General features: G+C 34.3%; 4 protein-coding genes across 4 annotated transcripts; 1 reads left to right on the forward strand and 3 right to left on the reverse strand.

Annotated features, from left to right (window-relative positions):
• The first annotated feature begins 17,806 nt into the window (after positions 1-17,806).
• On the forward strand, positions 17,807-22,251 carry LOC120078430 (protein SKU5 SIMILAR 14-like). Its single transcript, XM_039032706.2, has 8 exons — positions 17,807-18,327; positions 18,427-18,536; positions 19,773-20,043; positions 20,136-20,238; positions 20,341-20,683; positions 20,816-21,181; positions 21,363-21,441; positions 21,561-22,251. Exons 1-8 carry the CDS (start codon positions 18,175-18,177, stop codon positions 21,771-21,773), a joined length of 1,638 nt encoding a protein of 545 aa, XP_038888634.1. The 5' UTR covers positions 17,807-18,174; the 3' UTR covers positions 21,774-22,251.
• A 233-nt stretch (positions 22,252-22,484) lies between these two features.
• On the reverse strand, positions 22,485-29,531 carry LOC120078431 (protein kinase STUNTED-like). The gene is made up of 8 exons (XM_039032707.2): positions 29,271-29,531; positions 26,322-26,335; positions 25,856-26,076; positions 25,651-25,760; positions 23,359-24,166; positions 23,065-23,286; positions 22,823-22,972; positions 22,485-22,751 (listed from the first exon to the last, which is right to left on the reverse strand). The coding sequence occupies exons 1-8, from the start codon at positions 29,381-29,383 to the stop codon at positions 22,569-22,571; spliced, it is 1,821 nt and encodes a 606-aa protein (XP_038888635.2). The 5' UTR covers positions 29,384-29,531; the 3' UTR covers positions 22,485-22,568.
• Positions 29,532-29,985: 454 nt separating this feature from the next.
• Positions 29,986-33,206, reverse strand: LOC120078753 (coiled-coil protein). The gene is made up of 3 exons (XM_039033061.2): positions 32,490-33,206; positions 30,347-30,466; positions 29,986-30,252 (listed from the first exon to the last, which is right to left on the reverse strand). Exons 1-3 carry the CDS (start codon positions 33,045-33,047, stop codon positions 30,238-30,240), a joined length of 693 nt encoding a protein of 230 aa, XP_038888989.1. The 5' UTR covers positions 33,048-33,206; the 3' UTR covers positions 29,986-30,237.
• Positions 33,207-40,194: 6,988 nt separating this feature from the next.
• On the reverse strand, positions 40,195-43,749 carry LOC120077396 (uncharacterized). Its single transcript, XM_090313628.1, has 4 exons — positions 43,726-43,749; positions 43,333-43,634; positions 42,915-43,248; positions 40,195-40,248 (listed from the first exon to the last, which is right to left on the reverse strand). Exons 1-4 carry the CDS (start codon positions 43,747-43,749, stop codon positions 40,195-40,197), a joined length of 714 nt encoding a protein of 237 aa, XP_090169754.1.
• Between the last annotated feature and the right edge of the window lie 28,340 nt (positions 43,750-72,089).

A 72,089-nucleotide genomic window follows, 5' to 3' on the forward strand; every position in this document is an offset into this window, starting at 1 on the left:
GACTAATTTTTTCGCTTTGATGACTTAGGTAACTCGATCTTAATCCTGAGCTAACTATGAACTCCTGTTTATTCGGGATTATGCTTAGATGCATAGGTGAGGGTTGGCTCAACAACGTTGGCTTAATAAACCTCCCATTTCAAGGCTAAGACCAGGTAGATAGTTGGGGATATAGGGTGCAATAAGGAATTCACGTTTACCCAGTTTAGGGATAGAAGAAAGGTTGTTCTCTTAAGTACTGAATCCAAGTCTTGAACAAGGGGCCCACCCTCTCATTGGCTCGAGAGGAATCTGGTTTAGTGATTGGATCACAAACCAATTGTTCATTAGAGGATCAATGGAACTTAAGGAGTAAGACGTAATATCAGAGGTAAAAAAACATATTGACCCAACCGTTATTACGAATAACTTGTGAATGGTCGACTTACTAATTATGGTTAAAATCAAGTGGACACAAATATATCTACAATGAGGAGAGTGCAACTATCGAGCTATAATGGTGTGACTTGATAATTAACGAATACTGATTAATTTGATCTAAAGAGTTTTAGCCAATTAATCTTAAATTGTTGGAGCTCATGATCTGTAGGTCCATAAGGTCTCTCTACTAGCTCGTAAAATATGAACACCTTGAATTAATAAATTGAGTAAATTTGAAATTATATCGATTTGAATTGTTCAAATTGAATTTCAATTTGAAAATGTTCAAATTGAAATTAGAGTTTGATTTTGAATAAGTTCAAATTCAAATTAGGGTTTGTATAATTATATTTGATATAATTAACGTTTAATTTATTGAAATTAAATAAAATTGGAGAATTTATAATATTTAAATATTGATTTAAATATTAATTATATGACTAGGATTCATGTTTTAAATTGGGTGTATGATTAATTTAATATTTGATATTAAATTATTTAATGAATTAAAAATCAAATTAATTTTCAATTTCAATTCAATTTGAGAAATTGAATTTTGGTGTTTTAAATTTAATTAATTATGAATTGATTAAATCAAATTTTAGTTAATTTTGGAATTGACTAAAATTTGAAATTGAAAAATAAAAACTTGGTTTGAGTGGATTTTTCCCACATTTTACACCAAGTAGGAGGTGTTCCTCCCAAATTTACACACAAATCCCACTTTTTCATCAAGTTGCTGCTGGCATTGAGCTGAGTTTGAGTACTTGCATGCACTTTGTGTATTAAAAGCTCTAAAATTGAAGATTGGAATGGTGAATTTCTGAGTTCTTTAGAAGATTGTTGCAAAAATTCGTCTTGACCAAAAACCCTCACAAATACCCTTCACAAATTCACTCTAATTAAAGTTCCACCACTCAAATTCAAGGCTAAGAATAGTATAGAAGACCTCTTGGTGGTTCACTGGAGAATTGAAGTTGAAATCACGTGAAAAGCAGCTTGGATTTGAGAAAATTGATCAAAGGTATGTTCATAAGAAACCCTCTTCTGATTTTCTGTCAAAGCATATTTTTAGAACTCAAATTAAATGTAATTAGAGTACTTATTGGTTTTGTTTTCTTCCGTTGCATGCTAGTATATCCTATCAGGTTTGATACTACGATCAAATCTTATGGCTTTGATCAAAACGTTAATGAGTCTTGTGTATACAAGAAGATCATCAACAATTCAGTAGTTTTTCTAATGTTATATGTAAATGATATCCTACTCATTGGGAATGATGTAGGTTTACTGACTATAATTAAGATCTGTCTAGTGACCCAAGTCCAAATGAAATATTTGGGAGATACTTAGTTTGTTCTAGGTATTCAGATCTTTAGAGATTGAAAGAACAAAATGCTAACTTTGTCTCAGGCGTCATATATTGACAAGATGCTTGTCAAATATTTGATGCAGAACTCTAAGAGTGGCTTATTGCCTTTCAGGCACGGAGTTACATTGTGTAAGGAACAATGTCCTAAGACACCTCAAGAGGTTGAGAAGATGAGATAGATCCCTTATGCATCTGCTATAGGCAGTTTGATGTATGCGATGTTATGTACTAGACCTGACATCTGCTATGCAGTGGGGATAGTCAGTAGATATAAATCTAATCCAGGATCAGATCACTGGACCTATGTTAAAAACATCCTTAAGTATCTATGGAGAATGAGGGATTACATGCTTGTGTATGGTTTTAAGGATTTGATCCTTACGGGATACATATACTCTGATTTTTAGACTGATAAGGATTTTAAGAAATCCACATCAGGATCGGTGTTCACTCTTAATGGAGAAGTAATAGTATGGCGAAGCACCATGCAAGGGTGCATCGCTGACTCCACCATGGAGGTTAAGTATGTAGCGGCTTGTGAAGCTGCTAAGGAAGTTATTTGACTCAAGAAATTCTTGACTGGAAGTCGTTTCAGACATGTCAAATCCCATCACACTTTATTGTGATAATAGCGGTACTGTGGCTAATTTCTGAGAGTCTAGAAGTCATAAGCACGGCAAGCATATAGAGCGAAAGTATCATTTCATCCGAGAGATTGTGCATCGAGGGGATGATTGTCACGCAGATAGCTTTAAAGCAAAACATTGCTAATCCGTTTAGAAAGGCCTTCACGGCTATGGTGTTTGAGGGTCACCTGCGGAGTATGGATATGGGACAGACCACGTATAGACTAGGGCAAGTGGGAGATTTGTACTGAGCGCGTTTTGTTTATTATTTGTGTACTTTGTATTTTTATTATATTGTACACCCCACTAGCTTTAGGTCAAGTGGAAGATTGTTGGAGTTGATGCTCTAAATCACGTAGGGTCCTATAGTTTTGTAAACATTACTGAACAAACTCATTTTGTATTTAATAAAATATATGATATTTTATTCATTATCTGTAAAATATCTGATATTTTAGTTGCATTACCACAAACCAATAAACTAACATCCAAGGTTATCTTTATAACTTAAACATGTATGTAGAGACATACGAGTGGATCATGTTTAACTGATAACCTAAATTATCTGTAGTAGATGGATAAGGCTGGGTACTTTATCCTTGTGACACTACGAGTATGGCTCACTTTGTAAGTGTTACAATTGTTGTAAAGTGCTACAAATGATCTGATCCTGATTATTCATGTATAGACATGCGAGCAGTTACAAAGGAGTTTGTATAAGACCGGACCATGAAATGTTTAGTCTCATTATATAACGTCGTTCATAATAGAGACTTACATTTCACTAGGATGACCATAGGTAACATGACCTAAATCCTGAGTGAGTTGTGAACTCCTATCTATGAGGGTGGTCCTTTGATTTGTATGGGTGAGAGTGGCTAGATCACCGACTTAACAAGATTACCATTTTGGGGATTCGTTTGATTGGGGAGATAGAAACATAGCTACACAAGATGGAATTCACTCTTTCCCCGAAATAGGGGTAAGTAGATAAATTGCTTCCTTAAGGACTGATTCTAGGTCTTGAACAGTGTGGCGCCACACCCTTTCCTGGCCCGAGAGGGGTTTAATCGTAGTTAGACTATGATCTATTGTTCACTAGAGGGACCAGTGGTACTTACGGAGTTAGAGGTAACTACATGGGCAAAATGGTAATTTGGCCTAGCTGTACTTACGAGCAATTTGTGAAGGGTCATCGTACTGTTGATTGGTTATACCCAATGGACACAAAAATATATCTGTAGTGCGAAGAATGTAGTTGTCGGTCTTTAGTGAGTGCCCGACAGTTAACGGATGGTGAATAATGTAATTAAAGAGTTTAATTAATTATTCATGTACTGTTAGAGCTTCAAGCTACAGGTCCATGAAGTCCCCTTGGTAGCTCAATAGGATTAGTTGATAATCAGTTTTTGGATTAATTTGAATTGTTCAAACTAATATAAGGATTTAATTATATATGATATAATTAAGTTGTTTCAATTATATGTGATATAATTGTCATAATGTATTTGATACATTATAGCTTAATGAGAGAAAATAAATATTTGAATGAGATTCAAATATAGTTTCTATGAATTGGATTCATAGTCGTTAAATTTGATATAAATATGATTTATATTAAATGTCATATAATAGAGAAAAAAAACTATAGCTTGTATTGTATGTGATACAATATTAAAACTATACGTTATATGTTATATTTGATATAATATATAATTATATATATATATATAATAAGTTAGTTATCATATTTATATATATTATTATTATTTTAATAATAAGGAAGGGAGTTACTTCTTTTCTCTCCACCTACGCAAGTGGGTGGTGATTATTTTTTGTAAATAGAAAAGAAAAAGTTCCTTTTTCTTGGATGAATTTGATATTAAGAGAAAACTTAACAGAAGAGTTCTCTGTTCTTGTGTTGTTTGAGAAAATTCTCAATCCTTCCTCCCCGCCAAATTCCCTCATATCCAAAATAGCCAGGGTCCACCACTTCTGGGTCCTCACCCTGAGAATACCAAGGAAACATTCGTAATAGTGTTCAATCTTGTTCGAGTTTAATCTTCAAGAAAGTTTTCAAGTTGTTCGTGAACTGTTTGAGGGAAAATGTGAAGATAGATCTTCAAATGTAAGGTTTCCTGAAACTTTTTTCATTAGCATGCTGTAATTTAGAATTAAATGCATATCTTATTTATTGTTTACTGTAAAATTTATATTCAATGAAAATGGAATTTGGTCGATCCGCTTCCGCTCAATGTTCTCTTCCCATTAGAATCCCTTCAATAATATCATTTAAAAAAAATTGCAAATATAGCAAAGTCTATCAACGATAGACTTCTATCGTTGATAGACTATTATCAACGATATGGTCTATCACTAATAGACTCTTACAACCAATATAGTCTATCACTGATAGACTATATAAATTTTGTCACATTTGTAATTTTTTTTTTTTACATTATGTTATATTTACTAATACTTTGCGCCTGATTGCTTTATTTGCAATTGTTCCTAAATTTTATGAGTCATTTTGATAAGTATAAAAGAGCTAATGACGAGAGTTATGATAAAATAATTTTATAATTAATAATGTGTTGTACACATGGATGAACTTGACTAAATTGGACAATATTTTGGATTTCTACTCAATATTCGAAGCTAGCAAAGCTCATTAATTTGAGATTCATTCAATGTCTCTCTCCCAAGAAAGCAATTCCTTAAAGAATAAGAGAGAAAAATAGAAGAAATTTGGTTACCACTCTTCAATAAAATCCAACTCAATAGTTCCATTAGTGAGTCGAAAATGTGGTGCAACCTAATCGATTCACTTGGTTTCAAATGAAAATTTAACATGTCAAGGTGATCTACCAAATAAATTAAATTCCACTCTTTTTTATCGAAAAGTTAGCTTCAATCTTTTTCAATGGACGTTAAATAAGCTAAGTTGATTTTTTTTAGTTTATCTCGGATTCAAATTTCTTACATCTTTATTAAAAATATATTATACATGGAACGATAAGGAATAACACATTGAAGTTTTCATTTTATAAAACTAGCACATTTTTTGAAAACTCGTTCAAATAATTTTTTTATTTGTTTTTTAAAATAAAGAATTAGTAGAAAACTATATATATACATATATATTTACAATATTCGTAAACACATGTGGTTCCAAATTAAAATTTTGAAATTTGAATTATAAAATGAAAATCTTTGTTTTGTTGTAAATTTGAAAATGAAAGAGAAGATTAACTTGTGTTTGATAAAATTCACTATTCTAGATAATTAAAAATAATAATTTAAATTAGTATTTTGTTATTATAATAAATTTTTATTGTTAATAAGGGAAAGAATAATAGAGGAGAGAGATTACATGATGGAGAAAAGTTTTTTTTAATTGTCGAATTACAAGTGATAAAATGTGTAGGAGAATAAAAAATTATTTATGAGAAAATAATACAAATAATTTTCATCAAGATAAAGTAAAAAAAAATCTTTTATCGAAAAGCAAGATCCTACAAATTTATATGATTAACATTGATGAGATGATGAACCATTCAAATTCGTGGTATATTCATATTGCTTCATATATTTAACAATAAAAAAACTTTTTACTAAAAATTGATAAGAGATACAATTTGTAAATATAAGCCGGCTTCTTGACTCTCAATAAAAAGTTTATAATATTCAATTTGTAATTTGTGTAGTCTGGCATAAATATTTTAAGTTTATTTTGTGTTCATAAATTTTTAAAACAAACAAAATGATAATTTATTGTTTTTGAAAATGGGTTATTTTAAGAGTTTTTTTAATCGTTTTTTAAAATAAGTGTACCAAAACATGTTTTTATTGTTTTCCTTGTTTTTTTTTTTTGTTTTTGTTTTTGAAACATAAAAACGAAAATGTATCACGAACCAAACAAGGCCCAACTTTTTCTAACTTATTATTGTTTTGGTCCTTTGCCACCATATCTTACTGGATTAAACACCGATATTCTATTAATTTTTTCAAATATGTAATCTACCAAAATCTTATACCAAATCTTATATATTTTCATATTTTTCCCAAATTCAATTATCTATACCAAATATTATATTCAATTCTTAAGTAATTTTTTAAAATTTTAGGTCAATTCTATTTCCACAATTATATGAATTTCTACATTTCCAAATGAATTTACCCATTAGATTTTTTCAGATGAATGATTGCATTTTGATTTTTAAATTTTGGAAAAGTTTAATTTTGCAAAAAAAAAAAAAAAAATGATAAGATAGGGAAAATATATAAAATCTCAGTATTAATCTTCCCGAGAATTCACTGATCTCTATGTTATCTGCGACATTAATATTGAGATTTTATATATTTTCCATATCTTACCTAATTCTTTTGAAAATTTTAATCTTTCCCAAAATTTAAAAATAAAAATTAATCACCTGAAATCTATTTAAAAAATTCATTTGGATAATTGATAAATTGATTTAGGAATTAGAAATTGGGCTAGAGATTTAAAAAAATTATGTAACATTTTGATATAATATCTGGTAAAGATAATCAAATTTGGTTAAATTTTGAAAATATATAAAATTTTGTATAAGATTTGGGTAGATTATGATAAAATTAGTAGAATCTTGGTGTTTATATGTAGATGTACTGAGACCAAAAGGGCCAAAACAATAGATAAGTTACAAAATTGTTTGAACCAATTTTCAACAAGGGTGCTAATTTGTGAGATGAAAACATCAACGTACTATTTCTGACAATTTTCCACTATAGGTCTTAACCAAATGAGTAATTTTATGAGATTATGATCATATTATTGTACGCTTATGGATTTTATGGTTATCGCTATGAATTAACACATAACTCGTGACACTTGATTGTATGTTGATTTCAGGAAGCAATAGATTAGGTTAGCTTGCAAATCGATTAGGATTAGTATTGATCTAATCAACCTAGAATTGAATCTAATGATAGTGTAATTATTATGCTATATTATCCAATTCTAATAATAATAATAATAATAACCCAACTCCTTGGCTTGGAGAGCTTGTTTAGGTTTTACGAGTTGCCAACCTGATAACTCGAGTTTTGGATTGGTCCAGAAAAAACTCATAACTCAACTCAATCAAATACAACTCATGTACCTTCCCATTTGTAAGACATAAAATTGGAAGTTTAACGACCTATTAGATACATCATCTTTAGAATAATCAGGTACATAACAGTCATTACATTATCATTGAGAAAAATAGCAAAAGGCGGAATGCTTTTGAATTATAGCAAAACGCATGAACATCATGTGAGTCCAACTTTTTGAAATCCTAAAATATCTTTATTGTCTCTTTTAATTGGAGTGTAATTAATTCGACATCTGTATTAATGAGACTGATTAATTACTCAACTATATATCCTAGCAAGCTTTCAACACCAACTTACATAATTACTTATTTTCCATAAATCTCGCGATTTAACTGTTTTGAATTTATGTATAAATTTAATAGTTAATTTGAATATTTGAATTTTCTACCACAACTAATTTTCAAATCTTGGTTTGAAGTTCAAAATATCATATTATCTTATTTTTAAATTGTTTATATGATTATCTTATTTTAGATTTTCAAATCTTATATTATATTAGTTTTCCTAATTGACTTTTTATTTATGGTAGATTTTCTCTTAATCATAATTAAATCATATGTTTTTTTAAAATTATTTTTATTATTATCTTTATTATAAATTTGTTTTAAACGTAGAGTATCAAAGAACATATCATTTTTATTAATGAGTCTTTTTTTAATCATATTATTTTTTATTTTAAAGATTCAGTCAGAAAGAATAGCAAAATAAAAATTTCATCAAATTTATAGCAAATACACTCTCACACGTATTCCCATTTTCTTTTAACCTTAAAATATTCTCATATGTAATTTTCAGTTACATTGTAACTATTTTTTCACTTTGTAGACTTTTTAGTTTGAATATTGATTTTCTACTCAATTATCTCCATATATGTAATCTTTTTTCAAAATCAAATGTATTTTTTTTTCAATTACTATATTTGATATCTTCAATTTCAAATTTTTTTTTATCTAATTTTTCAATTTTCATCTTTTTCTTACCGGTTTTATTTTTTTTTGTTCTCAATCGACGACAAATCTACTTTGGAGGCTTGAACTTAACTAATCAAATTCACTAGTAGAAAGACTCGACTTAATCCACCATGACCAATAGTTCAAGTCGAGTGTCTCTTCTTTCCAAAGTGATTTCTATTGGCCATTGTGAAAAAGTAGGCAAGCATGTTGTATTAACTTGTTTGTCTTGAGGTCTTATACTTATCTTGATTGATTCGATCAAGGAAGGATGTAACATCCATCAATATTGTTTGTTTCTTTTCTATTAATGAGATCTCCACGATTGATATTAACATCACATCATAATTGGTTAGTAGTTTTAATTGACGATTTTTAATTGGATTTTTATACTTCAATCTAAATCGGTTTCTTTCTTCATGAATGTAATTATTTAGATAAAGTTTTTATCAGCCCCCACTCTCTAAAATAATATTTTGGTCTATAACCATTAAAAGCAATGTAGATGATCTGGTTGAGAAATTTTTAATTGCAGTGTATTTGTTTTAGTTTGGAAACTAATTACACTATATTGGTAGGTGATACAAATATCTCATTGGAAGTATCGCAAAAAAATTTCAAAAGATCTTTGATGACTATAAAACTCTCCTTCCAATTGTGCAATTAATTTTTCTTTAACCTTAAAATGTTCTCATTTGGATTTTCAATTACGCTGGAACTAATTTTGTCATTTGCAGATTTTTTAACATGAATTCGAAGATACACTAGATATGCATACTTTCTAAAGTTGAGATCAAATAAACACAAGTGTAGAAATTTAGAAATTAAACATGTAATTTAACCTTTTTACTTCTTTAATTACAACCTATAGAAGTTACACATTCTTTAATTAAATAGATGAATATTAGAGGGATGAATATTGTTATGTTAATTGAAATAATAGGAACAACGAGTGGTTTCTTAAAAAAATTAGTGGAAACGAGGCATTTTTTTTTTTTTTTTTTATCTTTTATGGAATATGTACCTTAGGAAACACATTCACTAATATTTTTCCAATTATTATTATTAATTTATATTTCGGCCATTACGAAAGTTTACATGAGATATCAACCTGTCTTTTAAAGATTCATTATGTCACATCCAAACGACGGATATGAATGTTTCCTAATGAGACGCATTTCATAAAAGACAAAAAAAAAAAAAAAAAAAAGGCCTCATTTCGTTTAATATTATTTGAAACCACTTGTTTTTTTTAAAAAAATATAAAATTAAAATAACAATATTCATCAATTTAATCTCTTTTTTCTTGCCATCGCGAAGTAAAATTATCAAATCATTCTTGTTGCATATACATGTTGATATTCGACTTTTTTTATTTGCTACTCGCTCATTTTTTCAAGTATTATGTTTTTTTTTAATTCATTAATATAATTTTGTTCCTCTTTTTTCGCTAACTCAATACATTTAAGGGAACGAAAACTCGAAAAAATGTAAAGAAAATCGATGAGTAATGAAAACAAGTAACAAGAAAATTAAGAAGTGAATATATCACACTATATATATAACGAGGCAATTCTATAATTTTGCGTAAGTCAAATTTGTTCACTTCAATCTCATCAAATAGATCATCGATACAATTAAATCGAATCAATAATTCAATTCATTGATTAAAGGTTTTTTTTTTCCTTTTTAGATTTAGATCCCATCCTACCACTTTCATTATCCACTTGTCAAAGAAATAAAAAAAAAAAAAAAAAAAACCAACTCAGTTTTATATTGAGTTGACTTCCATGTTTCAACACTCCATCCAACTTTCTTTCCAAAATACATACATGTATATAGAATATATATTCCTTTACATCTCATCGTGGGACCAAAACGACGTAGTATTCAACGCAATAATCACAGGAACACGATAAACTCTTCTGTCTTCTCTACACTCGATCACAGCCTTCCGCGTAAATGAAATTACACACTCTCTACGTCTCTCCTTCCATCTTGACCGTTCATCAATCTCCGACCCCACATCCCAAAAACAGTCACGACCGTCCGATCGTTCAAACGACAATTGAGCCCAGCTGGAAAGAAGGCGTGTTTGGTTGTGAGTTTTCCAGCACATGGGAATTCCGTGTGTCGCGTCACAATTCACGGGGATTTCCACCGTTATCATCTACCATTTTGACGGCCCAACCAAACGCGCCTTTACAATTTATTTTCCCACTTTCTTTCCTCTTTTTTTTAATACCAAAAATACATCTTTTTGTCATATGTCATTTTTCTCTAATTTCCCTTTGTTTCTTAAATTTCTAATTATTAATTTCTTTTATTAATTTCTTACCTTTCTAAATATTAAATTTTTATTCTTAAATTTTAAGATTAATATTCATTTAATATTTTATAACGTTACTCTTCATTTTTACTTATGCTCACGTTCATCTTTGACATTGATTATTGGACGATGATTTTCTATAGGTTGCATCTAATTCCGTATTTCCCTTGTCTTTACAAAATAAAAATAAAATTTTAAAAAATTATTTTTAAAAAAATTGACATGTGGTAGCTTTTCATTAGGTAATATATGGACTACACCCTTCAGATTACATTCAAGTTTTTTCTTAACTTTTTAATTAATTAATTTAAAATAATTTATGAAGTGAAATGTTATACTTAGTTTTAATATTGGTGAAAAATTAGTGAAAACTATTTAATTGTAATGATTTCGATCATTTTAATTAATTAATATAAATTAATATTAAAATTCATAATTGTATTTAAAATAAAGTTGAGTTTATGAATCTATATCTTGAAACTGAAAGACTGAATTAAAAAAAAAAATCAAAGATTAAAATGTAACAATATGAAATCTAAGGATCAAAATAAAATTAAACTCAAAATTCATTAGTAAAAAATTTAACATTTTAAAACTTAGGGGTGGTTTGAGCCTTTAACTTTGGATACAATAATTATTATTTCAAGTCTCTTTTTTTACTGCTTGCATTTTTTTTTTTGTTTTTTATAGTGTTTTCTATTTTATATTTAAATTAAAATAGTCTGCACAAATTATTATAATCGAAATTAAAATAATTTGTATATCAAATACAGAGTATCGCAACCAATATATGACAATAATTACGAACTATAATAACTAATTCAATGTGTTAAACTTTCATTATAAATCAAATGAAAATGAATTTTTTTTCTCTTTTTTGAAAAAAGAAAAATAAAAAGGGAAAGGAAAAAAAAAAAGTAGCCTACCATTTGCACGGTCGTTTTATTTTGGGAATTAAATTCACATTCTCTTCTTCATCAATTAATGTTAATATGCTTACGTGGCGTATTCTTATTGGCTTTATATTTTCCTATTTGGCGCCTTAGACTGACCACCGTTTCGGCTTCCTCTTCCACTAATCACTCTTCATTTTGATTCTCATTTTAAATGATTTTTTTTTTTTGGCAAAAATACCATTTTGTTGCTGCTGTTTGTCAATAATATGCTTTTGTTAAATTTAAACATCCAAAATTAGTTAAACAATAATAATAATTATTATTATTTTTAGACAAGAAAATACAACATATAAATATATTTTAAAAAATAAAGTATAAATGTTAGACTATAAACTTCTTTTTCTTTCTTTCTTTTTTTTTTTTTTGAAAAAATCAATAATAAACAATTATATAGACACTAAATTTAAAATTTATTGAAGATATAGACTAAATTGAACATTTAATGCTATTGTAAGGAAAAATTCAAATTTGAATTCTAAGACCCCTTTAGTAACCATTTGATTTTTAATTTTTGTATTTGAAAATTAAATACATAGACACGACTTTCACCTTAACTTATTTTTTATCAATGGTTTAGAAAAAGCAAACCAATTTTTGAAAAAAAAAAACTTTTAAATATTTGTTTTTGTTTTTGAAATTTGGCTAAGAATTCAATCATTATGCCTAAAAAAGATGCAAATCATTGTAAAAAATGAGAAAAAAATATACTTGATTTTAAAAAATCATTAACAATCGGGGCTCAAGTTTATCACGTTGTATCAATTTTAATACTTAACTTTTTAGTTTCATCAAATTGTACCTTAAACTTATAGCAATCTTAACCAACTTTAAAATACATTACAAATTTTACCATGCGGTAAATTCTCATTCCAAATATTGTTGAGGAAAGTTCTTTCATATATTCAATAAATTATAAAACATACCTAAAATTTTAAATAACAAGTGATATTAAAGTTAACTTTGGTCAAATTATATGAATTTTAACAAAAGTTTTTCTAGTCTAACAAAGTTATTCATTGATCAATTCGTACATTGGTAAACTTATTTTCGTTGCACAATTTTATCTTATTAGAATGAATAAATTAATGAAGATTTATACAAAAATTAGTGGGTAAATTATTAAAAATTAAACCAAAAATAAAACTTGAACATTTATTTAAGTTTAGAATTCAATTTGATAAATAAAAGTTTTAAAGTTTAAATTGATATAACCTCGTAAATTTTGAATCAAATTTGTTCTTTTTCCACCGAAAAATCAATGAATAAACAAATTACATTAAAATTTTAGATAAAAATAATATTTTTATAATGCATGAGCACATGAAGTTAACTAATTATTAACAATAATACGATGTTACCTTGATGATTTAAATATCATTTAGTTGACCTTAAAATCTATTCAAAATGTTGATAGCAGATCTAATCTATAATTAAAAACAAGAAAAAAATCGGAACTATAATATAAAATTGTTAGCATGTGATAGTCAAAATCAAAATAAGATTAAATAAATTCCATGCACAGTATAGAATACGACTTATAAATTCGTTTAAAACTCAATTGTTTGAATTTAAAATTTCAGTAAGTTTTTTTATATTGTTATTTTCACAGGTATTAAGAAAATTATGCTTTTAAATCTGATTGTTGACTGATGATCAATTTTTTTAATTTTATTTTTTAACTTTGAATTTCTTTAATAAAATTTTGAAGTTCAATAATGATGCAACAAAATACATACCCAAATTTAAACTAAAAAGTCAAGTATAGTTCCCCAAAACTGGACGAACAAATGTATTAGTAATCTAAAGGTGTGGTTCAAATCATTCTATCTTAATTGTACTAGAAAATAACAAAGGAAAAATATCGTTTTAGTTCCTACGTTTTAAGTTTAGTTTCTATTTAGTTCATATGTTTTAAAATGTTACATATTTAGTTATTAAGTTTTGAGTTTGGCTTCAATTTAGTCCTTAAGTTTCAAAATACTACAATTTTACTTTTGACATTTGAGTTTTGCTTCAGTATGGTCCTTATGTTTTAAGATTTATATTTTTAACATCGATTTTCACTAAATATTCACTCTCCTTTTTTAGAGTTAGTTTATGTTAAAATTCCACTTCTTTAAAATTCTACTTCATAATCTTTTTTAATTAATTAATAGAAAGTGACATCAACGATTGAAAGTGGGTATTTAATGAAAAATTAGGTTAAAAATGTTAAATTTTGAAACCCAGAGACTAAATTAAAACAAAACTCAACATTATAAAATGTATGGACTAAATTGAAACAGAACTTAAAATTTAAGAACTAAATGTATAATATGTTAAAATCTAAAGACTAAATAGAAATTAGAGTCAAAATCTAGGGACCAAAACAACATTATCCAAAATTTTTTTAGTGTATTTCAGTTATATATAAAATAAAAATTTAGTATAATTGAATTGGTTAAAGTATTATATACATGCGAACATGAATATAACTCAACTAATATGAATTATCGATCAAGAAGTTAGATCTTCGAATCTCCACCACACCGTTGTTTTAATTAAAAAAAATTGTTGCATATTTAATTTAACTATCAAATCTCACTCTAACATGGTTGAATTAAAACAAAATTAAATTTGAAAATTACTAATTACATAACCATTATATTTAATAATATATTTTTTTTTGTCAAAACGAGCATAGCTAGTTAATATATAAATATGTTAACGACTAAGATATCTGTAATTCGAATCTCCTTACCTTTATTTCAAGACTATGAAAATACTAAAAAAAAACTAATACTCAAAATTAAGGAAACAAACCTGTAGGCGCTCAAACTCAACAACAAAATGGTAATTTTTGGTTTAAAAAAACACAAATCTTGGGAAAAAAAAATAGATGTAAATTTAACTGATCGATGATTTTAATTGAACCACGGATTAAGTTTAAAAGATTATGACAAACTGGATCAAATATACAGGGAAAACTTCCCTAAATAATTGTAAGAAACACTATACACTACAATAAGAATTATTGAATTAATAAATATTAAATTTACAAGTCTAGTCTATAAATTGTCCTAAATTTTTACAATTATATCTAAAGAATAAAAATGTCAATGTCGATGTCGATATCGATATCCATATTTCGATTCTACGAATATATCGCCGGATATTTCTATAAATTATAGATTTTATAAAATTTATTTAGATTAATAATTAAATTGTTTCTATTCCTAAACTAAATTATGGATATTGTTATTAGTATTTTTGTTTACCTTGGACTAAATAGGTTGCATTTCTTATGTTTTACAAGCATTAATAAAATATACTCGAGATATCCATGGATATTTAATATCAATATCGAATCTTTTACAGATATATATATATCGACATATTAATAGATATTTTCATTCTTGATTTTATACCTAATAACTCTCAAAACTTTCAGTTTTGTGTTTAATAGATTCATCTTATTTATAAATAGTTTTTAAAATTCATTAATTTTCAAAACACATAATTAAAAATTAAGTTTTAATAGACACAAAATGGACTATATCAATATAAAAAACGTACTAAGATTTATTGAAATCTTTCAGTATAACAAGCGATTAAGATTGATAGTTGGAAAACTTACACACCCTTGGAGATATTCAACACAAAATTATTAACTTACGAATTGATTAAAAACTTTTAAAAGTTTATCTACTAAATTTATAGTTTAACTTTTTTTTTTCTTCTTTTTCTAAAAAAGTTAAATTGAAAATGACTTCCAAATTATACTCTTTTTTATTGCTAATTATAAAAAAATACATCTATACTTTTCATTTATTTAAAAATTTTTCTTTTATTCTCTCAAAAGTTGCAATATTAATTTCATTTTCAAAGCTACATTTGGAGCTTAAAAATATGTTAGAATGTTGGACAAGAATTGAGACAATGATTTGAAAGGAAAACATTGAGAATCCTATATGGGTTTTTTGTATGGATGACTCTTTTTGGGGGACCAAATGAAAAATGGATATCTTTTTGAAATTGAATGAAAAATGGCTTTTTGCTTATATCAACATCTTGTGAATTTACTCATTCGACCTTAAAACCCATCCGTGCGTTGTAATTTATAAGTTTTTTCGACTTAACATTTGATACTCGATACTTGATACTAGATATTCGATCCTCGATACTTGATACTTGATCCTTGATACTTGATGCTCTAGCTATATGCCTTTATGTTATATGATCTATGCTATATACTAGCTACATGCTACTCGATCCTCGATACTAGATACCCGATGCTTCATGCATTACACTCTATGTTCTATGTTATATGCTCTATGCCATATACTAGCTACATGCTGGATATTCGATCCTCGATACTTGATACTTGATCCTTGATACTTGATGCTCTAACTATGTTATATGATCTATGCTATATACTAGCTACATGCTACTCAATCCTCGATACTCAATACCCGATGCTTCATGCATTACACTCTATGTTCTATGTTATATGCTCTATGCCATATACTAGCTACATGCTACTCGATTCTCGATACTCTAGGCCCTATTTTATATGCTCTATGCTCAATTTAGAAGTTCACTTGATGCTTGATACTCTAATGTTATGTTTGATGCTTGATGCAAAAAAATGCAAAAAAAAAAAAAAAAAGAAAAAGAAAAAAGAAAAAAAAAAGAAGAAATGTAGAAAAAAAGGAAGAAGAAATGCATAAAGAAAAACACAAAAAAAAAAGCGCAAAAAAAAAAAAAAAAGAAGAAGAAGGAAGAAGAAGAAACTCAGAAAAAACGAAAAAAAAAGAAAAAAGAACGCTACAAAACGAAGAAAATAGAAGAAGAATGCATTTAGGTCTAAAGTGGTAATTTTACACAGTGATGACATAAGCAGAAAACTAAATTTCATTGATTTTCAAAATGGTACTCATTTTTCATTTGTGTCTTTTATTTTGGGCCATCTATGCCATTTTTTTCATCATATACAATGCCACTCTATTTCAAAGAATACTAAACACTTTTAAACACATAATCGAAAGTTCAAAGTCCTAATAGTTAGAAATTTCATCTAGTCTAAATAAGATTGTAAATTTAAAGAAATGAAAAAAAAAAGAGTTTGAAACTTGTAAAAATTTTGCAAATTTAACCATCTATTACATATGTTGGTGCTTGGAACTCATTCGCCTTGGATTACTCAGGTGCTCAATAGCCTTGACCTTTGGCCCGTTTCCATCTGGTCTCGATATTGTTTGAGCTGACATGCATAAGAGATCCTCGCATTGGTGTGGTACAGAGAGCCAAATACACTTGATGCCTAGTTAGTACAAGAAATGAATAATTCAGCTAAACACTAAAAGAAGTAAAGTCAAGTCTCTCCTTTAGAAATTATTTATAAGCCCTCATCTGATACACTGTCGTAGTTACGTATGATGATAAGGGGTGTTGCAAACATTCCGATGCTTGAAATTGTAGGGTGCTAGTCCAGTCTTAGCTCGTTTATTTCCCAATGTGTATATATATACATACTCAATTGGTCGGCCCAAACCTAAGGCATTGAGACTTTTCCTTTCGGAATGCATACTTCCATATGCTCCTTTTATGGTACCCTTTGGACTTGAGCCTACCTGTAGACTTTGAACCTTGCTTTGGGCAACCCTCTACAATATACCATATTGAGTCAATGTGAGCAACAATAATTATAGCGGAAATTCAAATATTTACCTCTTACTTGTATTAAAAAAAGTAGTTACAAGATTTTCTAAATAAAAAAAAACAGTGAAAATTAAAAAGAAAAACTTACTAAACACTCATGTACTTTTAGATAAATAAATAAATAAATAAATAAATAAAGTTAGGAATCTATTTGACACTTAAAAGTAGAAAGAATAAATTTAAAACTCAGGAATCAAAACACAACTATTATTCAAAACTGGAAGTCTTAGAAGGTAATTTTTTTTTTAATAAACAATTAACAAAAAGGATAGAAAATGACTTATAAATCAAATATAAGTCTTCTTATGCTATCTGGCGATGGTGTGGAAAACAGTTGAATCTTTGCTGTAATGTAATAACCGCGGCTACTCCACGCCACAATACTAATCTTCCTCTCTCTTTCTCATTTCCATTTTTATATATTTTCAAAAACCAAACCCCATTTATTTAATTTAATTTTATCAATACCAATTAAAATATGCATATAAATTATTCCTCTTCTTCTTCTTCTTCTTCCTTTAAATACACCACTTCGTTTCTTCAGCAGTTACTCACTTTTTTCAAAACCTGAAATTCATTAAAACCCAACTCCCCCATCTCTCTTTTTACCTCAATAAAACCCCCCCATTCTTTTATTTTTTTTATTTTATTTTCTCATAACCCCCCAAAATAGTGCTGAAAAATGGCACAAAGATCACCAAACTTATGGGGTCTTTTCAATGTCGCTTTGGTTTTGGGTTTATTCGTCAACCTTGCATTTGCTGATAGCCCTTATAGATTCTTCGATTGGAATGTGACCTACGGCGATATCTATCCTCTCGGCATTCGCCAACGGGTTCGTGATTCATTTTTTGTTCGGTTCTTTTTAATATAAGGGAAGCTTTTGAGTCGAGTGGTCGAGTGGTGATTTTATTGAACGGGATTTGTTTTGCAGGGGATTTTGATAAATGGGCAATTTCCAGGTCCGGATATTTACGCTGTTACGAATGATAATCTTTACATCAATGTTCATAATAGTCTTCCGGAGCCATTTCTTCTGTCATGGTTTGTTGTTCTTTCTTTGTTTCTTTATTTCAGTCTCTCTTTCTTAAAGGTTGGAATGGAATAGTTTTGTGATGAAGAAAGGAATGTTCACATCATTGTAATGATTAAAGAGTTCTTGTTGGTTCACTCCTTTTTGATGAATTTTGAGCTGGTGTTAGGTTGGTTTTTTGACTTTTAATGAGTTAACCAATTTAAATTTTTTATTTATGTGAACTATTTAGATATAAATCTAAAATTTATGGAAATTATAGACTTTTAATTTTGTGCTATTAGGTCATATTTGAAATTAATTTTGTAACTTTAAATGTTTAGGAATCAAATTTTGAAAGCTTAAGACTCTTTTTTCCTCACTTAATCTAAATTTATTATTTTTATTTTGGAGAATTAATTGGTTTTGTAAAGTATTTTATTTTTTGAAATGTGGGGGAAGAATTTAAAAGTATTCTTTTTGAAGTGTGTAAAGGAAAACAAATCTTAAAACAAGAGGGAATTAGGCTTTTTATTTTCTAATTTATTTATTTTAGAGTAGGATAGAAATATGAAAATTTAAATCATAAATCTCTTGATCACAAAAATAAAATTGATATAGACCATAATAATAATTTCTAAAGAAAATAAAGAAATATTAATTTTTTTTATTTCTGATTATTCTTTTAATACCGTGGTGGTTTTTAAGTTTTAAAAACAAATTTTTAATCAAATTCCAAATTTCCAAAACAAGATTTGATTTTTTTTTTTTTAGTTTTCAAAAATTTAAAAAATACTATTAGAAAAATAGATTACAAGTTAAAGAAGTGAATAGTGTTTATTAATCTTAAAAATAAGAAATAAAAAAATTATCAAACTAATCTTCAGTTATTTAATTTATATTCTTTATATTTAATTATTTAATTTACATTCGTATTATATTAAATTAATCATCCACAAAATTAGATATTTATTTATTATTATTTTTTGCAATAGATTGCAATTTCGATGTCCCAAACAACACGTGATAAGAGAATAATAAGATGCAATTTTATCTTTAAAACTCCAAAGTCGCTTTAAAAGCTGTATTAATTTTGCTTATGGAAAACGTAACCAAATGGATGTCGTGACGTTATCAAATCAATACTAAAAAGATAAAAACAAAAAGAAATAAGGAAAAGAAAAACAATTGGACTCAGGCCCATTGATTTTGGGCCTACAGATTTGGCCCATAAAATAATTAACCGCTCTTTTTTGAATCCAACGCAGGAATGGAGTCCAACAGAGGAAAAATTCGTACCAAGACGGAGTGTACGGAACAACATGCCCCATTCCGCCGGGCCAGAATTTCACCTACAGGATTCAGGTGAAGGATCAGATCGGAAGTTTCTTCTATTTTCCCTCTCTTGCATTCCACAAAGCCGCCGGTGGATTTGGAAGTATAAGAGTCCTCAGCCGTCCCCTCATTCCGGTCCCTTTCCCGGAGCCGGCCGCCGATTACACCCTCCTCATCGGCGACTGGTACACCGCCAATCACACGGTAACTAACGATTCGAATTTCCACTGTATTCATTTTTCACTAGTCTGAATGATTTTATGATATTTGTTGGTTGTGTTGTTTGTTTTGATCAGACCTTGAAGACCATCTTGGATCGTGGTCACAGACTCCCTCTCCCTAATGGAATTGTTATCAATGGCCGTGGTCCGAATGCTACCACGTTCACTGTTGAAAAGGGTAATTTGAGATTTTGGATTTTGAACTGGTTTTCTTTGTATTTTCCGGATTGGAATGGGGTAATTTGAAGTGAAATTTATGGGGTTTTCGTTGTTGTTGTAGGTAAGACTTACAGGTTTAGAATAACGAACGTGGGGCTTCAGCATTCGCTCAATTTCAGAGTTCAAGATCATGAGATGAAGCTTGTTGAAGTTGAAGGAACTCATACAATGCAAAATACTTATTCATCCCTTGATGTTCATGTGGGTCAATCTTATTCTGTTCTCATCACTGCGGATCAGCCATCTCGTGATTTCTATATTGCTGTTACGACACGGTTTGCTCCCCGGGTCCTCACCTCCACTGCCGTTCTTCATTACAGCGACTCCACGACTTCTGTGGCTGGTCCAATTCCTGGTGGACCAACTGAAATCGAGTGGTCTATTAACCAGGCTCGTTCTATCAGGTATTGTCCATCACTGTTTGACACTTTTACTTGTTGCAATTATATCATCAGTTCGGAATTAATATGCTGACTGCTGTGGTAGATCGATCCTCAGTATAATGTTGCTTATATGTTTGCTTTGTTTTTCTTTAGGACTAATCTCACTGCGAGTGGACCGAGACCGAATCCACAGGGCTCGTATCATTATGGTCTAATTAATGTTTCCAGGACTATCAAGCTGGAGAGTTCAGCAGCTCTTGTCGATCGCAAGCAGAGATATGCTGTTAACAGTGTGTCTTTCATTCCTGCTGACACACCTCTTAAGCTTGCAGATTATTTCAATATTGATGGAGTTTTCCGCATTGGAAGTATCCCAGATTTTCCTTCTGGCAAGAAAATGTACCTTGATACCTCAGTCATGGGTGCTGATTATAGAGCTTTTATCGAGATTGTTTTCCAGAACCACGAGAACATCGTACAGAGTTGGCATATTGATGGATACTCCTTTTGGGTTGTTGGGTAAGAACCATTTAATTATTAAATTAAGCAATATAAGTCACAAGAATAGTCAAGTTTTTATTTATTGTTGCTAATTCATGATAATATCTTGTTGTATTGTCTGAGTAAACTTCACTATTAGCATTTTAAGCTAAATATTTCATAAACGAATCGATCACTCAACATTAATTTATTGTTGCAGAATGGATGGAGGAGTTTGGACTCCTGCTAGCAGAGAACAATACAATCTCCGAGATGCAGTTTCGCGGTGTACCACTCAGGTATAATCTCCTCTTTCTTGGTGAGAAATTTCTGAAATTACTGGAATCACATCCATTGAGTTCAGTATAAAATCTGATTCGAACTGTAAAGTAATGAATCTTTTACTGGTCATTTGTAGGTATACCCAAAGTCATGGACTGCCATTTATATGTCACTTGACAATGTTGGAATGTGGAACATAAGGTCAGAGTTCTGGGCAAGACAATACCTTGGGCAACAATTTTATCTTAGAGTTTACACACCAGTTAAGTCCTTTAGGGACGAGTACAATGTTCCAGATAATGCTCTTCTTTGTGGGAAGGCTGCTGGCAGAAGCACAGCTTCTCCATAAACAATTTCTGTTATGATGTACAATACATTCTTTCAATTGAGCTCTGGGTTTGCAAAAATCCCATTTGCACCCATCTCCAGTATTTTTCTTAGCACGTTTATCGGCATTTCCTTCATCTTCTTGTATTTTGCTTTCTTCCTCTGGTTTAATGTTGCTCCAAAGTAACAATTAATTATGCAGTAGAAAGAGAAAGGAGAGGAACATTCTGCTGTGATGCTAACCTGTTTACAAATTGTAATGGTCTGTAAAATTTCAGCCATGTTTTTCTCTCTTTCTTCTTTGTTGCTGCATACTTTCATTGTAATTTGAACAAAATGTGAGAGAAAGAAAGAGGAAAAAGAAAATGTATTACTGAGGAAGATTGCAATTATAGTAGTCCTTTTCCTTAAGGAAGTTGCTCGTAAATTAGTGTGAATTATTGTACCCGAATAAAAACAGTGTTCGATATTCTTTAATCATTATTTATTTTTGAAGATCAGCCAGGTTCCACTTTGTTCTTCTCTCTCTCTCTCTACAATTTATTGTTTGCTTGTGTTATGTTGTCAAATTCTACTCTAATATTCATTCACATGTGCTCATTCTAATCTAGGTAGAGAGTAGAAGTAAAAACGCCATGGCAGTCAAACTAGGCAAGCAGTTAATTTGCATGAGTTTTGTAGATTACAACTTTTGTTGAATATTCTTATTCGATACATTTACAAAGCCAAGTGATGAGAAAAGAATTATATCTTACTGAATGTAATCTCTAACAGTGGATTAATGTTTACCATTCATATGTTAGTATTTATAATTTGCTTATGTGACATTTAAGTTATCAGAAAATCCATAGTTCTGGTCTGTTCTGGTTGTATCTTGCAGGACTGATTCTTCATTTTTCCGTAATCCCTTCTCAGCTTTGGGAGTTAGCACACTAAGAAGATTCTCTCTTCCCCTCTGCATTTTCTTCAAGTACTCTGGTTCTTCAAATAGCTTCACTATCTGCAATGTGTTCTATCACAAGGTTAGCTCTGACAGATTGAAATTTTAGTGCAGGGAAAGAAATTATTTACAGTTTCCATTGTTGGTCGTCTTGATGACGAGTGCAAGAGGCAGAGGCGGGTGACAATCATCATCATTTCCATCATTTCATGGTTGTAGTCTTCCTTCAAATATGGATCAATTAAGTGATCTGCTAAGTTACAGCCCAGTAGGGACCTTGCCTGTGGATCGGTACGATAAAATATCATAAATATCGAGCAGATATGGAAACACTGGATTAAAAGGTACCCTAATGTTCGGTTTGTTTTCTTACCCAGAAAACTAAGCTTCTACGGTTTGTCGGCTCTGTCTGAACTGCATGTTTCCCAGTGATGAGTTCCAAAAGCATGACACCATAGGAATAAACATCGACTTTCTCGTCAACTTTTCCAAACATCAAGTACTCTGGAGCTAAGTAACCGAACCTCCGAATGTCAACTTGTGTCGAGTCCTCTTGAACTGCTGGAAGTACCGTTGCTTCCCCAAAGTCTGATAACTGAAAATGTGAGAAGTTACAGTACATGTCTCAGAGGGCAAATATACAAACTAAGGCGAAATGGGAACTGACTTGTGGTTGGCATTGATCAGAGAGTAGAATATTGGACGAGTTTATGTTTCGATGAATGATTGGAGGGCTGCAAGAATGATGAAGATACCTCAATGCCTTCGCAACCCCAATTGCAACTTTCACTCTATCAGTCCATTTGAGTTTCTTCAAATGCTGCATCAAATTTCCTTTCAACCAATGATTGTACACTACTGCGCGGATCTCCTCACGGTTACAACACCCTACGATCTTAACAATGTTTTCATGTTTCAAGCCACCCAACATTTCGATCTCTCGAAGTAGATCTTCTGACGAAAACTGTTTGGTTTGGACCTTCACAGCCACGAACTGCCCATCTTCGAGTTTTGCACTATACATTTTAAAGCACACCCCCTCTCCGATCAACATCACAGGACTGAAGTTCTTGGTTGCAGAAGCAATCTCTTGGGGTGTGAAAAGCCTGATGGAATGCTTCAAATCAACACGGCACAGCTTCTCCGACACGAATGTGGGAACTTGAACTGCCTTGCTGACATGGGCTGGTCTATGAGATTCTTCTGGTTGTAGTAATGGTAATGAGGAAGAAGATGAAGATGATTCAGTCAATGGCTCTGGTGAAGGATGGGTTGAAGAAGATGATGATTCATTGATGTTGTTGGGAGTGTTTGTTGATGATGATGGTGGAGGAGCTTTGAAGATTGGCCTTGTGGAGCCTTCCTGAGAAGTGCCCTTCTTTTGGATTTGGATCTTTCCTTTGTTGTCCATTACTAGAAGGGTACAAGTTGGGGGCAGCCCTTTCAAGCATGTTTTAACAACTGTATCTTTGGGACTGCATAACTAATTACAACTCCTGTGAGGGACTAAAATGCTAATACATATATATTTTTTTTTCCTATAACTTTTAAATTTTATGACATGTTCATGAAAACATTAAAACATAGTAGTATGAAGTTGGAGAATTAACAAAATAATAGCATAAGAAAAAATCACTATTTGAAATTTATTTGAACTTTCTTTGTTTAAGACAACGAATGTGGAGTATGAAGATTTGAACTTTCGATCTCAAAGTAAAGATTATATGTCAATTATTGTTGAGCTATGTTCATGTTGGTAAAATTTTGAACTATTATGGTTAAATAAGATTTAAATCTGTAATTAATTTACTATTATAAATCATGCAATAATCTCTATAAAACAAATGAAGTAAGATATAATAAAATAAAGTACTAATGATTTATCAATCTATAATAATATCTAAGATCCTTTTATTAATTTTAAGTTTGTAAAAATTCAAGGCAATTAGCTTAGCTAGATGTAAAAATCTTGTCCATCATCATCGACAAGCCAAGATCGTTGCTTTTAGTTAGGGTTGGCAATGGGGGTGGGGTGGGGGAGGGTTCCCCATTTTCCACATGGGGACTTTTTTTTTTTTTTAAAAAAAATTCTATTTGGTTTGGGTTTGGACATTTTAGTTGAACGATTGGACTAAATTAAAAACTAGCTAAATGTAAAACTTAAATACTATATATATATATATATATATATATATATATATATATATATATTTAAAAAAACCCAATCGGGCGGGGTGGGGGACGGGGACTTCTTTGGGGTCCCCGATTTGACCTCATCCTTGTCAAACTGGGGATTCCTTGTCCCAATCGACAAGTCTCCGTAGAGAATTCTGACAACCCTACTTTTAGTGAAGAATATCATTGACAAGTGACAAATGATCTTAATACCTCTATTTTTGTAGATGTGGTAAATGAGTATAAGTTCATGTCTGATATTACAATTTCAAATATAAGGGTGGTGGCTTAAAGTTACTTTATTCAACTATTATCTTAACTAGTTTAGTTACTCTTGTAACTAATATTTTGACTAGTTGAACTTAGGTCATGAACATATGAATTAAAATATTAGGTTGAATTATATATATTAAAAAAAACTAAAAATTTTGTTTAAGAAACACTTGTACATTTCAAAAGTTGTAATATTATCTTTGATCTCAAAATTATCAGAGTAGAAATCATTTAGAATTTCATATAAAATTTGAGCTTTAAAATGATATAGTGATGACCTAGAAATAGAAGGGTTTGATGATTCAACACTTTTGTTCTAAGTCACCGTCATATCATTTCAAGTCCAAATTTTCGTTCGGAATTAATTTCAAAGGTAGTTTTAAAACGCTTAACGAAAAATAAATAGTAATATTGCAACTTTTGAAACAAAAGACAAAGTTGCAGAGTATTTCTTTTATAATTTAATGTTGGAATTAATATAGCATGAAAAGAAAGTTAAAATATTTCATACCCGGAAGTGGTGGTTCCAAGAACAAGAACCGTCGCAAAATTGAGTCGAACTTGATGAGTCAATTCAGAAAGGTAGGATTCCCCTTCACAAATCCTCACTTGAAAATCCACCTGCAAAATCAACATCAAAATCATCATTCAATCAAAAAAACAAAACAAACCCACTTCAATTTCCACTAAACAAAATCAAATTTGCCATTTTTGACCAGTTTGGATTTGCAAAGATCCTCATGAATATGAAAAGTATTTGGATCAAAATTCTCATTTGGCTCTGAAACATGAACCGCCACCACATTATCCCCGGTTTTGGCCACCACTACTAGCATTCTCAGCAGAATCTCTCTGCCGGAGTTTGCAGCATTCAGGCCGACGATGATCGTTCTTTTTTTGGTCGCCACTGATTTTGTTCTGACGAGTGACAGCATTTCTTGTTTTTTGAGGTCAGCCGCGCCGGAGATCAGAGTATAAAAACCATCACTCTGTTTTTGAGGAGTTGCTATGGACTTAATAATTAATAATGGTTGATTAGTTGAAGTAATGTGATGGTGGTGGCTAAAACAGTTTTGAGGGTTAAACAAACAGTGAAGTGGATTGTTGAAGTAGCTGGAATGTCAATCAGACTTTGGTTGACCCTTCTTCAATAGGGTAGCCCTCCATTTATGATGTGTATACCTTGGTTACTTGCTCTAACATTTTTCTCTTTAGTTCAACAATTACGACGGATTAAATATTCTGATGGTAAAATTATGGAGTCTTTTTGGTATATATGACTTATTCACATGCACTTTTATGATTAATGACCCACTCCCATAAATATATGAAATATAACCTTTTGCTTACGTGACTACCACAGTTTATAATCTAACACGTCATCTTTATTGTGATTTTCATTTTTCTGTTGTGTTCCCCTCATTTTTCTCACAATTTGTTATGTTTTTGGGTGTCACGATAGAGATGGCTATTGTGTTAGGACTACACATGACTATCTTTAACGTTATAAAATGGATACATCCATTTTTCTCACAGTTGTGTTTTACCATGAATATTGAATGATTTTTTTTTTTTTTGTAATAAAGATAGTCATCATGTTGGGACTATGATAGCATCCAAATGTGATAGTGCATTATGACGTAAGCAGAAGGTTAGATTTCATATATTTATTGGGAGCGAGTCATTAACCACAAAGGAGGTTATGAAAAGGTCATTCGTACACAGATCTCAAAACTATGCAAGTTGAAATTCGAGATTAAGTTGAACTATACTTTATTTTCTTTGAAAAAATTGCACAAATCACCCCTAAACTATGGGATTTGTTACAATTCCACTAAGTTTTAATTTGAAATAAGCCTCTTTTGTTAGTTGAGGTTGAATTAGAAAATGACAAACGTATCAATTCACATCTCTAAAAGAAAAAAGAATATGAACATTATGGTCGTCGGAGACCTAGGACCAGAGATTGCATTTAATTTGAAATGGTTTTCATTTGTTATTGTATGCTCGGTGGTGATGCCTATGGCAGTAAGTTTAGCTTGGCAAACCAGCGCCGCCGACTGGAGAATTTCCATTTGTACCACCAGCTCTCTCACCAGTCCTCCATTCATTGCGTCGAAGTGTAGAGCTCCAACATTTCCTTCTCTCCATTCTTGACCATCCTATCGTCTATATGGTTTTGGTGAAACTGGATTCTAGAGCTCTGAAATGAAGCTTTTGCTATTATTATTTGCCCTTTTCCTCTGCTGCTGATGCTGTCGTCACGCTCGAAAGGTCCAAGATTGCCGTTGGTTTACGCCCTTGACGGGTGATTTGTGCAATTTTTTTTTTACTTTTAAAAAAGATTGAACTATGCTTATGTTGATTTATGAGTAGTGGGTTTGTTTGATAGACATGGATATTGAATATTTAGAAGATCCAAAATTTAGGTTTAAGATTCTTGATTTGGTTTAAGTGAGGCTATCAATCTGATTTGGGGAAAGGTGATTAAAGAGGAAAAGAGGGAAGCAAAGGACACAATTACTCCCCTTTTATGAATTTTAAGACTCACCAAGTTCAACAAATGTGTATTTGGTTGTTAATCTAAATTTTGTTTTCAAATTTCAGGATCAAAACAATACAAATATTGAAAATGACAATCATATATTGACAACCAGATTTTGAATTCTAAATTTTTAAATACAAAATTATATTACAAAAAAGATAAAAATATCTAAAAACTATCGAAAATATTTAAAAGATATAACAAAATTTTAAAACTATCAATGATAGATGCTAATAGAAATCTATCAGTATCTATTATACAACGTTACAAAATAATAATTATAATTCTTCTTAACAAATATGTGAAAAGAGAAGCAAATTTATAACTTTAAAGCCAATAGTAAAAACTTTATACTAATTAAGCTATGTTTACAAATAATTTAGTAGTTTATAATTTATCTGGTACAACCAAATATTCATATAATCAGAACATTAATTACTTGAGAAAAGAATTTGAGAATCCTTAAAACTGATGTGATTACTCGTTCTCAACCTAACTAATCTCCACTGTACTATATAGGTCATTTGGTTTGATATGTCATACTCAATCACACTCACTTTTCTATAACTAGAAATGCTAAACATATAATATCTCTGTTATACAATGAAATTAGTTATAAAGTTATTTGTTAAATTAAATCAAAGTTCCACAATTATATAGGAGCCTTTGGGGCTTTAGTCCTTCACATATGTCAACTTTTACTATTTTATGATGTAGACTTTATATTTTACAAAAATATTGAGACTCTAATCAATTTAATGATTTATTTATACATGAAATCTCATGAAATCATATCATTAATTTCTATAATAGGGACTAAATTATTACAAATATTAAAGTACATAGATTAAAGACTAAATTATTATAGAATAAAGTTTATGGATTAAATTGTTACAAAATTTAAAGTATAGAGATTAAATTGTTATAAACCAAAGTTTAGGAACCAAGTCATTACTTCTAGGAAAGCTTAGGGACTAAACATGATTTTTATTTTTTTTTTCCTTTAACCTGTTACCTTTTTTTCAAACCCCCCTAAAAAATGAATTAAGTCCAAAAAATTAGATGAATCAACAGCCTTTCATTTTTCTATTTCAACTTGGAATCAAAACTATTCTATACAATTCCACCACCTACCATTTATTTCTCACCAACGACATTTCTTTCCAATAATTCTAATCTAACAAGTAAACGATAAATTTGTGATGTCTTTCTCCAGCTAGAAAATCAAAGAAAAGGTTAAAAAAAAAGGGGATGAAAATATAAGTTCTATAAAAAAGCGAAAGATTAGTAACTACCATGATTTGACCTAATGATCCTTGAGACGAATAAAAATAACTATACTTAGGAATTAGAAGCAACTAGAAGCAAGAGGTTCAAATGCCATAGTGCTTATTTAGCTACATATGATATTAAAATCTGATGACCGTACTTGACAACCAAACGTTGAAAAGTGAGATAGCTGTTTTATGAGATTAGTCGTTATGCACACAACTCGTTATCGAGCAAGTACCTGAAGTTGCTCCCACCCAAAGAGAAAGTAGTGAAGGACATGCATATCCTTGGATCAATCAACTTTCAGTACTTACACGTCCTTCACTTGTGAGCCAGATTCACGTCGTCCCTGAGCCAACAAGAAGACAAACAGAAAACAAAAAAGGAGAAGTACACAATCACAATGAACACCTTCATGAAACAGCATATACAGAAGGCATTAAAGCTCTATCACATTTGTACAACCTATAGAACAAACCTGTTTAAGTAACATCATAATTAAAGCTCTATCTCTTTCTTCTTCTTCTTCTTCTTTTTTCATTCACAAGACAATACATGAAAGAGGAAATGAATGGTAAAAGGCCCCACCTTAACATGGCCAGGTAAAGTGCACTTAAATAAATACTTCCCAACAAGAAGCACTTGCGTCTGCCCTTGCCACTTGATAGGTGGAGAAAAATCAACATTTCTATAACCTAAGAGCATTAAACACTTCTTCTAGCAACAGAGGGAAAACATAAGTGCACAGTACGTACACCTTGGAAGAGAAAAACTACATGTAAAAATCACATCTAAATTGTGACAATGGCAGCACAATGCTAATTTCGATAGAGCAACGAGCTCTTTTTCCTCCTTCATGACTACCAAAATGCAGCCTCTATACCAATGTGCTACATTATTGAATCCCCAATGGTTGTTCAAACTAAGTAAATCGAAATATTTCTTAAGACCTTGAGGATCCATCATCCTTGAACTCCATTCACTTTAAATGCATATGCACCGAATGAGAGTACATGGCCTAAATGAAAATAACAGAAACCAAGGTCATAATATTGATTCTTATTGTACAACACTGGACCCGAAACTATTTATATGCATTTACGAGAGTCCCGTGCCATAATATGCAACAGACAGACGACCATTAGTAGCAAACAAAATATTCCAGGTTACAACTTAACTGAAGAAGCATTGGTCAGATTACAAACTTTGACCAAACTTTAGTAAACAGGCTTAGAAACCTAGGGAAACCCCGCCTGACCCATGTTGAAGGAATGGATCCACTCACTCGGCTGCAACCTGTCACAACAAAATAAAGAAACAGGCACGGTCTAAAGAAAGAGGGAAAAACCAGAATAACGTTTTTTTTAAAAATGTTTCTACATTAAGCTACCTGATTAAGAGGGTTGTCAGGAGACTTCTTCCATAGCTTCCATATCATGTCCTTATACTGATTGTGGGTAAGACCAGGTTTCTCTTCCTTCAGCCTGGGGAGCTCAGCTTCTTCAAAAGCCTAATCATCAGAGCGAGAGAAGGAAAAAAGAAACTTTCAGCATGGAAAATTCTTTTTTATAGGACATTAACAAAATCAAAGAAAGCACATTAACCAAATATGAAAGGTTTACAAAAGACACCCCTAATTAGTGTTTAATAAGAAAAGGAGGACTGGTTACAAAAATATGTGCACGTAGAGCACTCCATCAGGCTGTGTACTCATTGTCTCGGTACAGCAACCGAATGTAGATATACTTTCTTGCCTAATCTGCCTCTCCTTTCACTCATCTTTCTCTTTCATTTTTATCTCCTCACATGACTTCACCTTTATTGAAGTCACTTGACTCACTACTTCCTTCAATATATCATACAATTCCAACAAAACCGTTCTATCTTCCAAGTCCATTTCCAAGATCCAAAAACTCCAACACCAATTTCATAAGGACCAAAAAATTGAAATAGGAATCGTAACGGAAACTTGAAGAACAAAGAAATACATCCCAGGTAAACTCAGGAACTTAAAAACCACCTCCTCTTGAGCAAGTTCAAGCTTTAAATAACTAAATAACTCCTTTTCTTCATCCCCTCCCAACTGTCTCACCCCAATTATATTATTATAACCATCTCCCGCTAACAAATTCCTTAGCTGGTGCCTAATATGCTCCTATATCTTAATAATATTCCTAACACTTACTCTACTGAATCATCTTGATCCTTTACAATTATTATTAAGGGGGGTTTCCACTGGCAGCATTGAGTTGGTAGGCAGCAGATCTAGAGGAAAAAAAATCCTGAGTTTCAGGTTTCCAGAGTTTGCATTCTCAATTTTGAGAACTAACTACCTCCTCAATTTTCTGACTTAAGTCAACTCATTAGTCGTTCCTCGACCTCTATACAAAAATAGTTCATCTGATCAATGGACTTCTCAGGAGTGAGGAGAGACAAGGCTTTCTTCCCATAAAAAAAACAAAGATCAACAACGACGTTCAATAGATGATATGAACATAAAGGGGGCATGTTTCTAAAACAAGAACAAATAACTTAACACAATTCTTTTAAGGAAAAAAAATAATAAATAGGAAAAAAAAACATGATTGGGCCTTCAATACAAGGAGAGTGGAAATGAATGAAAACTGTATTGAAACGTTCAATAACTTTCATAAAATTTGAAAAGCATTAGAAAGGTTGTTTATCCAAAAACATAGGTGTAGGAAAGGCTATTCTGTACTTGCCACATGATAAGAGATTAATTAGCACCAGGAAGACTGTCTATCCAAAATATTGAAATCATGAAATCAGTTTTTATTCATAGGTTGTTGGTTGGAGGCAATAACCAATACTTATAAAATAATTCAACAGCAGCATCTCCAAAAGAGCTACAAGTAACTATGTTAAAAATTGAGATGCTAAACCAGACATGTGAACAACAGGTACCATTATAGTAAACATTCTGAAGATGGACAAAATTATATAAGAAATGAAATGCAAGAAAAAGAGCGGGATTTGGAAGTGAAGGTTAGACACTAATCCAATACCCAGCTATTTACACAAGAGAAAAGAGCAAAGGCCAATTCCCTTCACAGAATCAATCCAACTCCTCACATCACCCACCACAGAGGCACACATCCTAAGAGAAGCAACAACATGTACCAAGTTGCCTAAACTTGTGATTACTTACATAATAGCAAGTGATAGAGATAACTGATACAATGCCTAGTCCCAAAGAAGCTATATTTCAAAATTTACTGGCAGTTCTGTTAGGTTTCCATTGTCCAATTCATCACTACGATATAACTCGTTAAAAATTAGCAACATATCTACAACTATTAACAAAAATGAGAACAAGAAAACATATGCATTGCATTCATATGACCAGGAATGTAAACACATACTAGTTAAAAAGGCTAATAAAGCTTCAATTTATGTATACGATCACAAGTTGATCCTAGAATGAGCATCAATGACCCAGTCTTCCGTTCAACATATTATTTCCAGATATCCATTTTCATGCATCCAAAACTAATAACGAGAATCAGTCGCACCTTAAAAGAGGCCTTAAGCCGTCGCTCTGGATGCCTATCCACGGGCAAATTATCCGCAACAGATATCTGAGCAATAGCGTCTTCCACCGTCCTGGCTTCAATAACAGAATCATCCCGATTAGTATTGGTAACCAGCACCATCCTCTCATACTCCTCCTCGGCCGCCGTCCGGCTCTGCTTTTTCTTAGCCTCCTCGGCCTTCCTCTGTAGCTCAGCTTGCTCCTCCTCTCTGCGCTTCCTCAATTCAAGTTCGGTTACCTTGGGGACTGGAATCGAAACCCTATTCGCCTTTTTGTCAGGCTTCTTCATGGCTTTTTCCAATTCCTTCTCCTCCTGTTCGGCCAAACGACGTGCCTCCGCCTTGCGAGCGGCGGCCTCAGCACGCTTCTCAGATTCATCCTCCCGCTTCTTGGCGGCGCGGGACTTGGGACCCTCAGCTTCTCGCCAGAACTGATCCACCTTCGCCTGATTCTCTCGCTCCTTGCGCTCGGTCTCAACGGCGCTCTTGCGCGCTCTCGCCGCCTCGGCTTTACTGTTTACGCCCATTTTCTTCGGCATGGTTGCCTTTTTTGGATCAGAGATCGTCTCCGGCGAGGGGGACGATGAAGATCGATCGAATTGCACGAAATGGAGGATTATACCAAGTTCTAAGAATAACGGAAATGGAAACAGCCAGCCAAAAGAAACCCTACAAAATTCAATTTTTACCCTTGTACAAAAATAAAATAAAATAAAATAAAATAAAATATAAAATAAAATAAAATAAAATAAAAAATAAAAAAAATAAAAAGTATGGAAAATTTTTAATTTACACCTTGAAGTTTGTGGTGTATCAATTATTAATTGCATCCATTTAAATACTGGGTTAATTGCATTTGGATCTCCAAAATTTTTAAATTTTATACTTTGACCTTAAAGTTAAAATAATTCTTTTTGGTTCAAATTGTCAAAACTTTTGATCATTTTCATTGACCTTAAATTATTTACCACTACTAGAGATACTAAAAATAACATACTATAAAATAAAAGGTGTATATTCGAAAAATTAAAAAATAATTATTCTATCATGTATAAAATTTAACTCTCTGGCTAATAGATTATGTACATTTGAGCTTAAATCTTTTCTTGTCCTACTAAATGACGTTTATGTTAACACAAGTGTATAGACATATACAAGTAAAATGCCCTCTTGTCTCCATGTGGATCTTGTAGGATCAGTATGACAATCCTAGATAGGTGAATAGAGTTAATTTCAACTAATGAAAACTTTTTTAAGTAGGCCTAACAAAACAAATTAACAATTTTTTTTTTTTGGTAACAAGTAATTTAACCAATAAAATCATGCAAACAAATTCAACCCAAAATAGCTAAGTAATTAAAAATAACACTTTTGAACATCTAATTTAATTTTAATAAAAAGATTGATATGAGATATGTAAAGATAAATTCAACCAACCTAAATAAATATTAAGCAATTAACTTAAGGAACAAATATTGTAATTAATTTCATGCAATGAAATATAACAATAAATCAATTACAAAATTAAAGTAGGAGAGGGATAGAGAAATTAATACCATAAATTTTATAGTGGTTCGACACAACCGACCTACATCCAGTTCCCAAGATCCTCTTAGGTACTTCATTAAAACTTGACTCTTTCCACAGCTTAGAGTCAAACCGCTACAATGTTCATTTTTCAGGCACCCCAATCCTTTCCACAGTTGAGGATCAAACCGTTACAACAACTCTTTTTTCGGGATCAAGAGCAACCCTTATAAAAGTATGGAAATGAAGAACAAGATGAGAAAAATTCTCTCAAAGAGTAAGTTTACAAATTGTGGCACTCAACAAGTCAATCCTCACGATACATTATCTCTCAAGAAGAAGATGAAAAGAAGAAAACTGAAGTTTGGAGAGAGCAATAATGGAGGCTTGGTATTTATGGAGAGGATTGAAAATTACAAAAGTTTTTACCAAGATTTTGGAGACGAGGAAGAGTTTAAAAAGGATGGCCTCATTTGGGAGTCCCAAATGAAAAATTGTCACTATAGAGAAAGAAATGGAAAGTGGCCTTCTCCTTACGTTATAAGTATGTGATTTTACCGATTCGCCCCTGAGATGTACCCCTCGTGCTTGCCAATATGAATTTACTCGATCCTTGATGGCTCGTCACTACCCGATGGCTCGTCACATGTTCCTTGATGTACGGTCATTCGATACCTAGCTTCATGGTCACTCAATACGGCTGCAATCGACACGTGTATACTCGATTATATCCACGTCATACTCGATGCTCGATTACTTTATACTCGATTATTTTGAATTGTCCGTGTCATTAGAACCTGCTCTATAATTAATGCTCATGTATGAACATACACAAATTGGAGAATTTTCTAACAATATACATGATTCTTTCAAATCAATTTCTTGAAATATGAAATATATTTTTTTTATTAACTATGAACAAACAGAACTAAACACAAAAGAGAAAATCAAGATCACTTTTCCTTCAAAAAACTCACTTCACAAAACCTATTTTTCTTGACGGGGATCAAGTTATAAATACATTGAGATCATGTCACTATATTGTCTCGCACCTCAAGTAAGTAAATGTGCTTTTTCCTGCTCATTTTTTTTTTAATTTTCCAACGATGTGCGAGACATAAAAACGTAGCAAAGAGAACGAGTGAGTGTGAGTTTGTGAGTGTGCACTGATACATGCAAGTAGAGACATACAAACCTAGCAAAGAGAACGAATAAGTGTGAGTTTGTGAGTGTGCACTAATACATGCAAGTAGCTCCCAGTGGAGCAAGGATGAGGGGAGAGAGCTATGAAACAATAAGCATCAAGTTGAGAATGCCGAGTATCGAGTGACGAGAATCGAGTAGTGAGTAGCAAGTATAACGAGTATTTAATAGTTACCTATTTTCCTAACTACTCACTTTCTATATTGTTTTTCTTGAAGGATGAATAAGTATATATTTTTATGTTATGGTGGTATATGGGACAACAAAAAAGAATGCTATACTGGAGGCCGTTTGAAGGGTTTGCTAGTTCCAAGCGCATTGACGTACAATGAGCTGGTAAATCTTGTATATGATATCATACAAGTTAGTTCAACAGAGTTCAAGATTATAATGAGGCTGAAATATAAGATGGATATTGATTCTTATCTAGTATGCTTAATGAACGATGATGATGTTAAATTTCTCCTCTCAGAGTATAACCGTATTAGACTGCAGGTATTTGTAAGTCTTGAGAAAATAGAAGAAATTTATCACGGGGCAACATTTGATTACCCAGAGAGATCAGACCAATCCATGTGTGGAGGTGATGTAAATGAGCATAATGTTTGTCCATCGGGTGTCTCACTAGAAAATGACAACATTGATGTTAATATAGTGAGTGTATTGCATCTGAATGTGATAATAGAAGATGTTGGGACATGTGTAAATGAGAATGCGACGATAGAAAAGGAAAAGGTTAGGAATGAAGAATAGACGACCTTGGTTGTTTTAGGGAGTAATCATTCTGTTGTGAATGAAGAATAACCAACCCAGGTTTTTTTAGAGGATGGACATTCTATCGTGAATGAAGAAAACCAACTTCGATTCTGTCAAATGATTTTGGCCATTTTGTTGGGAGTGTGCCTGGCCAAAATCCGACCAATGTACCATCTAATATTTACGCCAGAATGGGGGACTTCATTATATAACCATAGTCGTCTATAGGATTGGTGGATACAGTTGAAGAAGGTCAAATTTTATTCAGAAAGAGTGATGTGAATATGAGGTTAGCAATGTTGGCCATTAAGAACAAATTTGAGCCGCGGGTTAAAAAATCGAACAAAAGATTGTATAGTGTTCGTGTTTACACCAGGCTTGTAAGTGGGTCGTTCAAACAATTAAAATGGACGGATGTGATATTTTCAAGATCACAAAATGCACATCCAATCACATATTGCTCGATTGAAGTATTGAATCATAACCACAGGCAAGCCAATGCATTCGTTATTGGTCACCTAATCAAGGACAAGTTCGACGTTGGTCGGGGGGACAAAACGCACCATATTATTGAGGACATGCGACATCAACAAAATGTCAATATTAGTTATGACAAGGCATGACGTCCGTGAGAAACTGCTTTTGCTCTTGCAAGGGGGATGCCAGAGGAATCATATGCCATCTTGCAAGCATATGGTGAGGCTTTGAAGATAGAAAATCATGGAACTGTATTTGAGATTGAGCTTGGAGAATAAAAATATTTCAAATACGTGTTCATGGCATTAGGTGCGAGTCTAAGAGGTTTTAAGAGTTATCGACCCGTGATCATTGTAGATGACACTCATCTAAAGGGTAAGTATAAGGGAATAATGATAGTTGATGTTGCAATGGACGGTAATAACTAATTGTACCCACCAGCATATGCAATTGTTGATAATGAGAATGATTGAGCCTTGAAGTGGTTCATGATGAACCTTAAAATAGCAATTGGAGAATGCCACAACCTCGAATTCGTCTCAGACTGTGGAAAAAGTATAGCTAATGCCGTTGATATTATATTCCCCAATTCTTACCACATAATTTGTACCTTCCATTTGAAAAGGAACGTGGAGAAATACTTCAAAGACGAGGGCATTAGAAAATTATTTCTTGATGTTTGTAGAGCGTATCGAGAATCAGAGTTCAAGCGTCATTGGGTCTAAATAGTGAACTAAAAGAATGGTTCCCTAGCTAGATATTTAGAGGATGCTGGTATTCAGCGGTGGGCACGGTGTTACCAATCCTAGAATCGATATGATAACATGACCAGTAATAGTGCTGAATGGTTCAATGCTATTACCAAAGAAACAAGAGTATTACCAATAACTTTGTTGCTAGAATACATAAGAGGTCTACTTCAAGGTTGGTTTCATGAGTGGCGAATAATGTGGTCTAATAGTACATCGACACACTCAATGTATACAGAGGAAATAATGGGTTTAGAGTGTGACAAAGCTAGGCGATGCCGAATAAATCCAATCGATTGTTATAGATTTCATGTCAAGGACAATGGATTAGATGGTTAGTCAGCCTTAACACTCGAGAATGTAGTTGTAAGCAATTTTAGTGTGTAGAGATTCCGTGTTCACATGCTATTGTTGCAGCTAGAGAGTGCAATATCAATCCGTTTACTCTATGCAACAGATTGTATAGTGTTGATTCCCTATTACGAGCATATGCGGAATCAATAAACCCGTTTTGTCATGTATTTGAATGGAAAAAAGCCACTAGGGTATATCGAGGTAAAAATACTCCCACAGAAAAGAGTGGTACAGGTTAGTAGATGAAGGGTAAACAGGATGCTGTCTGTTGGAGAACATGTCACATTAAAGAAATGTGGACGATTTGGCCAACCAGGACATAACAGACAAAAGTGCAACGAACTATTTGACATGTCCAAACTCAACAAACAGAGAAGGACAACATAAGGGATCCAATAAATGTCCAATATAGATTGTTCATTCTTCATTCTATATTATATAGATTGTTCATAGGGGACCCTCCAAACTCTGCGATTTTTCATTTTGTAATGTAAAGGCATTCTGATAAATACTCGATACACAATACTCGTTACTTGATACTCGTTACACAATACTCAACAATACTCGATAGACATTAACTATATAGATGGTTGATTTATATGTACTATATACTTGGTGCATGTTACACGATACTCGACAATACTCGATAAACATTAACTATATGGATGGTTGATTTACATGTACTATATACTTGGTGCATGTTATACGATACTCGACAATACTCGATAAATATTAACTATATAGATGGTTGATTTACATGTACTATATACTCGGTGCATGTTACACGATACTCGACAATACTCGATAAACATTAACTATATAGATGGTTGATTTACATGTACTATATACTCGGTGCATGTTACACGATACTCGACAATACTAATATTGTCTCAAATTTATAAATAATGTCAACATTTACATAGATGAAATAGATTTACAAATAGTGTCAAAATTTACATGGAAAGCCTTAATAAAAAAAAATGATTTGCCCACAACTTGACATCATACTATATACAGTTTGAATTCTGTTTGATTCACAAGTAATGTCAAAATATTGTGTTAGATTTACAAATAATGTCAAAATTCACATAGATGGTATAGATTTACAAATAATGTCAAAATTTACATAGAAAAATTAAGCTGCCTATAACTCGGCACCATACTGCAACCTAAAATCATGCATCTTATCCTGTCGTAAGCTCTCCATACTCAACCCGATCACCAAGTACTCAAAGTACTTGAGACTGAATATTCCACAGTCCAGTGTATTCCCTTGTAGTGCACTTGTATTGATACAACTCAACTTTTAAGGATTGGGTGCAAGGTCGGGCTTTGCATCATATAGGCCGCAGAATTGTGCCAGTAAATGGAGAGTAAAGCATAGGGGCACTAGGAATTTTAGCAGATCCTTCGGTGTGATGTACTTGTGCAGTGAGTCATACAAAAGGATGTGTCCGATGTTCATGTCCATGACTAGCATAAACCAATGCTGCTTGTAGTTGACTAGGCTATAGATGTAATCGACATTTGCCCATCCAGGCTGATGTTCAAGTGCTAGTCCGAGCACGTAATCGACATACGTGTGCTCTTTCTCTTATACTTTAGCAGCTTCTTCCATCGTTCTCCCACGTATGGCCTGAAACAAGCTATCTAGACCTTGGAGGTTCAAGTGACTCTGCAAAATAGATAACAATAGGTTCAAGTGTATATCAATAATGCAAACTTGTACATTAAAATTTAAACCCTCTATAATACATATCAATATGTGGCCATGTCATGAACTGATGAGCACATATCTTCGGTTGGCTAATAAACTTCTATCGAAGAAACATGAATAAAGAATCGAGAACCTGTAATTTGCAAGTTAAGTCAAAGAATGGGAATAGTAATTAACAAGCTTATAAATGTAATAAGGGATGTTAACTTACATCGTTCTCAACCCAATTACTGTCACGTGTTAGCTCCCGAAACAACTCTTTCATTATGCAATTCATCCTAAATAGAACTTTATTCTCTAGCCAGTGAGGACCCATATCCACACTATTCAACTAGACTATGAACTCATTTGTTAAGTCCTCTGGAATAGCGTATGTCGGGCCATAGGGGACAATGTCAATCAGACTTTCATTGAGTTGAATGTATTTCTACTTTTTTTTCTTGTCACCCTTACCCTGTCAACTAGAGAGGTGTACGGTTGTGTTGGCTCCCTCTTCCTACTTGTCTGTCTCTGTTCCTTTTTATAGTTCATAGGCTCTATTAAAGGTGAAGGAATGGGGTCATATGACTCAGTGGAATGTAGAGGAATAGGGTCAAATGACTCAGTGGAAGGTGGAGAAATGGGGTTACTGGTTCGGTGGTGGGTGAAGGAATGGGGTCTTGGAACTCGGTGGAAGGTGAAGGAATGGGGTCCTGGAACTTGGTGGCTGATGAAGGGGTTGGGTCACGGGACTCGGTGGAATGTGAAGGAATGAGGTCAATAGTCTCGGTGGACTCCACGCGTAACCCTATATAATTTACGAAGTATGTTAGGTCAAACACGACATGATATAGATTTACATTAGAATAAGTTTAAGATGATATTATGTACCCGATACAATGATCGCAATAGGTTGGTGATTGTTTAAATGTCGGCCTGAAGGACGCTCAAGTCAAACTTCACATCTTTCAAGTCTAACTGTACATCATCCAGTTTATGTTCCATCATAGCCACTCTTTGACCTATGTGACGAACACACCCCTCATGGGCTCAGAATGGGCTATATTCAACCGTGGCAACCCTCACTTTTCAGTTGGGGGCACATGCTCGTCAGTAGGGAGCTTGTGAGACTTGTTATGAAGAGGGTGATCTCGCGCTTGTCGATAGGGAGCTCATGAGATTGATGCTCATCAAGTTTTGACTCGTGGGCCCGATGCTCGTGACTCTCGTAGTCACTTCATCCTCATTATGGTGTAATCTATGTGTCTCTGAAGAGGTCGTATTGACATCAATGCGCTCGTATACGGGTTGTTCATCGACCCTAGTGTCCCTATACCGCCTCTCCTTATCAGACATGATCAATGGTGTGGGTGTGATGAAGGAATACACAAGCATGCAACAGAAGCAAACAAAATCAATAAGCACTATAATTACATTTAATTTGAGTTCTAAAATATGCATATTCAAGTGGGTTTCAAGTTACATACCTTTTGTGATAAAATCTTCAAATCCAAGTTGCTCTTCACTCTAATTCAGCTCCAAATCAATTCGTGAACCACCAAGAGGTCTTCTATACTATTCTCAGTCTTAAATTTGAGTGGTGGAACTCAGATTTTGAGTGAATTTGATGAGTGCTTTGTGGGTTTGAAGAAAGAAGAAGATGAAGTACAAAAACTGACTTTCAGCATCCAAAATCTCAGTCAATTCATTATTGTCTCAGTAAAATTGGAAGTGTTTTATCACTCTTCAGCATGCAGACTCCTTCAGCAAAAGCTTTGGCCAATAGTTACTTCAAGCTATTAGTGGAATTAGGTGGGATTAAGCATAAGGAACACCTCATGCTAGGAGAAAAGTGGGAAAACCCCACTTACTCCAATTTTTCCAATTTTCTCTATTTTTCTGATTTTTAATTAGTTCATAATTAATTCTAAAATCAAAAAGTTAATTTCAACTTCTAAAATTGAAAAAACTAAATTTGATTTTTAATTAATTAAATAGATTTAATATCAAATATTAAATTAATCAAATACCTATTTTTCAATATGAATCTTATTCATGTAATTAATATTTAAATCAACATTTAAATATTATACACTTTCCAATTTAATTCGTTTAATTTCAACAAATCAAACGTTAATTATAATTATGCAAACCCTAATTTGAATTTGAACTAATTCAAACTCAAAACCCTAATTTCAATTTGAATATTTTCAAATTGAAATATAATTTGAACAATTCAAATTGATATCATTCCAAATTCACTCAATTTAATAATTCAAGGTGTTCATTTTTTACGAGCTAGTAGAGGGATCTTATGGACCCCAATTGGCTTAACTCTTTAGATCGAATTAATCAATATTCATTAAGTATCGAGTCACACCACTATAGCTCGATAGTTGCACTCTCTTTACTGTAGATATATTTGTGTCCACATGATATAACCATAACTAGTAAGTCGACCCTTCACAGGCTGTTTGTAATATCGACTGGGTCAATGTGTTGTTTTACCCTCGATATTATGTCTTGTTCATTAAGTTCCAACAGATCCTCTAATGAACAATTGGTTTATGATCCAATCATTAACCGGATCCCTTGGGCCCCTTATTCAAGACCTAGATTCAGTACTTAAGAGAATAACCTTTCTCCTATCTCTAAATCAGATAGGTGTGAATTTCGTCTTGCACCCTATGTCCCCAGCTATCTACCCTGTCTTACCCCTGAAATGGGAGGCTTATTGAGCCGGCGCTTTTGAGCCAACCTTCACCTATGCAAATCTAAGGATAATCTCGAATAAACAGGAGTTCATAGTTAGCTTAGGAGTAAGATCGAGTTACCTAGATCATATAAGTGAAATAGTCAGTCTTAAATAGTTAACAACGTTATAAAGTAAGAGTGACTTATTTCTTGGTCCGATCTTATACAAATTCATTACATAGGACGCCTCTACTCCCCATGTCAATACATAAACAAATATGGATCACTTCGTTTGTAGTATCTTTACAACAACTTGTAACAGCTATAGAATAGGCCGCATCCAATAGTATTACCAGAATAAGGTACCCAACCTTAATCATGTACTATAAACCGTTTTGGCTATTTACTCGAACTTGATCCATTTTTATGTCTCTACATAAAGTTCAAGTATTCATGTAATAGTCATGGATATTAGTTTATTGGATTTAGTATCTATGAATGCATTTAATAGATTCAATATATTTATTGAAAAATTGTTGAATAACATTTTTTATTGATAATAGAATATGTTTAATTTTTACAAACTGCGAGTTTTAGGACATAAAACCAACATGTGATCCTTGTCTATAAAAAACAACAAACAATTTATTAGTTATATGTGACATTCACCTTAAATCCAAGTAAATTATGATGTAATACACTAACCTTGATGGACTCAAACACGCCTCGCACTATTATTTTGGTTGACAGTAAGTACGTACACTCTCACCTCAAAAATTGAGGTACAACATGTCCATTTAGTCGGGTTGTAACTTTTCCGACAACCGTTGTAGTGATTTGGTATGCCCACACTTCCCATAATTCATAAATGATTATAAGACAAGCATAAGTAGTAAGTGACATTGACACTACAATTAATAGATCTTCTATGGCCAATGAATGGATATTACCTGAAAAGCATGAGAAAACCTAGGTAGGTTGTACTTGACAATGTAGTTCTTATCGATCTTGGACCTTTTTTCATAGTTCTTGGACTTGTCACTCAATCCTCTTTGTAGTCCAAGTAACGTCCTCTCCCATAACACATTTTCCCAATCCATGGAGTTTAAGTAATCTAAATCCTTCACATCAATTAATAAGATCTTGTCGACATTGGCCCTTGCCTTCTCCCTTCCCATCATAGCCAATTTCGTGTAATAGACCAATGTCATCTTTAGAACATCCATATCATTCTCAAACTCCATCTCCTTGTACACTGTCTCTAAGGTACCAATATGAATGTCCCTGAAAAATCATTCATTAAGTACCTATTACATTGTGATCCAGTTCCTTCAGCCCTCCTCACAACTACTGGATTAGGTGACTGACATAATCCCGTTCCCCAATAGGAAGTCTTCTTTGGTGAATGTTACAACTGTACCATTCAAATCGAATGTCATTGCATCCTTCCTATGGTTTTCAACCTCCCTCAATAGAATGTAATGGACCAATGGACTATTGAAGATAATGTCCATGTCTATAAATCGCCCAAATATCGTCTTCTTGAAGAGGGCAAGCATAGTGGGAGTAAGCTTCTCTTTCACTATCTTGTTAGTCGTCCCAATGTGAGAGGATAGGCTAGTCGTTTGGCCTGGGAAACGATCATGGGGAGGAATCTTGAATTGTCTTGCCTGTACAAAATAACAAAAAATAGGGATAAATAAGAATTCTGTTCAATACTCGATACACGATGCATGTTTCTCGATGCAAAATACGAGGTACTTGATTTCTCGATTCCCGATACATGCTATATGGTGTCCCTTACTCACTACATTATAAGTGACTAGATAGTCGATTGTCGAGCATTCGATTTGATTTTCCACCTTCATGCATTATCCAACTCAACCCTAAACTCTAGATGGTCCCAAATAACAAAAATATGAAATTGAAATGAAACAAACTCAAAGTCCAACCAAACATGCAAGATATGAAAACAGAAATGAAAACCATGTCGGTCGGGTATCAAGTAACATAGAAGCGCATATCGAGGAACATGATGTAGAGATAGTTGAGTTTTGAGTGCATGATGCCAAAATACAAAAAAGGAGAAGAATATTACCTGATGATTGTTGAGTTTTGAGTGAATGATGCCAAACTATAAATAAGGAGAAGAATGTTACCTAATGCAGAGATAATGGAGTTTTGAGTGTAAAAGTGTAGTCGTTGAAGGATATACAATCGGATGAACAGAGAGAATAGTTTGAGCTCGTGGGAAGTGGTGAAATAATGGACTTCAAATGCTTTCAAACGGGTTATGAATTCAAAATAATCGAGTATAAAGTAATCGAGCATTGAGTATGACGTGGGTGTGATCGAGTATATGATGACATGCAGAAATGCATGTTATCTTAGGCCTTTTACTTAGAATTATGAAGGTTGTTAGGTAGAATATGCGACAATCATGATAGGAATTCATGAGAAAATGAGCTTGCGTCGATCAGCATGTTGAATCTCAGCTAACCTATTATTTTGCGCTATTATGCATTCAATGTTCTATTTTTATAGCTAATACAGGAAATGAACGTAAACGCGAAAACCGGACCACCGCATAGACGATCACATGCGAAGAAACACTCCATTGCAAAGGCAAATGCATCGATCAACGCATGGATGTTGTGGTAATCAGTCGTATGTGTCCATCGCATGGGAGTTGCGCTCGTCAAACGATTGCAGTCATCATGTAGAGTTGCGGTATTAAACGAATGTGATCATTGAATGATTGCGGCTACGCGACAATGCATACTAATGGGATCAATGCAAGGTTGGTGGAATGGACGCATCAACGCATCTACCTTAAGAAAAACCAAAAGATGATGCTGACATTTCACCTACCACGCCGTTAGTAGCAGAGGTTCAGAAAGGACTAATGCGCTGAAAGTCAGACTCAGAGCAGTGCTGTCGGTGACTCAAGCTCTATAAATAGAAGTCGATGAGCAGAAATTCAGGCATCCAAGGTTTTCGCTTGAGGTTCGCCTAGGGCGGATCCTTGCGATCCAGAAAAACGCGTGAGAAGAAGTCTAAGAGTTCTTCACCTCCTTCATCCATTCCGAGTGATGAACGGAGCCTTCGATCGGAGCTAGATCTCGAGAGAGTCAGTTCCTCTGCCCATCTATGGCATCACCAGCAGCCTTGACGCACATCCGCTGGAAGCAAATCTTTGCTTCCAGCCGGTCATTTCATTTTCCTTTCCTTTCTTATATTGTGTTGGATGACATTTTGGAATTAAGGAATTAATACATTTTGTGTGCAATACATTTCTACATTTCCTTTGACTCCATCTCCATCTTCTTTACTTAACGTCCTTATTTTCATTGCAACACTTAGTGGGATTGCTTGGGTATTGCATACTTAGTCATGTGGATTAGGGATATGAAGCATGTAGCAACCCACCGAGAGGTGTGCATTGCGTGAGTGTGTGAGTAATCTTATTTACTTAGTATGAAGCTGCTACAACGCTTGTCTATAGGCTAACACATTGTTTGTCTATGAGTAAAGTCAGCAACAACCAACTTCCTGGGAGGGTAAGTGGTTGGTCGCATTAAGCAATGTAAGTTATTGTTCACTAGGGATAGGAACAATCTTGCGTCAACCAAGTTCATGCGATTGTCTTGTATTATGTATGCTTCATTCATCCATTAGGGATACTCGGGAGGGTAGTCTAAGGATAGGATCTAGGCTTGGGAAGGTCAGGTTAGAATCTAGGCTCGGGAGAGTCAAATTAGAACACATAATACAAGAGATAGGAGCTTAGGAATAAGCACTGTTTGCTATTAACCCCATCGCATGCATCCTAGAGATAGGATACGATTGTGTGTGGTCACCGCAACGTTGCGTGCATTTTGCATCATTGCATAGGAAAAGAGTAGAGACTTAGGAATAAGCTCTATGGACACTTTTACATTCAACACATGCGTCCTAGACTTAGGAGCACCACATTTGTATTGGAAAATGATTTACCGTGCATGAGTGTAGCATGATCGCATAGCTTGCGTTGACTAAGGTTATCCTTGCGGTCACTCTTTAGGGTTGCAATGAAATCATCTCCGCATTTTATCTATTTTTCCATACATTTATTTCATGTCAAGGTTTGTCGTATCTCTACCTTTTACACATATTCTCATTGCATTGTCTGTTAGATAGGAGTAGGAGTAGGGTTAACTTAGTAACCTCCCTTCCATTCTTTTATTTAATTCGCCGCATGCACACCACCATATACATATAGCTACAAGTCCCTGTGTTCGACCTCGGATTATCCGAGAAACTTGCGTTCGCGTTATACTTGACATGAGCATAAGAAAACTTGTGGCAGGATGCATGGTCATCGCATACATTCATTAACGCATTATCATTCCAACGCATGACCATCGATGTATGACTATCAACGCATATCTTAGGAATATGCATCGCATACTGCGTCCACGGGATTTTAGTTGTCGAGTAAAATTGACTTCTAATTTTCTGTCACCAGTATACATGTGCCGATTGTAGCCGTATCAAGTGATCATGCTGGGTATTAAGTGACCTTCAAACGGGTTATGAATTCAAAATAATCGAGTATAACGTGAATATGATCGAGTATACATGTATCGATTGCAGCCGTATTGAGTGACCATGAAGCTGGGTATCGAGTGATCGTGCATCGAGGAGCATGTGACGAGCCATCAGGTATCGAGTGACAAGCCATCACGGATCGAAGTAATTCGTATTGGCAGGCATGAAGGGTGCATCTTAGGGCGAATTGGTAAAATCACATGCTTATGATGTAAGTAGAAGACCACTTTTCATTACTTTCTCTACAGGTGACCATTTTTCATTTAGGCCTCTCAAATGAGGCCATCCGTACAAAAAACCCAATGGAAATAGCCAGCCAAAATAAACCCTACAAAATTCAATTTTTACCCTTGAACAAAAATAAAAAAAATGGAAAATTTTAATTTACACCTCGAAGTTTGTGGTGTATCAACTAATTACATCCATTTAAATATTGGGTTAGTTGCATTTTGATCTCCAAAATTTTTAAATTTCATACTTCAACCTTAAAGTTAAAATAATTATTTTTGGTTCAAATGGTCAAAACTTTTGATCATTTTCATTGACCTTAAATTATTTACGATATTAAAAATAACATACTATAAAAGAAAAGGTGTATATTCGAAAACATTAGAAATTAATTATTCTATCATATATAAAATTTAACTCTCTGACCGATAGGTCATGCACATTTGAGCTTAAATCTTTTCTTGTCTCACTAAAAGACGTTTATGTTAATACAAATGTATAAACATATATAAGTAAAATGCCCTCTTGCCTCCACGTGGATCTTGTAGGATTAGTATGACAATCTTAAAGAGGTGAATAAAGTTAATTTCAACTAATGAAAACTTTTTACTAATGTAGGTCTAACAAAACAAATTAACAAATTTTTTTGGTAAACAAGTAATTTAAAGAATAAAACCACGTAAATAAATTCAACCCAAAATGACTAAGTAATTAAAACTAATACTTTTGAACATCCAATTTAATTTTAATAAAAAGATTGATATGAGATAGATAAAGATAAATTCAACCAACCTAAACTACACATAAAATAAAGATAATTTTTTATGCATAAATCTGACAAGGTACGTAAGTTCACATGACTAGCAATACAAGTTTTAATGATAAATTTGTCAATTTATAGAAGATATGACCTGCAAAATAAAGTAAACTATATAGTTGTGTGCCATACCCTTGAATGTTTAAGTTAACTATGGGGTTTTAAAGATGTGTTGCACGATTTTCAATGTATGTCACAAGTATATCAAGGCTAATAACATATGGAATTGAGTGCAAAGCATCATCTATAGGCTTAGTTTTCTAATTCACCTAATTTTATGCTGAGATAAAGAAATCAACGTGATGGTAAAAACTAAAAACAAAGTAAAATAGTTAGAAAATTTAGGAGAATAAATTAATTATATAGGGATTTGACTTCACTTATTGAACTAGTTGATCATGCATAGAAACTTTCAAAGGAGTCCGAAGATAAAGATAATACTCCCTTTTTCAAGAACAAATAAATTTTCATGCCAACTTATAAAATCAACATTCTTGTGTCTAGTTTTTAAAAACAAGCATCACATTAAGAATTTTTTCTGTAAACAACCTCCAAAGGAGTCTTAATCATGGCAATACTACCATGGCCATGCATTAAGGTTCTAATCCAATTTATTTATTTTTTCATTCAGTAAAATTGGATAAACAAATCAAACAATTTCTGGCCAAGGACTGGCTAGAAGATTAAGCTTTAGGCAAATAAAAGTATGCAATGGTCATAGGGCATAATCAATTAAAAAAAACATTTAATTAAAGCTGAACATAAAGTATAGTGGCTACATCAATCTCCAAAAAGAATTTAGCACTCATGTTCAATATTACAAATACTAAATTCAACAAATTCACAATGACAATACAAAATAAAATAGAAAAAAGAAGATATAAAAGTATCATCACCTATTGATCTTCATTTCCATTGCAATCTTCTCTCTTACAAACTTTTGGAATCTCTTCGATCAACTCCCAAAAGTCTCCTTTCATTGATAAAATTGTATTAGAATAGAGTTTTGTTACATAATCGGCAATTAAAGAATACAAAAAAGTAAAAAGTATCAACACACAGATATACGTGGTTCATTAACGGTGTGTCCACGGGGTAGAGGAAGAACAGTATTGTTAGAGAGAATGTTTTCTAAATATACCAAAACGAGGCCTCTAAGGATTAAAGAGTTTATATAGCACACTACTCTAAACCCTAGAGTCATAATCGTACATAACTACAAATAAATAAATATGTTAAATACGAATTTTCCGTACTTAGTTGTTCGAAGCGCCAATAAACAAATTCAAGACATTTCAACAAATCTCCACCTTGACTTGAATTCTCTCCCAGATAATAGATGTACCAGATGAAACATAAATCAACATTGCCAGACATACCCAGACTTCTCCCTCATGCCTCAAAGTGTCCCATAAAGGGGACCACTAATAATTCAAAACATTTAGAAAGTCCAAACAATGTTGAAACTTGCCTTGTGGAACCGCTTTGGTGAACATATCAGCAGTACCAATTTTCATCATTTTAACTCTCTACTCACATCTTAAGAAGTGATATCTTACATCGATGTGCTTAGTTCTCTCATGATGAACTTGATCCTTGGCTAGGCATATTGCACTCAAACTATCACAATATACAATAGCTTGGTCATGATGCAAACCAAGATCACCAACTAACCCCCTCATCTATATTCTCTCTTTAGCAGCTTCTGTCAAGGCTATGTACCCTACTTCAGTAGTAGACAAAGTAACTGTCTGTAAGGTTGCCTTCCAATTAACAACAGAACCACCTAGAGTGAACACATGGCCAATCATAGACCTTCTACTATCAACATCTCCAGCACAGTCAGAATCAGAATAACTGGTCACCAAACACTTTGTGTCATTCCCATAAACGAGACCGCACCAGACGTACATCTAAGGTAACGAAAAATCATTTTAACAACTTGCCAATGCTTATTCTTAGGTTGACCCATGAAACTGCTGATAACACTAACAACATGGGCAAGATCAGGCCTAGTACATGCCATAACATACATCAAACTTCCCACTGCACTAGCATAAGGAACTCGAGACATGTACTCCTTCTCAACTTCAGAATGTGGTAAAAGCATAAATGACAAATGGGCATTTGCAGCATTGGGAGTATCTATAGGCTTAGCTGATGACATACCAAACCTGGACAATATTTTCTAAATATAGCCTTTCTGTGACAAAAAGAGCTTATTCTTATCTCTGTCCCTATAAATCTCCATACCCAAAATTTTCTGAGCAACAACCAAATTCTTCATATCAAACTCATCACTAAGAAGATTCTTCAATTTCAGAACGTCAGACTTGGACTTTGCAGCTATGAGCATATCATCTACATATAAAAGTAGATAAATCATCGAACCAACAACAACTTTGTTTTCATATACACTACAATCATATGAACTCCTGTTATAGCCAGGTCTAACCATATAGCAGTCAAATCGTTGTGCCATTGCCTTGGATACTGCTTTAAACCATACAAAGATTTCTTCAATTTGAAAACATAATCTTCTTTACTGGACACTGGAACCCATCTGGCTGGGTCATATAAATCTCTTCATCCAACTCTCCAAGTAAGAAAGTTGTCTTCACATCTAGTTGCTCAAGTTCCAAATTATGATGTGCTACTATAGCTAGTAACATCCTAATAGAAATATGTCTGACTATTAGTGAGAAGATCTCATTATAATTAACTCTTTCCCTCTGTGTGAACCCTCTAACAACAACTTGAACTTAATATTTAATGCCCTCTGAAGTTGATATTCCCTCATTTTTCTTGAAGACCCATTTACGAGTGACAATTTTTCTCTTCTTAGGTTGTCTAGCCAATTTTCAAGTCTGATTTTTGTCAAGAGATTCCATCTCATCCCCCATAGCAGCAAGCCATTGAGCAGACTCATTACATAACACAACTTCTCTATAGGTGGAGGGCTCATGAAGGTCCACCTCTTCAACAACCTGCAATGCAAAAGTAACCATATCTTCAAAACCATACCTCACAAGAGATCAACACCAACTCTTCTAGCTCTGTCACGAGCTATACTCAATTGATTTACTTGTGAGCTAGAATTCTTAAGCAAATTAACTTATGATGTTTCAGGCACATTAGTTTTTTATTGCACATCAGTTTCTGTAGTAACATGTTGATCTTCTACACCTTGGTGTTGTAATTCATTCACAACTGAAGTGAATTGCATTTTCACCTGTTTATCAACACTACTACTTTCTCTCACATCAGTAGATGTCACAAAAGGCTTCATATTTGAGTTAATCGTAGAATTTTTATCAAATATCACATTCTTACTAAGTAAAACTCTATTCTTAGTAGGTGACCAAACTCTATATCCCTTAACACCATCCCCAAAACCCATAGATATACCCTTTTTAGCTCTCGATTCTAATTTACCCTCATTAGCATGATAATAGATAGTACAACCAACAACTCTTAATAAAGAATAATCTGCAAGCTTACTAGACCACACCTCATAAGGTGTTTTACAATCAATAGCTGTGTGAAGTCCACGATTGATCAGATAACATGATGTATTTACTGCTTCTGCCCAAAACCTTCTGGCCAACCCTGCATTAGAGAGCATGCATCTTGCTCTCTCCAACAACATCTAATTCATATGTTTTGTAACCCCATTTTGCTGTGGAGTATCCCTAATAGTATGATGGCGAAAAATTCCCTCAACTTTATATTGGGAATGATGTCCTAAATCTCATTGTAATGTCGTAGTTTATAAACTATGTATAAACATATTGTTGTTCATAAAATAAGTGTTATTTTATAAGCATTTACTCAATCTAATAAACTAAGATCCAAAGTTATTTCATGTAATTTAAACAAGTATGTAGAGACATATAAGTGGATCTTGTTTAAATAATAAACTAAATGGTCTGTAGTAGATGGATAAGGATGGGTACCTTATCCTGGTGACACTACAAATACTGCCCGTTTTGTAGGTGTTACAAGTGTTGTAAAGTGTTACAAATGATCTGATCCTGATCATTCATGTAAAGACATGCGAGCGGAGGTATCCTATACAAAGAGTTTGTATAAGACCGGACCACAAAATGATTAGTCTCTTTATATAACATCGTTAATAATAGAGACTTACATTTCACTAGGATGACCATAGGTGACATGACCTGAATCATGAGTGAGTTGTGAACTTCTGCTCATGAAGGTAGTCATTTGATTTGTATGGGTGAGTTGGTCAGATTGCCAACTCAACAAGCCTACCATTTTAGGGATTCGTTTGATTGAGGAGCTAGGAACTTAGCTACACAAGACGAAATTCACTCATTCCTCGATATAGGGGCAATTAGATAAATTGCTCCCTTAAGGGCTGATTCCGGGTCTTGAACATAGTGACCACACTCTCTTCTGGCCTGTGATGACTTGGTCATAGTGGGACTATGAATTATTGTTCATTAGAGGAATCAATGGTACTTAAGGAGTTAGATGTAACTACAAGGGCAAAGTGGTATTTTGGCCCAACTGTACTTACGAGTAATTTGTGAAGGGTCATTACACTGTTGATTGGTTATATCTAATGGACACAGAAATATATCTATTGTGGATGTAAGAGCATGTCTAACTTTTATAAATTGTTATAAAATTGAGTTCGACATTAAAATCCATAACGAAGATAAGCTGCATGCTCACCTAGGTTAAACACTAGTTTTAATAAGTTAAAATAGGTCACTATCTTATGAATCACAGTTACAAACTCAATCGTTATATAATCCTGTCTAAGAATGGGGGTACTTAAGTTGATGATCTATGAAACACCTCCTACCTAAGAACTATGGCCAAATAATTGAATGTTGTTGACCAGTTTTATAAGCATATGCGAGCGGTGTGAGGTAATAAAATGGTTCATCACCTAGACATTGTAGCCTCAAAACCAATTATAAGTGTTATACTTGGATAAACCACTTAGACTTAGGGTTGTTTTAATTAGTCGAAAAGAACCTAAATATATTTTTATCCATATTAATAGAACACTTTAGTGGGAGTTTAATAACTTATATATGATAAAGTTATTAGAACACTTCAGTGGGAGATTAGTAACATATACGATACGTTATTCTTAGCTCTTACGTCCCTCAGAGTTTACAATCGAGATTTAAGTGGTACTTCCTGTCGATTATACCTCGACTACTCCATTCAGAAAATATTTGCATAAATCTAGATTTCGATGAATAAGGAGAAGCCGTTCAAATAAAAGAATCAAGTATTTGATACATTTTGATTTCAACTTTCACGTCTCCACAAAATTCACACCGTGAGATCCATACAATGCTTTTGTTGATTATACCTTGACTATTCCATTCGGAAAGTGTTTGTATGGGTCAATAACAAGGTGAACAAGGGAAGTTCATAGTAAGTGGGCGAAAGATATGTGTCAACATATCCTGCGGTCTCTTCCATTAGTTTGGACCGTGAGATTCCTATGTTGCGCCTATTGGTTTGCTTTAGGTGGCTCTTGCTAGTCATTTAACGACTGCTATCCCCTTGAAAGGTTGTAACATAGGATTCGAAACAAATCAAACTCCAGTAATGGATAAGATTTATTAGGTCCATTCCCAACCTTGACTCTCCATTTTGGTAGTATAGTTGGAGCCGACCTCTGACATATGAAAACGAAGGGTTACACTTACAGAATTACTAAAGTGTTAGTAATTTCTGACAAAAAACGGCAACTAAATGACTATAGGAATAATAGTTATTCTAGAGATAGTATTTGGTCAAAATTGTTTGCTTTAGTGATGGAGTATGTGACTGCCGCTCGATAGCACGTATTCTAACTCACTATAGTATCGTTGCAAATAAATCATGGTTATGGGTACATTATTACATGCTCTTGCTTCAATTCACCAAGCATGAGCTGCATCTCATGCAACCTTCTTCTTTGCATGAATATCCTATAATAAATAAAGAAGATGGAATTGGAAATCGTGCATGCAAACTATTAGAACTTGTTGAAGTTTTGTTGAAAACTTGTAAAGTTGAAGAAGAGTTCTTCAAGTTGCATCAGTGGTGTTCTTCTCCAAATTCCCTTTATTCAAATTTATTTCAGTCCCACAATTCAATCTAAAACTCCAAGAGAATAGTAGGGAAGATCTTGAGGTGGTTCACAAGAAGAATTGGAAAAGACTTGCAGCTGAATTCGAGATTCAAGAGGTTCTACAAAGGTATGACTTGAAACCCTCTTATTATTGTATGAGCACGCTTTATTCATAACCAAAATTAATGAATTAGAATGCTTATTGTTCCTTGTTGCTTCCACTGCATGCTAATATACTCCTTCACGAAGGGCAAAAAGGTACAATAGATGTCATAATGGCACTTGCTATTGTCACATCTCCTCATAGGTTGGAAGGGTAATATTGGAGGGGGTATGAAAAGTTGGTATTAGAGCATAAGGTTTTGGGGTTAGATTCATGCATTAACTTAAGGAATATGTGAAGATATATGTCTCTAATAGATGCATATTATTATAGGAAGGAAGGATGTCTAAAAGAAGTGGCAGACTGAGTAAGCAGATGATAGATGGGGATCATTATCCTAGCGAAGATCCCATAGTTTGAGGGATCGAGACTCTACTAGGAATTCTATTGGAAACCTTAAGAGGGGTAAGGATTGTGATACTAATACAGTAATATAGAAGACTACATCCGAAGGTGAATTGAGTACCCCTCAAGAGAGAGCCGATCCTCAGATGGAGGACAGGGTATTTGATAGGATTGCCCATAGATTAGCAGTAAGTGTAGGATCCATATAAACGGACCAGAGAAGAAATACGGTATAGAAAGACTAAAAGCACTAGGTTCCACAACGTTTGAGGGATCAATGAATCTGATGAATATCGAGTTTTGGCTTGAGTTGATTGAGAAATGTTTTGCGTGATGAAATGCCTTGAAGACTAAAAGGTTGGACTAGCAGTGTTTTTGCTCCAAAAAGGGGCAGAGAAGTGGTGAAAGATCTTAGATTCTAGGAGAAATAGATCGGAAACATTAACCTGGGGCAAGTTTAGGAATGCATTCGAGGATAATTACTACCTTAGCTCATTTAAGGAAACAAAAAGGAATGAGTTCCTGAAGCTAGTATAAGGCTCAATGACAGTAGTCGAGTATAAGAAAAAAATTATTGAGTTATCTCAGTATGCATTCACAATTATTGAGGAAGAGAAAGATAGGTATAGAAGATTTGAGGATAGATTGAGGTAAGAAATTCAGATCCTAGTGACCTAAATTGCAACTGGAGACTTTCTTTAGTTAGTTGAGGTAGCTATGAGGGTTGAACGGAGTTTAGCGAGAGAAGAAGAGGTACAAAAGGACCAAGAAGAGCAATGAAAATTCACCTCTAGAGTATCAGGGAGTAGAAGTTTCAAACCTCGTTTTGGTGGGCAAGTATTATCTAGAGGAGGTAGAGGAGGAAACCAACAGATGCAGAACTGGAGAAGGTTTAACCAGCCAGTTGGTTCATCTTGGTCAGAACGTGCCAATGAGTCTATCGCCAATTCTGCTAGGAAACCCCCGTGTTTGAACTGTGGTAAGAACCATTTAGGACCTGATTATGGTGGAAAAAATGTTTGTTATCAATGTGGTCAGGCTGGTCATTTCAAAAGGGAATGCCCTTAGTTAATTCAAGAGACGCTGATTGTACAAAGAATGACCTCTCAAAATCAGCCTAGATTAGTTGAGACTGGTGGAGAAGGCACTAGTGAAGTTAAGTAGAAAGAGGTAGTCGGTAGACCTCGATAACAAGGTAGGGTGTATGCGGTGACCCATAAGGAGGTTGAAGAGGCACCCAACATTATAACCGGTATGGTAACTCTTGGTGAAATCTTAAGGACTTGGTGAAATCTCCTCCTCTCCCTTACTTCTCCATGCATCTTATTACGCATTAATAGTTGCGCATCTCAATCGATTCTTATAGTCAAACTTTAATTGTTCAGTCTGTTTAGCTAGGAGTAGGAGTAGTGCATAGTTAATCAGCTTCTTTCATTTTATTTTTATTCTCCACCTCAAACACATTACTTTACAATCATCTTTTAGTTGCAAGTCCCCGTGTTCGACCTCGGATCACCCCGAGAAACTTGTGATCACTTTATACTTGGCGAGAGAGCAAAAAAACTTGTGATAGGAACGCATGATCATCGCATACATGATTAACACCATCAATGCATATCAATTAATGCAAACCAAATTAGTTCTTCAACAAGTTTTTGACGCCATTTCTGGGGACTTGGCATCTAATAGTTTGTGTTTTTGCAGGCACCCTTTTTGGTCTTAGGCGTATTGTAGCTTGTGTGACTAATTTGCAGACGATATTTGAGTGAAGGTGCTGCACCTGACTTCAATATTGACCCTGAGATCGAAAAGCTATTTGTCACATAAGTTGGAAGTAGTCTTAGAAGCATTATAACCGTTATGTGGCCAATGATTGCTGGAAGCTCTGGTGGTCGGGACAATGAGTCCCTTGACCTAAGCAGGCAAGTTTGATCCCCTACATTGAAGAGTCCTTGCGGTAGCTTCACTCCAATTTCTCCAGGGACGTCTTCTACTCTATCTTTATTTTGCTTTCCTAGTTAACTTCTTAGTTGATTTATTTGATTATTGTCGTTTTGGATTTGCGGCTGCTTTTCTTGGATGTGGTGTGTTGCACTTTCTCCTTTTTGGTGCAATATTTCCTTTTGGTGCGGTTTTTCGAAAGAAGAATTCTCTCCCTTATTTACCTCATGATGACTTCTTCCGCATGAATTCTAAGTATTGGTGCAATCAACATTCTACCCGCATCTTTCTTTTCTTTTTATATTTCATGTGTTATCCTTTTAAAATTCTCTTTTTCCTACCTGCCTTCTTTTGCATTGATAAATTAACATCCATGATGATACTTATGTAAATTCACAAAATCCACTCACTAAGAGTAGCATGGCTCACCTCGCTTTAATAGCTTCTTCAAAGTTTGACAGTCTAAATTTCATTGTGTGTAAACCTTTACTCAAACCTTTTTTACTGCATCTCTGAATAATTTTGTCTTTAGCTTTTTGGCAAGGACCCTGCCACTCTCTAAATTTGGAGGTGAGATCGGTTTGAGCAAATGCGTTCAATATAAACATTGTGATAACATTTTAAAAAAAATGATCATAATAAAAACTCTGTTGTCAGCGCAAAAGGGAAAAACCCAAGCTAATAAGAGTTTAGTTATGTAAAGTACCTACCTGTAATTGGATACTTCGTATGATACCCATGTAGGTAAGCCAAAACGAAATTAAGTAACCAGAATCAATGAATTATAACAACTCCTCTGTCTGGCGCAAATTCAATTTAGCTAAGATAAGAGTTGAGTTGAATATGGCACGCAACCGAAGTTGGATGCCCACACAACACTCGTGGGGGCAAGACAAAATGAAGAGTGTAGCTAGGTTCAACACCTTAATCTAATAATAAGTCGCAAAGCTTTGAATCATTCTGAATGATTGCATTGTAAAAAGCTAAAAGCAAATTTGTCTGTGATGAGTGAAAAGTTTTGAGCGGAGGCTTGGCGAAATTAAACTTAGAAAATATTTCTTAGAAGAAGTGGCTAAATCAGAGGAGAATGTTGCTGCCTAGACTAGAATTGCAAGTGAATTATATTCTGAGAAGCTAGTCAACGTAGAAGAAAAGGCAGAGGGAAGGTTTTTAGTTTCCTTAGTATAAGATATGCATGAGGACAAGCATGATTCTAAATTTGGGGGTGTGATAGCTTGTAGAAATACAAGCTATTGCTGCCTTTTACTTAGAATTATGAGGGTTGATGAGCAGAACATGCGTTGATAGTGAAAGATCTCTTATCAAAGAGAACCTCTAAGTGGAAGCAAGATCGTTCCAAATTCATTGTGATAGAAAAACAAGCATTCACAAACATACATACAATTTATGCATTTCTAAATAAAATATGGCATGCTTTCAATAAATTAAATACAAAGAAATGAGAGACTCACCTTTGAAGAACTCTTCCTTTGTTTATCTCTCGCTCTCGTCAAGATTAGCACCTCTCGCTATCATTGCGATCGTCTACCTAAATCTCTCGCTGTCGCTCAACAGACGAACCGTCTTTTCCACGAACAAGCAGCAAGGAGGACACCATCACTCAGTGACTTTGGTATTCTCAGAGTGAGAATCTAGGAGGCGTGGCCTCTGTTGGATTTGGTAGAGGGAAGGAGGAAAGAACGTTCATCTTCAACGACCAAACATGTGGGATAGTTTAGAGTCTATCGTATAGACTGGTGCTTGATCATTTAGTTAATTAGATGTGATCGTTTAGCTAATCTCGCTCAGGCGCGCGATCGCTTAGTAAAAGCTACACAATCGTTTAGGAAACTGCACGTGTACATGATCGTTTAGGAAACACTTGAGGCTGTCGTGTAGGCTCTCGTTGGCTAAACGATAGGCAGTGTATAACTTATCAGGCGATACTACGTTCTTTTTGACAAAATGAAAACTATTTTCATTTTATCCTTTAGTTATGAAAAATTGAATGCAACCTCCCACTTCATGCACGGTTATGGAGAAAACCACCAACAATTATCTCATAATTGTTTTAATTATAAATAAATATAATAACTAACTTATCATATTATATTTATAACCTATAGTTTGAAACCATAGTCCTTTTCTCCTTTACTTGATATAAATCATATTTATATCCATTTTCTCCAATTAATGTATCTCATACATCATGGCAACTATATCATATATAATTGAACCAGTTTAATCATATCATATATAATCAAACTCCGTCTTATCAATTTGAACACTTTAAACTGACCCAAAAATGTGTTCTCAACTTGAATCCATCGAGCTACTAAGGAGACCTTATGGACCTGTACCTTGAAGCTCCAACGGTACGTGAATAACTGACTAAACTCTTTAGCCACGAGATCCACCATCTAGACCGACAACTGCACTCTTTCCACCACAGATATATTTCTGTGTCCATCAAATATAACCAGTCAACAGTACGATAACCTTTAATAGATGCGCATAAGTACAGCTGGGCCAATTTATCGTTTTGCCCTTGTAGTGACATCTAACTTCTTAAGTACCATTTATCCCTTTAATGAACAATATCTCATAGTCTTGCTATGAGTGGACACCTCTCGGGCCATAGAAGGTGTGTGGCGCCACATCATTTAAGCCCCAGAATCAGCCCTTAAGGGAGCAATCTATCTACTTACCTCTACTTCGAGGAAGGACTGAATTCCATCTTGTGCAGCTGAGTTCCCAGCTCTTAAATCAGACGAATCCCCAAAGTGGTAGGTTTGAGTCGGCAATCTGGCCACTCGCACCCATACAATTCAAAAGAAGGAGTTCCCAACTCACTTAGGATTAAGGTCATGTTACCTATGGTCATACTAGTGAAGTGAAGTCTTTGTCATGAACGATGTTATATAACGAGACTATACACTTCGTGGTTCGGTCTTATACAAACTCCTTTGTATAAGAAACCCCCCCTCGCTTGTTTTTACATGAATGATCAGGATCAAACCATCTATAGTACGTCACAACACTTATAACTATCTACAAAGTGGGCCCCATCCGTAGTGTCACAAGGATAAGGTTTTCCTCCTATATCCATATACTACAAACCATTTTGGTTATCACTTAAGGTATGATCCACTTGTATGTCTCCACATACATGCTTAAGTTACAACGACAATCGGGGATCTTAGTTTATTGATTTATGGTAAAGAAACTAAAACATCTCATGTTTCATAGACAATAGTGAAGAAAATATCTCATATTATTACATCACAAGCATTTGTTCAATACAGGTGTTTACAAACTACAGGACCCAACGAGAGTTTAGGGCATCAACCCCAACAATCTCCCACTTATCCTAAAGCGAGTAGGGAGTACAATACAACAAGTACAAAACAACAAGCTAGGGTATTAAGGCTGAATACAAAAATCTCCCACATGCCCTAGTTCAGCCGCGGGTGGTTCCTTAGACCGATGCTCTGAAGGTGACCTTAAAAAGCTGTATCCATGAGAGCCTTCATAAACGGTTCAACAATGTTGTGCTCTGAAGCAATCTTCGTGACTATCACGTCCCCTCGATGCACTATCTCGCGGATGAGATGATACTTCCGCTCTATATGTTAGCCGCACTTATGACTCCTTGGCTCCCTGGAATTCACCACAACACCACTATTATCACAATAGAGAGTGATGAGCCTAGATATGTCTAAAACAACTTCCAGATCAGTTAGGAACTTCCTAAGCCAAACGGTCTCCTTAGCAGCTTCACAAGCCTCTACGTACTCGGCCTCTATTGTGGAGTCGGCGATGCATCCTTGTTTAGTACTTCGCCACACTATAGCTACTCCGTTAAGAGTGAAAACTGATCTTGAAGTAGATTTCCGAGAATCCTTATCAGTCTGAAAGTCATAATCCGTGTAGTCAGTAAGGATCAATCCTTAGATCCATACACGAGCATGTAGTCCCTCGTTCTCTGAAGATACTTGAGGATGTTCTTGACTGCGGTCCAGTGACCCTGTCCTTGATTAGACTGATATTTATTGACAATCCCTACAACGTAGTAGATGTCTGGTCTAGTACAGAGCATCACATACATAATATTGCCAACACCAGATGCATAGAGGACCCGTCTCATCTCTTTAACCTCTTGAGGTGTCTTAGGACACATTTCTTTAGACAATGTAACTCTATGCCTGAAAGCTAGTAGGCCCCTTTTGGAGTTCTACATCGAGTACTTGAGCAACATCTTGTCAATGTACGATGCCTGAGACAACACTAGCACTTTGTCCTTCTAATCTCGAAAGATCTAAATACCAAGAAAAAATCGAGCCTCTCCCAAATATTTCATTTGGAATTGGGTCGCTAGCCAGTTCTTAATTGATGTCAGTAGACCTACATCATTCCCAATGAGTAGGATATCGTCTACATACAACACTAGGAAAACTACTGAACTGTCAATGATTTTCTTGTAGACACAAGGCTCATCAACGTTTTGGTTAAAGCCGTATGATTTGATCGTAGTATCAAACCGAATGTTCCAAGATCGAGACGCCTGTTTCAACCCATAAATGGACCGATTCAGTTTGCAAACCTTTTGCTGTTGACCTTGGGCTATGAATCCCTCGGGTTGCACCATATAAATGGTCTCCTCAAGATTATCCTTTAGAAAGGCAGTATTGACTTCCATTTGCCATATCTTATAGTCATAATATGAGGCATTGGACAGGAGGATACGGATAGACTTTAACATGGTAACAGGCGAGAAAGTCTTCTCATAGTCGATTCTCTCCATCTGGGTATAACCCTTTGCCCCAAGTCTAGCCTTGAAGGTTTGCACCTTCCCAATGGCACCCCGTTTTCTCTTGTAGATCCATTTACAACCCATAGGTTTTACCCCATCAGGTTGATCTACAAGATCCCATACTAAGTTGAAGTACATTGACTCGATCTCGAGATCCATGGCTTTGACCCATTCACCCAGTCAACATCCTCCATTGCCTTCTGATAAGACAACGGATCCTCAACCTTGCCATCGGCTACCATAGCCAGGATTTCAATGAAACCCATATAGCGAATAGTTGGGTTCGCAACCCTTCCACTACATCGAGGTTCCCTTAACTCTTGAGGTGGAACTGACCTACCAGATGAACTTCCATTAACAACTTTTGTTGACGGAGCAGGCCCTTCAACAACTCTTGTTGAAGTTTCAGTAGTTTCGTTGGAAAGTTCATGCAACACGGTTTTATTACGTGGACTATGCTCCCTCATATGATCCTGCTCTAGGAAGGTAGCGTTCATAGACACAAACATTATGTTTTCTGTATGATCATAAAAGTAACCCTCTTGTGTACCTTTGGGGTAATGTACAAAGAGATACAACCTCGAACGTGGTTCCAATTTCTTTGGATTAGCTTCAAGCACATGTGCTGGGCAACCCCATATGCAGAAGTGATGCAAACTAGCTTTACGCCTATTCCACAACTCCAAAGGTGTTCTCGCTACACTCTTGGAAGGAACATAGTTGAGGATATACACTGTAGTCTCCACTGCAAAACCCCAAAATGAGTCCGATAAGGAAGCATAACTCATCATCGACCGAACCATGTCCAACAAGGTTCTGTTTATCCTCTCTGCTACACCATTCTATTGAGGTGTACCCGGCGCTGGGAGTTGAGAAACGATTCCATGTTGTATCAAATAGTTCTGGAACTCAGAATCCAAAAACTCTCCACCTCGATTCGATCGAAGTGTTTTAATCCGTTTATTCAATGCATTTTCAACTTCAGCCTTGAACTCTCTGAACTTTTCAAAGGATTCAGACTTCTGTTGCATCAAATAAACATACCCATATCGAGAGTAATCATCAGTAAAAGTGATGCTCATAGCCTCCCCTAGCTCGCACATTGATGCGTTATTTTATGCGATGAAATAATGGTAGGGATTGCGTTGTGAAAACAAGTTTTCTTAGCAGGACCCAAGTATAAACCCTACTGAGTTTCCTGGTATGCCCAGGGTCAAACTCAGGGACTAAGGAAAACAATATGCGATAGTAATTTTTAGATCACTTTACGGTAACAATAAATCAATAGTTGGTTGGTTTGTTGTTTACACTATAAAAAGTATGCGGCGGACTTGAGAAAAGAGTAATTATGCGGCAGATACACTGAGTATGCGGAGGAACAGGTTGAGAAGGTCATAACTAGCATTTTCCGAGAATGCGTTCAAGCTATGCGATCATGCTGCACTCATGCGATTGCAACTTATTTTCCAATGTGAATGCGATGACTCCTAATTTTAGGACGCATGCAATGAATGCGATAATGTCTATAGAGTTTATTCCTAAGTCTTTACTTCTTTCCTATGCGATGATGTAAGATGCACACAATATCTTGATTATGCGTGTGATGCGTTAATAGCAAACAATCATAACCTATCTCTAGGGTGTATGCGATGCGTTAATAGCAAACAAAACTTATTCCTAAGCTTCTATATCTTGATTATGTATTTCTAATCTAACTCTCCCGAGCCTAGATTCTAACTTGACTTTTCCAAGCCTAGATTTTATCCTTAGACTACCCTTCCGAATATCTCTAATGGACGAATGACGCATACAAAATACAAGATAATCGCATAGAATGAAGATCCCAGGTTATGCTAGCTAAGTGCTTCTCAACCCATTCGACAGATTTACCTACTAATGCATAATGTACAGAGAGTGAATAGATATAAAGATGCAGTTTCCATTTCTATAAATAAGTTCAGAGTACAAAGTGACAATGGAAATAAGGGTAGAGAACCTGGTAGAAATTCCTTGCTTCCCAAGGCTTTTACACTGTTATCTCTATTCTGCTCAAAAGATGTTCTTGCTTCCGCAAGAGTTGGCCCTCTCTCTAATCTTGACGCTCCCGGCACTCTTCTAAGTTCACTGGAACAATCTCTTGGTATAATCTCTCTTTGCTCACTTACGCCTTCTAAGTAAAAGAAAACTATGAACAAGGGTACTTCTATCTAAGGGGAAAATTATCTAACTGAATGAACTCCTTCACTGAAAGTGGCCTTCGATATTTATAGAGCTTCGGGGTGAAAGGTTTCTTCTCTCTTATGATTGTACTGATGGGATGGCATTAATTTTGTGTCTGATGTGCCGAATATTTGCCACCAAAAAATTGAGTGTACTTGCTACAGTAGGTCATTAATGACTTGTCAACTTAATTTGGAATCGACCGTCATCAGCTTTCTGTCCCATCGTGATTTATTACGCTTTTCACCCAGATGCGTCGGCTCTATGCGACAACCTTCTTGAGCAGATATTCGCGAGCGCAAATGATCGCATAGCCTTGCGTCAACACAATCTCTTAATGCGCTCGGACATTAATTTCTTTGGATCGCATTTCCGTCATGCGTCAACGCATTTTCTGCACAAAATACATAAGTTAGCTATTTTAATGCGATGGACGTATGCGATCGCAATGTTGTGAACTTAATGCTTTTGGATGCAATATTATATATTTTTATCATTGCAATCCTACATTGTTTTATAACTTTGTGCTGTAATAACATGCATTTCTTCCCGTTATCACACATTCATTGGACCACAAAGGTCAGAATACACTAACTCTAGAAGCTCTTTGGCTCGATAACCTTTTCCAGTAAAAGGTCTTTTAGTCATCTTGCCCTCAAGGCAAGATTCGCACAATGGTAAAAAATTTTCCTCTAACTCACTTAGAAGGCCATTCTTCACCAACCTTTCAATCCTATTGAGACTTATGTGCCCTAATCGAAGGTGCCAAAGTTGGGCATTTTCTTCAGGAGAAACCTTTTGTCATTTGTTTTGAGTTACGACAGTTTTAAACATCTCTATGTTATGGAAGGAACTCGTTGCTAACGACCTTAGCACATACAAGTTGTTTTCTAGTTTTGCTGAACAGATTTCAACTCCATCTTTATGAATAAACATAAATCAAGTTCTGCTTTATAGACACTTTATAAAAATCAAGTTTCGTTTTAATTCGGGAACTACATAAACATCATTCAAAATGATAAACTTCTTCTGTAAAGTCAATTAGAGCCCTCCCACTGCCACACCTGAGTCGACATGGCCAGTGCCTACTCACATCGTCATCTCTCTAGCCTCTAGTTGCCGCCAGGATCTAATCCCCTGAAAAGAAGAACAAACATGATTAGTGGCTCAGAGTGAATAATCCAGGCAGTATCATCATTCTCCACTAAACAGGTTTTCAAAACTAGTAAATCATATTTACCTTGTTTTCCCTTTACCTTAGCCTTCTTCCGCTTCCAGTGCCTATCCTGGTTGCAATGGAAACATTTTCCTTTGTCAACGGGTGCTGGTCGCCTTACCCGCTGGACGACAGGCTATGGGTTAGCAGATGCCTTTCCCTTCCCCTTAGCACCCTTCTTTTTCTTCCACTTGGAAGTGTTAGAAGTAGAAGGTGCAAACTTCGCCTTTCCCTTCCCCTTAGCACCCTTCTTTTTCTTCCACTTGGAAGTGTTAGAAGTAGAAGGTGCAAACTTCATTCCTGAGGTCGAACCTTTATGGGAACTTCTTTGATGACGAGGCAACATTTGCCTCACCAACCTTTTTCTCCTTACTTTTCAGCAAGGATTAGAATGTCTACAACTCGTTGAGGAGAGTTGTTAGGCTATAGTCCACTTTGTTCAGTATAGCGTTGCTCGAGACAGCCTTGTCTTCAGGTGTGCTTCATCTCATATATATGCCCGCAAGTGCAGAAAGCTATCCGGCAACAAGTGCAGAATGATGATAACTTGGTTGCCTTCATCGATCTGCGAACCATTCATCTCCGTCACATTGAAGTAGACCATCATGTTAAGTACATGTTCACGAACAGAGATGCCTTCCTTCATTTTGGAGTTGAAGATGCATTTGAGAGCTTCGTGCTTGAGCTGTCCAGACAGTTGTTCGAACATTCCTTGCAAGGACTCCTTGATCTCATGCGCTGAGACCATAGACTTATGCTTCTTGGCCAAAACGTTGTTAAGACTAGCCAAGATATAAGCTTGTGCCTTCTCGTTCGCTCGTGTCCAACGCTCATAGGCTCCCAAACATTTTGAATGGCATTCTGAGGTGGAATAGGAGGACATTCCTCTGTAAGGATGAACCATAAATCATCGATGATTAAAATGGTTGTGATCGTGTGTTTCCATCTACCGTTGTTCTTGCCAGTCAATTTATCGGCATTTAAAAGAGCTAATGTGGCTGTTGCCATATTTACGTTGCTGAAAAACGAACAAACTTAATAAGTCTATGCAATATCATATTTTTAATACCAATTTTAGTTTTATAAAAATAGTTTCCATGTACCCTAAGTGAAAGGACATCTATTTCACAATAATGTCCCAGCGAGGTAGGACAAACGTCACCGATGGGGTGATCAGATGTCCCTTTATTGGGATGAGACACTCTCAATTATTAGGTAGAAATAAATCTTGTAATTGACCCTAATAGTCACAATTTTTCGATCCAGAACTATTAACCTTTAACAATTCCGCGTAAGTGTAACCCCTCATTTTCGACTCTAGAGTCCTGCCTTAATGCACCCACTGTAGGGAAAAAGTAGGTTAGAACAAGAGACTAAAGTGACCTTATCCTATACAGGAGATCAGATAAAGAGTCATGCAAAACTGCCATCCTATAAGGGGACATTCCCAGGGTGCCTCGAGGCGATGAACAAAAACATTATCCAACCTAATGAGAAAGACCGTGGGATATGCTGTCGCACGCCCCGCTCCCATTTACTATGAACATTCTCTCCATTCACCTTGATATTGACCTACCCAAACACCATCATTTAGGGGGACACTCCCAGGGTGCCACGAATTCGAGGATAGATCTCACGGTGTGAACATAAAGGGAGAAACACGAAAAGGTTTAAATGAAGTATCATACACCCCAAGTACCTCCCACTGAATGTTCTGCCTAGGGGTTCATTAACTTAGACCATCCGGCTACTGATTTTATCTAAGTCAGTTGAATTTGCTAAAAAACAACTCTTATCTTTGAAACTAAACAAGTTCAATTAGTCTCATTAAACTCTTTAACGAACTGTCCTTAAATTTGCTTGCATGCATCAAATCTATCTAATTCACCTTTCCAAGTAGGTTCCCAGGTAGGGGTGTTCTGTTTCCGTCAGCTTAAGTACCTCAGCCTAAATAAAACTCACCTTAGACAAAAGGTCCCTTATAGATAGATTTGCTACATATTTAATCTTTTATTAGTCAATTTAATCTATTAAACTGATTAAAAGATTAAACCTTAGGTTGCTAATCTCATTAGAACCGTGATCTTAGGTTTATCTCCACCAAGTTTTAAAACCTTTTTAAAACCATGATTCAAGCCTAGGTTCGCATGCATGTCTTCTTTTTTATTTTAGTTCTAATTTCCCTTATAACACTTATAAAAGAAACAACTAAAACCCATTGACATTGCCATGCACAATTAGGTATTTATAACACTTATAAATTTTAATCTATGCGTCATGCTTCATGCAATGTCCATTCATTACTATATATAACTCTTATATACTTGTAAAGAACTAAGCAAACATGCTTCTATATACCCTTATATTATAACACTTATAATATAAAGATGATGCATGTCTATGCTTAATGCATGCATAAATATAACTCTTATATTATATGATGCATGGGCATGCTCTTATGTAATTTAAATCATGTAAACTATTATATCATAACACTTACAATATAGAGATGATGCATGACCAATGCATAACCTAAGGTGGGATTTTAACTATATGGCATACCATATGACATATAATAAAACATACATCCTATGTACATTCACCAAAGACTAATGGATTGGGATGATAAGCCTTGAAACCGGAAAGAAAATTCTATCTATTACATAGATCCATCGAGCAAACCGGTTCATAGGCGAACTAGGTCTTTAACAGCCCGGGCGAAGCCTCCACTATCGTTTAGTAAACTGGCCGCGTATCCATGCTCGCTTAGCAACGATTGAGTACCATTTACAATGCGATGAAGCATGAGGAATTCATGTTAGAATATATCAGCTAGCAGCGGAAGTAACAAGGATCAATAAGCACTCTAATTCATTAATTTTGGTAGTAACTAAAGCATGCTCATCAATCACAAGAGGGTTTGAAGCCATACCTTTGTAGAACTTATTCAAATCTTGATTCTCAGCTGTAAACTTCTCCGAATCTTGCTGTGAACCACCTCAAGATCTTCCCTATTATTCTTTTGGAGCTTTAGATTGAGTTATGAGACTCAAAATCAGCTTGAGTAAAAGGAAACTTGGAGAAGAACTCACTGCTACAACCCACTTGAAGAACCACTTCTTCAACACGAATTTTTCAGCAAAAACTCTATAGATGCATGCTTCAATTTCACTCCAATCTTATTTATTTATTGCAGTTTTCATGCAAAGAAGATGACTGCATGAGATACAACTCATGCTTGAAGTTATTGAAGCCAAAATAAGTGGGTTTGGTGTGAGCTAGTTGAAGGTTTGATGGAAAAAATCATAGTTGCATTTTGTGTTGTTTTTCTAACTTCTCAATTTTTTACCAAATGATTTCAAAAATTGAAAATATTATTAATTTTGTATAATTAATTTCATAAATTAATTTTCTAATAAAATTAATAAATAATTATTTAAATAATTTAATTAATTCTAATTAATTTAATATCAGATATTAAATTAATTTTACACAAATCCACCATCATATATTTAAATCATATTTAAATATAAATTCTCCAATTTCATTTAATTCTTAAAATTAAACATGTAATTATATATCATATAATTACTAATTCATTTAATTCTAATTTGAATGTTTCAAATTAACTTATCACTCTACTCTAAAGCTAATCCATTAACGAGCTAGTAGGGGGACCTCACGGACTTACAAATCATGGGCTCCAATGATTCGAGATTAATTGGCTAAACTCATTACACCGAACTAACCCCCATTCGTTAACTAATGGGTCACTCTACTAAAGCCCATAGTTGAACTCCCTTCACTGTAGATATATTATGTCCACTCGATATAACCATTATCAATAAGTCGATCCTTCACAGGTCGTTCGTAATCTCAGCTGGGTCAAGATCACCACTTTACGCCTATGAATACATCTCGTTCCTTAAGTTCCCATTGACCCTCTAATGAACACTTTGATTCATAATACTTATGAACCAAGTTCTTTCTCTATCATGAGAAGGAGAGGCCCCGATTGTTCAAGACCTGGAATCAGTACTTAAGAGAACAACCTATCTTCTAATCCTAAATCGGGTAGGAGCGAGTTCCATCTTGCAGGGCTATGTCCTCAGCTATTCATCCGGTCTTATCCCCAAAATGGAAGGCTTATTGAGCAGTGCTGTTGGACTACTCTCATCCATGCAAATCAAAGGATAATTCCGAATAAATAGGAGTTCATAGCTAGCTTAGGATTAAGATCGAGTTATCCTAGGTTACTTAAAATGAAATAGTCATTTTTAACAGTAAACGATCGTTATAAAGAAAAGTGACTATTTGGTGGTCTAATCTATATGCAAACTCATTGCATAGGATGCCTCCACTCACATGTCTCTACATGAATGATCTGTGGGTCACATCATTTGTATTACCTACAAAATAGGCCGCATCCAATAGTGTTACCAGGATGAGATACCAAATTTCATTCATATACTTATTAGACCATTTAGGCTATATACTATTAACTTGATCCTGTTTATGTCACCACATAAAGTTAAAGTATTCACACTATAGCCATGGATATGTTTATTGGATTTTCATAATAGAATGCAAAATCAATAACTTTATTGAATAAATTACTCAATAATATTTTATTGATAAATAGAATGTTTAATACGAACTGCGAGTTTTAGAACATTCCCAACAATCTCCCACTTGGACTAAAACTCTTGTGAGAACAAATATATACAATACAATGTTGAGAAACATAAAGGGAAAATACAATAAACTAGGGCATCTTTAATACCATAGATATTCTCCCACTTGCCCTAGATTACATCATTCGGAGTCCTAGTCCAACCAGGAGGCCCTCGAACACTTTAGCCAAGAGGGCCTTTGCAAATGGATCAGTAAGGTTGTCTTCAGATGCTATCTTTGTGACGATCACATCTCCTCGGTGTACTATCTCTCTGATGAGATGGTACCTTCTCTCAATATGTTTTCCACGTTTATGACTCCTTGGTTCTTTCGAGTTGGCAACAACACCATTATTGCCACAATACAGTGTGATAAGTAGGTGCATATCTGGAACTACTTCCAAATCAGCCAAGAATTTGCGTAGCCATATTGCTTCTTTAGCAGCTTCACATGCAGCCATGTATTTTGCTTCCATTGTGAAGTCAGCGATACAACTTTGCTTAATGCTTATCCAAACTATAGCTCCTCTATTGAGAGTGAAAACTGATCCTGAAGTAGATTTCCTTAAATCTATGTCAGTCTGAAAATCAGAATCAGTGTATCCTGTGAGGATCAAATTCTTAGGTCCATACACAAGCATATAGTACCTCGTTCTCTTTAGATTCTTGAGGATGTTTTTTACAGCAGTCTAATGACTGTGCCTTGGATTGGATTGGAACCTGCTGACGATTCCAACTGCAAAGCATATGTTAGAGCGTGTATATAAAATTGCATAAATCAAACTCCCAACTACAGATACGTATGGAATTCAATCATTTCCACAACATCTTGAGGTGTCTTAGGACACTGTTCCTTTGACAAATGAATTCTATGTCTAAAAGGTAACATACCTCTTTTGGAATTTTGCATATTATATTTTGACAATATCTTGTCAATATAAAATGCCTGAGATAGTGCTAAAGTTCAATTCTTTCGATTCCGAAAGATCTGTATTCCTAGAACGTATTGAGCATCAACCAAATCATTCATTTGGAATTGTATTGCTAACTATCTCTTTACGTCAGCAAGGAAGCTTGTCTCATTCCTAATGAACAAGATATCATTAACATAAAGAACTAAGAATGCAATAGTCTTGTTGACTATCTTCTTGTATACACAAGGTTTGTCAACATCCTGCTCAATACCATAAGATTTGATCGCAGTATCACACCTTATATTCCAGGATCTTGATGCTTGTTTCAATCTATAAATGGATCGTTTAATCTTACAAACTTCCTGTTCCTGTCCTTTTTCGATGAACACTTATGGTTGAGATATAAAAATTCTTTCATCAAGATAGCTGTTTAGAAAACCTGTCTTGACATCCATTTTCCATATTTCATAGTCATAATATGTGGCAATGGAAAGAAATATTCTAATTAACTTTATCATGGCAACAGGAGAAAAAATTTCTTCATAATCAACCCTTTCTCTTTGGGTAAAACCTTATGCCACGAGTCTTACTTTATAGGTTTGCACCTTGCCAGTTTGGTCTCGTTTCCTCTCGTAGATCCATTTGCAACCTATAGGTTTAACCTTATGTGGTTGATCTCTACAAGTTCCTAGACATAGTTGAAGTACATAGGCTCTATTTCAACGTCCATGACTTTTATCCACTGTTCTTTGTCAACATCTTCCATTGCCTGTTTAAAGGTTAATAGATCCTCTAAACCATCATCCTGTATGATGTTTTGAGTTTCTGTTAAACTCATATAGCATTCAGGTTGTTGAATAACCCTCCCACTATGTCGAGGCATACTCAACTCTTGGGATGGACGTGATGGGACAATAACAGTTGTTGATGGACCAACTTGATCAACATCTCTTGTTGATATTTCTATAGCATCTTTGGTCATTTCTTGCAATATTAGTTTACTTCGAGGTAGATGATTTTTTTATATGATCTTCTTTCAAGAATGTTGCGTTTGTCGATACAAATACTTTGTCTTCTTGGGGATCATAGAACAATCATTCTTTTATTTCTTTGGTGTATCCTACAAAAAGGCACAATTTCGAACGTGTTTCAAATTTCTTAGGATTTTGTACCAACACATGTGCTGGACAACACCAGATACGAAAATGACGTAAACTAGTTTTGTGTTCTTTCCATAATTCATACGGTGTTTTTGAAACATTTTTTTGAAGGAACAATGTTTAGAATAAATACTGTAGTCTGTAATGTATACTCCCAAAAGGATTGAGGTAACTGAGCATAACTCATCATTGATCGGACCATATCTAACAAGATTTAATTTCTCTTTTCTGCAACACCATTTTGTTGTGGTGTTCCAGGTGTTGTGAGCTGGGATTCAATTCCATGATCTACTAGATAGTCCTGGAATTGTAAATCCATATACTCACCACCTCGATCAGATGAAAATGTTTTAATTCTTTTACTTAACACATTTTCTTTCTCAGTCTTAAATTCTTTGAACTTTTCAAGAGTTTCAGACTTATAACTGATTAAGTAAATGTAGCCATATCTAGAGTAATCATCAATAAAACTGACGAAATATTGATAACCTCGTCATGCTTTTATATTCATCGGACCACATAGGTCTGAATGTATAAGTTTGATAGGCTCTTTGGCACGAAGACCTTTGTCAGAAAAAGATCTTTTTGTCATTTTTCCCTCAAGAGATGATTCACATGGAGATAAAAAACTATCTTCTAACTGATTTAGATGACGGTTTTTTTACTAATCTTTCAATCATATTGAGATTAATGTGACCAAGTCTGAGGAGCCAAAGATAGACATTAAGAGAAATTTTCCGTTTTTTATTTTGAGTCTTAGTCGTTTTAAATATCTTTATATTTAGAATGACCTTCGCTTCAGTTGGTTTTAATATGTACAAGTTATTTTTGAATCTTGCAGAACAAATATGAACACCTCTTGAAAAAACAAACACTTCATTAGATTCAAAAGATATTATGTACATATTTTCTAGCAGATAGGAAATGGAGATTAAGTTT

This window comes from Benincasa hispida, chromosome 5, assembly GCF_027475165.1.
Source record: "Benincasa hispida cultivar pf3 chromosome 5, pf3_genome.v1.1, whole genome shotgun sequence".
Classification (NCBI taxonomy): Eukaryota; Viridiplantae; Streptophyta; class Magnoliopsida; order Cucurbitales; family Cucurbitaceae; genus Benincasa; species Benincasa hispida.

Excerpts from the sequence above, each read along its gene's own strand:
- LOC120078753 (XM_039033061.2), bottom strand. The coding sequence starts at position 33,047 with ATGCCGAAGAAAATGGGCGTAAACAGTAAAGCCGAGGCGGCGAGAGCG. Across the intron at positions 30,467-32,489 it reads GGCTTAAGGCCTCTTTTAAG|GCTTTTGAAGAAGCTGAGCT; the intron begins GTGCGACTGATT and ends TCTGATGATTAG.
- LOC120078430 (XM_039032706.2), top strand. The coding sequence starts at position 18,175 with ATGGCACAAAGATCACCAAACTTATGGGGTCTTTTCAATGTCGCTTTG. Across the intron at positions 20,239-20,340 it reads CACGTTCACTGTTGAAAAGG|GTAAGACTTACAGGTTTAGA; the intron begins GTAATTTGAGAT and ends TTGTTGTTGTAG. Across the intron at positions 21,442-21,560 it reads TTTCGCGGTGTACCACTCAG|GTATACCCAAAGTCATGGAC; the intron begins GTATAATCTCCT and ends GGTCATTTGTAG.
- LOC120077396 (XM_090313628.1), bottom strand. The coding sequence starts at position 43,749 with ATGTATCGGGAATCGAGAAATCAA. Across the intron at positions 43,249-43,332 it reads CTATTGGGGAACGGGATTAT|GGACATTCATATTGGTACCT; the intron begins GTCAGTCACCTA and ends ATGATTTTTCAG. Across the intron at positions 40,249-42,914 it reads GGTTTTCTCATGCTTTTCAG|TTAGACTTGAAAGATGTGAA; the intron begins GTAATATCCATT and ends GATGATGTACAG.
- LOC120078431 (XM_039032707.2), bottom strand. The coding sequence starts at position 29,383 with ATGCTGTTTCATGAAGGTGTTCATTGTGATTGTGTACTTCTCCTTTTT. Across the intron at positions 23,287-23,358 it reads CTGATCAATGCCAACCACAA|TTATCAGACTTTGGGGAAGC; the intron begins GTCAGTTCCCAT and ends TCACATTTTCAG. Across the intron at positions 22,973-23,064 it reads GTAGAAGCTTAGTTTTCTGG|GCAAGGTCCCTACTGGGCTG; the intron begins GTAAGAAAACAA and ends ACCGATCCACAG.